This window comes from Ranitomeya imitator, chromosome 1 (genome assembly GCF_032444005.1).
Source record: "Ranitomeya imitator isolate aRanImi1 chromosome 1, aRanImi1.pri, whole genome shotgun sequence".
NCBI lineage: Eukaryota > Metazoa > Chordata > Amphibia > Anura > Dendrobatidae > Ranitomeya > Ranitomeya imitator.
In genome coordinates this window covers 804,223,312-804,295,400 of record NC_091282.1, presented here as the reverse complement: position 1 = coordinate 804,295,400, position 72,089 = coordinate 804,223,312, and positions in this window count along the sequence as shown.

The following is a 72,089-nucleotide window of genomic DNA, read 5'->3' as shown; positions in this document are numbered from 1 at the left end:
TTTTGGATTCTCGTGTCTCTAGACGGAAACTCCAGTATCTGGTCAAATGGAAGGGTTATGCTCAGGAAGATAATTCCTGGGTTTTTGCCTCTGATGTCCATGCCCCAGATCTTGTTCGTGCCTTTCATGTGGCTCATCCTGGTCGGCCTGGGGGTTCTGGTGAGGGTTCGGTGACCCCTCCTCAAGGGGGGGGTACTGTTGTGAATTCTGTGGCTGAGTTCACTTCTGTGGTCACAAGTGGTATTGCAGTCTCTGGGCTTCCTCCCTCAGGTGTTTTGGTGAGCTCGTTGGCTGCCTTGCTATTTAGCTCCACCTGAGTCTGTCTTCCTTGCTCCTTGTCAATGTTCCAGTGTTGGATCTGAGCTACTGCATCTTTCCTTGGGCCTGCTGCTCTGCTAGATAAGTGCTTCTAGTTTGTTTTCTGTTTTTTCTGTCCAGCTTGTTATTATCTTTTGCTGGAAGCTCTGAGTAGCAAAGGGGTGCACCGCCGTGCTGTTAGTTCGGCACGGTGGGTCTTTTTGCCCCTTTGCGTGGTTTTCGTTTTAGGGTTTTTTGTAGACTGCATAGTTCTCTTTGCTATCCTCGCTCTGTCTAGAATATCGGGCCTCACTTTGCTGAATCTATTTCATTCCTACGTTTGTCTTTTCATCTTGCTAACAGTCATTATATGTGGGGGCTGCCTATTCCTTTGGGGTATTTCTCTGAGGTAAGTCAGGCTTGTATTTCTATCTTCAGGCTAGTCAGCTCCTCAGGCAGTGCCGAGTTGCATAGGTAGTTGATAGGCGCAATCCACTGCTGCTTCCAGTTGTGTGAGGATAGATCAGGTACTGCAGTCTACAGAGATTCCACGTCTCAGAGCTCGTCCTATTGTTTTGGGTTATTGCCAGATCTCTGTATGTGCGCTGATTACTGCACGCTGTGTTGCCTGATTGCCAGCCATAACAGAAAAAATTCTGAGCCATTTTTTTTTCTGTGCTCTCTTTTGTCTTTTTTTCCTCTTGACATTTGGGTGGTGCAGGATTTGTGCTCTGGCGTGGATGTTCAGGGTTTGTTTTCTCGTGTGGATCAACTTGCTGCAAGAGTACAGAGTATCCAAGATTATGTTGTTCCTACCCCTGATTTGTTTTTTGGAGACAGATCCAAGTTTTTGAACTTTAAAAATAACTGCAGATTGTTTTTTGCTTTGAAACCCCGTTCTTCTGGTGATCCTATTCAGCAAGTAAAAATTGTCATATCCTTGCTGCGTGGTGACCCTCAGGACTGGGCATTCTCCCTTGAATCAAGGGATCCAGCATTGCTGAATGTAGATGCATTTTTTCAAGCGCTCGGATTATTGTATGATGAACCTAATTCTGTGGATCATGCAGAAAAAACCCTGTTGGCCTTGTGTCAAGGTCAGGAAGCGGCAGAATTATACTGCCAGAAATTTAGGAAATGGTCTGTGCTCACTAAATGGAATGAGGATGCTCTGGCTGCTATTTTCAGAAAAGGTCTTTCTGAAGCCCTTAAAGATGTTATGGTGGGCTTCCCTACGCCTACTGGTTTGAGCGAATCTATGTCTCTAGCCATTCAGATTGATCGGCGTTTGCGCGAGCGCAAAGCTGTGCACCATATGGCAGTGTCCTCTGAGCAGAGTCCTGAACCTATGCAATGTGATAGAATTTTGACTAAAACAGGACGGCAGGAATTCAGACGGCAGAATAGGCTGTGTTTTTACTGTGGTGATTCTGCTCATGTTATTTCTGATTGCCCTAAACGTACTAGGAGGGTCGCTAGGTCTGTTACCATTAGTACTGTACAGCCTAAATTTATTTTATCTGTGACCCTGATTTGCTCATTGTCGTCCTTTTCTGTCATGGCATTTGTGGCTTCAGGCGCTGCCCTGAACTTAATGGACTTAGAATTCGCCAGGCGCTGTGGTTTTTCCTTGCAGCCTTTACAGAGCCCTATTCCTTTGAGGGGCATTGATGTTACTCCATTGGCCAATGATAAACCTCAGTACTGGACGCAGATAACCATGTACATGGCTCCTGCACATCAGGAAAATTGCCGTTTTCTGGTGTTGCATAACCTGCATGATGTTGTTGTACTGGGTTTTCCCTGGTTACAGGAACATAATCCGGTGCTGGATTGGAAAACTATGTCTGTGACTAGTTGGGGTTGTCAAGGGGTACATTGTGACGTTCCTTTGATGTCAATTTCCTCTTCCCCCTCTTCTGAGGTCCCTGAGTTTTTGTCGGATTTTCAGGATGTATTTGATGAGCCCAAGTTCAGTTCCCTTCCTCCACATAGGGACTGTGATTGTGCTATTAACTTGATTCCTGGCTGCAAGTTCCCTAAAGGTCGACTTTTCAATCTGTCTGTGCCAGAGCATGCCGCCATGCGGAGTTATGTTAAGGAATCTTTGGAGAAGGGGCATATTCGGCCGTCTTCGTCACCATTGGGAGCGGGTTTCTTTTTTGTTGCTAAGAAGGATGGCTCCTTGAGACCCTGTATAGATTATCGTCTTCTTAATAAGATCACGGTCAAATTCCAATACCCCTTACCTTTGCTTTCTGATTTGTTTGCTCAGATTAAGGGGGCTAGTTGGTTTACTAAGATTGACCTCCAAGGGGCATATAATCTTGTCCGTATTAAACAGGGTGACGAATGGAAAACTGCATTTAATACGCCCGAAGGCCATTTTGAATACCTTGTGATGGTGATGCCATTCGGGCTCTCTAATGCTTCATCTGTGTTCCAATCCTTCATGCATGATATTTTCCGCAATTATCTTGATAAATTCATGGTAGTATATTTGGATGATATTTTGATTTTTTCCGATGATTGGGAGTCTCATGTGAGGCAGGTCAGGATGGTGTTTCAGATCCTTCGGGATAATGCTTTGTTTGTTAAGGGGTCTAAGTGCCTATTCGGAGTTCAGAATGTCTCTTTTTTGGGTTTTATTTTTTCTCCCTCGTCTATGGAAATGGATCCTGTTAAGATCCAAGCTATTCATGACTGGATTCAACCCACATCTGTGAAGAGCCTTCAAAAATTTTTGGGCTTTGCTAATTTCTATCGTCGTTTCATTGCCAACTTTTCCAGTGTGGTTAAGCCCCTTACTGATTTGACGAAGAAGGGCGCTGATGTTACTAATTGGTCCTCTGCAGCTGTTGAGGCCTTACAGGAGCTTAAACGCCGATTTACTTCTGCCCCTGTGTTGCGTCAGCCGGATGTTTCTCTTTCTTTTCATGTTGAGGTCGACGCTTCTGAGATTGGGGCAGGGGCCGTTTTGTGTCAGAGGGATTCTGATGGTTGTTTGATGAAACCGTGTGCTTTTTTTTCCAGAAAGTTTTCACCTGCGGAAAGCAATTATGATGTCGGCAATCAGGAGTTGTTGGCTATGAAGTGGGCGTTTGAGGAGTGGCGACATTGGCTTGAGGGAGCTAAGCACCGCGTTGTGGTCCTGACTGATCATAAGAATCTTATTTACCTCGAGTCGGCCAAGTGGCTGAATCCTAGACAGGCTCGTTGGTCCCTGTTTTTCTCCTGTTTTGATTTTGTGGTCTCGTATCTTCCGGGATCTAAGAATATTAAGGCTGATGCCCTCTCTAGGAGTTTATCGCCTGATTCTCCTGGAGTCCTTGAGCCGGTTGACATTCTTAAGGAAGGGGTGATTCTTTCTGCCATCTCCCCTGATTTGCGGCGAGTGCTTCAGGAATTTCAGGCTGATAGGCCTGACCGCTGTCCTGTGGGGAAGCTGTTTGTTCCTGATGGATGGACTAGTAAGGTGATTTCTGAGGTTCATTGTTCAGTGTTGGCTGGTCATCCTGGGATTTTTGGTACCAGAGATTTGGTTGCTAGGTCCTTTTGGTGGCCTTCCTTGTCCCGCGATGTCCGTGCTTTTGTGCAGTCCTGTGGGACTTGCGCCCGAGCCAAGCCTTGCTGTTCCCGCGCTAGTAGGTTGCTTTTGCCTTTGCCAGTCCCTGAGAGGCCCTGGACGCATATTTCCATAGATTTTATTTCGGATCTTCCTGTTTCCCAGAAGATGTCTGTTATCTGGGTTGTTTGTGACCGGTTCTCTAAAATGGTCCATCTGGTACCTTTGCCTAAGTTGCCTTCCTCCTCGGATCTGGTTCCATTGTTTTTTCAGCATGTGGTTCGTTTGCATGGCATTCCGGAGAATATTGTGTCTGACAGAGGTTCTCAGTTTGTCTCTAGGTTTTGGCGGGCCTTTTGTGCTAGCATGGGCGGACATACCGCCAGTTCAACCGGTGCAGCTGCACCGGGGCCCGGAGGCTCTGGGGAGCCCCTGCAGGGCTACCATTAGCAATTTGACTATTTGAGCCCTTTGGCTCAGGCGGCAGAAGAGAGATGGCGGCAGACTCTATAGTAACTGGATTTGCGCTACTAGTTTTTTGTTTTTTTTTAAATAAAACTCTGGGGTCAAGTGCCCTTCTTCCCGCCCCCCCTCCCTGAAGACGTAATACTCACCTTCCTCCAGCGGTGGCTGCAACTGCGTCTCAGCGCCGGCAGCACGTCCTGTCTTCAGCGGTCACATGGTACCGCTCATTTAAGGTCATGAATATGCGCATATTCATGACCTTAATTAGCACTATCATGTGACCGCTGAAGACAGGAAGGAAGACGCTGCAGAAGAGATGCCAGGAAGTTCTGTTCTGTGCCACGCGGTGAGAGGTGAGTATGACAGGGAAAAAGGATGGGGAGCCATGCACATAGGGGAGAAGGATGGGGGAGCCATGCACATAGGGGAGAAGGATGGGGGAGCCATGCACATAGGGGAGAAGGATTGGGGAACCATGCACATAGGGGAGAAGGATGGGGGAGCCATGCACATAGGGGAGAAGGATTGGGGAGGCATGCACGCAGGGGAGAAGGATGGGGGAGCCATGAACGCAGGGGAGAAGGATGGGGGAGCCATGAACGCAGGGGAGAAGGAATTACGGGAGCCGTGAACGCAGGGGAGAAGGATGGGGGAGCCATGCACACAGGGTGGGAGGATGGAGTATAAATATGGAGTATAAATACTAGGCCCTATAGAGGGGACACAGTGTGAGAGGACAGTGTAAAGAGGGGGCCGGTATAGAAAGGAGAGGTCAGCGTGAAGAGTATGTACCATAAGAGGGACAGTGTGGGGGTCATATTTTGTGCAGACAATATAGTTTATTCTGGAGCATTATAATGACACTTGTATCTTTAAGGGCATCTTGTGGAGACTTTCTGCAAAAGAGCGGAAAAGATGGAAGTCTGCAGAGACGGCTGTGGCTGAGAAAACTCATCATGGGGTCTGGACAAGAAAAGAAGAACGGCTCCAGAGTCAACGCCATCTATAAGGTACCTGGATGTAAATGTTATTTGTGATACTGACTAATTCTCATGTTTTTATTTATGTTAGGAGCTTTAAAGGGGTTGTCCAGGTTTGCATTAAACACACAGGTACAATACATAGACACATATAAGGGTATGTTTCCACTGTCAGTAAACTCTGCGGATCGGACGCTGTGTACATTCGCAGCATCCAGTCCGCAGCGTCCTGATGTTACAGCATAGTGCATGAGATTTCAAGGAATCCAATGTCCACTATGTATGCAGCGGCACCCGCAGCTTCCCTGCAGAGACGGACATGCGGCACATCTTTCTAGACCGTAGCATGTCTATTTATCTTGCGGAGACGCCCAGTCTCCACAAGATAAATATCACAGTCCAATGTATAGGATGCGGTGATTCAATGAACACATGCGGAAGCATCACTTGTACAAAAGCTGGCAGCGCTTTGGACCGAGCGGACATGTGCTGCATCCAAAGCGCTGCCGATTCCTGACCGTGGAACCATACCCTTATACATTAATGTATACTATGTCACATATGCAGTAGACACAGGTGTTTATTATACATGGGCATATTGTACAGTGTATATATATATATAATGTAGCTTTGTCGCCTTTAAAGAAGGGGGGGCCCAGACACATTTCCTGCACAGGGGCCCCAAGCTGTCTGTGTCCGCCCCTGTGTGCTAGGATGTGCATTGATTTGTCTTTTTCTTCGGCGTTTCATCCTCAGACTAATGGCCAAACTGAGCGAACTAATCAGACCTTGGAGACTTATTTGAGATGCTTTGTGTCTGCTGATCAGGATGATTGGGTGGCTTTCTTGCCGTTGGCCGAGTTTGCCCTTAATAATCGGGCTAGCTCGGCTACTTTGGTTTCACCTTTCTTTTGTAATTTTGGTTTTCATCCTCGTTTTTCTTCTGGACAGGTGGAGCCTTCTGATTGTCCTGGTGTTGATTCTGTGGTGGACAGGCTGCAGCAGATTTGGACTCATGTGGTGGACAATTTGACGTTGTCTCAGGAAAGGACTCAATGTTTTGCTAACCGCCATCGGTGTGTTGGTCCCCGGCTTCGCGTGGGGGATTTGGTTTGGTTGTCTTCTCGTCATGTTCCTATGAAGGTTTCTTCCCCTAAGTTTAAGCCTCGGTTTATTGGTCCTTATAAAATTTCTGAAATTATTAATCCGGTGTCTTTTCGTTTGGCTCTTCCAGCCTCTTTTGCCATTCATAATGTTTTCCATAGATCTTTGTTGCAGAGATATGTGGTGCCTGTTGTTCCTTCAGTTGACCCTCCTGCCCCGGTGTTGGTTGAGGGAGAACTGGAAAATGAAGTTGAGAAGATTTTGGATTCTCGTTTTTCGAGGCGGAGGCTTCAGTATCTTGTCAAGTGGAAGGGTTATGGCCAGGAGGATAATTCTTGGGTTGTTGCCTCCGATGTTCATGCCACCGATTTGGTCCGTGCTTTTCACTTGGCTCGTCCTGATCGGCCTGGGGGCTCTGGTGAGGGTTCGGTGACCCCTCCTCAAGGGGGGGGGTACTGTTGTGAATTCCGTTCTTGGGCTCCCTCCGGTGGTTGTAAGTGGCACTTTTGTGAGTTCTGCTCTTGGGCTCCCTCTTGTGGTTTCTAGTGGTATGGCTGCTCCTTGGATTTAGCTTTCTGCAGCTGCTTCCACTGATTGTCTTTTCTGCTCGGCTATTTATGCCTGGCTCTTTCCTTCAGCCAGTGCCACTTGTCAATGGTTCCTGGTTGGATTCACATCTCTTTGGATTTCCCTGTTATCCTGACCAGTTCAGCAAAGCTAAGTTCTTGCTTGCTCTTTTCTGTCCACAGATTGTGGACTTATCCGTTCTGCGCTTACTATGTTTGTCCAGCTTATCAGTATGAATTAATTCTGTGTTGCTGGAAGCTCTGGGAAGCAGATTTACCCTCCACAACTTTAGTCAGGTGTGGAGATTTTTGTAAACTCTGTGTGAACATTTTGTAGTGTTTAATACTGACCGCACAGTATTCCATCCTGTCCTTTCTATCTAGCTAGACTGGCCTCCTGTGCTCATCTTGGTTTCATTCTGTGTATGTCTTTTCCCTCTCCACTCACAGTCATTACATGTGGGGGGCTAATCTATCCTTTGGGAATTTTCTCTGAGGCAAGATAGCTTTCCTGTTTCTTTCTTTAGGGGTAGTTAGTTCTTAGGCTGTGACAAGGTGCCTAGGGAGAGTTAGGAGCATTCCACGGCTACTTCTAGTGTTGTGTTGAGCTTAGGGACTGCGGTCAGTACAGATACCACTTCCTTCTGAGCTCGTTCCATGTTGCTCCTAAACCACCAGATCATAACAGTGTGGCATCTGTCTTTAATTTTGTGCCACAGAAAACCTAGTGTGTAATACTGGGCCAGATTTTTTTTAAATTATCCCAGAAAAAAAAAATAGTGGGAGATTAAGATTGGCCATTCTGCCTCTGTGCCAGTCCTGTGTGTGACATCTGTCTCTCATTTTGTGTCACAGAAAACCTAGTGTGTAATACTGGGCCTGATTTTTTTATAATTCTCCCTGGAAAGAAAATAAATAGTGGGAGATTAAGATTGGCATTTCTGCCTCAGTGCCAGTCCTGTGTGTGGCATCTGTCTCTCATTTTGTGCCACAGAAAACATACAGTCTAACAGTGGGTCTGATTTCTTGCCAATTCTCCCATAAGTAAAAAAAAAAATAGTGGGAGATTAAGATTGGCAATTCTGCCTCAGTGGCAGTGCTGTGTGTGACATCTGTCTCTAATTTTGTGCCACAGAAAACCTAGTGTGTAATACTGGGCCAGATTTTTTTTAAATTCTCCTAGGAAAAAAAAAAATAGTGGGAGATTAAGATTGGCATTTCTGCCTCAGTGCCAGTCCTGTGTGTGGCATCTGTCTCTCATTTTGTGCCACAGAAAACATACAGTCTAACAGTGGGTCTGATTTCTTGCCAATTCTCCCATAAGTAAAAAAAAAAAATAGTGGGAGATTAAGATTGGCAATTCTGCCTCAGTGGCAGTGCTGTGTGTGACATCTGTCTCTAATTTTGTGCCACAGAAAACCTAGTGTGTAATACTGGGCCAGATTTTTTTTAAATTCTCCTAGGAAAAAAAAAAATAGTGGGAGATTAAGATTGGCATTTCTGCCTCAGTGCCAGTCCTGTGTGTGGCATCTGTCTCTCATTTTGTGCCACAGAAAACATACAGTCTAACTGTGGGCCTGATTTCTTGCCAATTCTCCCATAAGTAAAAAAAAAAATAGTGGGAGATTAAGATTGGCAATTCTGCCTCAGTGCCAGTGCTGTGTGTGACATCTGTCTCTAATTTTGTGCCACAGAAAACCTAGTGTGTAATACTGGGCCAGATTTTTTTAAAATTCTCCTAGGAAAAAAAAAATAGTGGGAGATTAAGATTGGCATTTCTGCCTTAGTGCCAGTCCTGTGTGTGGCATCTGTCTCTCATTTTGTTCCACAGAAAACATAAAGTCTAAAAGTGGGCCTGATTTCTTGCCAATTCTCCCATAAATAAAAAAAAAAATAGTGGGAGATTAAGATTGGCAATTCTGCCTCAGTGCCAGTCGTGTGTCGCATCTGTCTTTCATTTTATGCCACAGAACATATACTGTATAAGAGTGGGCCACATTTATTCAATATTCTCCCAGAAAAAAATAAAAAGGGGGAAATTTTTATTGGTAGTGTCTGCATCTGCGTCAGTCCTGTTAGTGGCATATCTGTCTGCCACTGTTATACATTGGGCCTGATTTTCCCTGCAGTCTCAACCACCTATAAAGGGATATACAAATTCAACAGAAGTTTGAGTTCACCTTGTAACTGGTTTTACTGTAACAAATACCGTTAGTTTGGTTACGTTTTTCAAACAATGAGGAAGTCTGGTGGAAGATGTCGTGGCCGTGGGCGGTCATTGCCAGCTGGTAATGATGGTAGTGGTGGTGGAGCATCAGGTGGTTGTGGGAAAAGCAATATAGCACCTAAGTCTCGAGTGGTTGAGCCAGGTTCATCGTCTGGCTACACAAGGCCTCGAACGCTCCCTTTTCTGGGAGTAGGAAAACCACTTTTAAAGCCGGAGCAGCAAGAACAAGTTTTGGCTTTCCTTGCTGACTCAGCCTCTAGCTCTTTCGGCTACTCTTCTGAAACTGCTAAATGTAGAAGCAGCGCATCGTTTGTGGATGTTCACGGTCAGGGACAAGTCGCTTCCTTGTCTTCTTCACCAAGAACAACAGAGAAGGACGTGTCAGGCGACACAACGGGTTACTCCATGTAGCTCTTTACACATACCGTTCCTGGGTTAGAAAGTGAAATAGTTAACAGGCCATGCCCATTACAAGTTGAATCGGACATGGAGTGCACAGATGCACAGCCACAGCCAGATTACTATGCTGTTCCTTTGACTCAGACCAGAACATTGCCCTAGCAGTGTACTGATACAGAATCAGACCCTGATGAGACTATGGTGCCCCGTCACGAACGCTATGCCACCGGCTTAATAAACGATAAAACAGCCGCACTCTCTTGGGTTACTTGCAAAGTGGTGTATTTATTCACATGTGTTTGACATTCAAATATATGTACACATACAGCAGGATAAGAAAAAAAGTGATGTTTCGACCCAATTCCGGGTCTTTCTCAAACTGAGTAGCTGATACTGTTTGAAAGTTTGAAATTAGGTCCCAAAAAGGGCTCCTCTAAGTGTGGCGCTGGGGTATCCTGCTTCCTGGAAGTGTGGATACCCCACACTGTATGTGTACATATATTTGAATGTCAAACACATGTGAATAAATACACCACTTTGCAAGCTATGACCCAAGAGAGTGTGGCTGTTTTATCGTTTATTTGACTGGTATTGGGTTCTTCCCAAGTACAGCCTGCACCACCTGATTTACTGAGTGTGCTCCATTCACTTGAATATATCACCGGCTTACACGGTGACACAGACGAAGTTGCTCACGAGATAGAAGAGGGGGTCATAGATGACCCAGTTGTTGACCCCGATTGGCAGCCATTGGGGGAACAGGGTGCAGGCGGCAGTAGCTCTGAAGCGGAGGAGGAGGAGCCGCAGCAGGCATCAACATCGCAACGGGTTCCATCTGCCAGGCCCGTATCTGGCCAAAAACACGTGGCAAAACCAAAACCAGTTGTTGGACAGCGTGGCCATCCGGTTAAAGAAGCTCAGTCTGCAATGCCTGAAAAGGTATCCGATAGTAGAAAAAGTGCAGTCTGGCATTTTTTTAAACAACATCCAAATGATCAGCGCAAAGTCATCTGTAAAAAAAACCTTAAGCAGAGGTCAGAATCTTAAAAGTCTAAATACAAGTTGCATGCATAGACATTTAACCACCATGCATTTGCAAGCCTGGACTAACTACCAAACGTCCCTTAAGGTTGTAGCACCCTCAGCCAATGAAGCTAGTCAGCAACGCTACATCCCTTCCCTCACTGTAAGCCCACCATTTCCCGCACCACCTGCAGTAAATGTGCAGGTTTCGTTGCCAGGCCAAAGCAGTCAGGGAATCACCAGGTTCATGGTAGGAAACACTGCATGTAGGGCACCAGCAAGAATACCATCTCCAACCCTCTCTCAGTCTGCCATGTCCACTGGCACCCCCGCTAGTTCCACGATCTGCAGCTCTCCAGTCCAGCTCACCCTACATGAGACTCTCGTTAGGAAAAGGAAGTACTCATCCTCGCATCCGCGTACACAGGGTTTGAACGCCCACATTGCTAGACTAATCTCGTTAGAGATGATGCCCTACCGGTTAGTTGAAAGCGAAGCTTTCAATGCCCTGATGGACTACGCTGTACCACGCTACGAGCTACCCAGCTGACACTTCTTTTCGAGAAAAGCCATCCCAGCCCTCCACCAGCATGTAAAACACCGCATCGTCCATGCACTCAGGCAATCTGTGAGTACAAAGGTGCACCTGACAACAGATGCATGGACCAGTAGGCATGGCCAGGGACGTTACGTGTCCATCACAGCACACTGGGTTAATGTGGTGGATGCAGGGTCCACAGGGGACAGCAATATTGGGACAGTTCTGCCTAGCCCACGGTCTAGGAAACAGTTGGCTGTAGGCGTTGGCCCCCCCTCCTCCTCCTCCTCGTCCTCCTGCAGAAGCGAGAACTCGTCCACAGACCGCAGTCGCACGAGCACTCCATCCGCAGCTGCCACTGTTGCACACAAGGTGTCCCATTATGGGACAGCTAGTGGCAAGCGTCAGCAGGCTGTATTGGCAATGAAGTGTTTGGGCGATAACAGACACACCGCGGAAGTTCTGTCAGAGTTCTTGCAGCAAGAAACTCAGTCATGGCGGGGCACTGTACATCTTGAGGCAGGCAAAGTAGTGAGTGATAACGGAAGGAATTTTATGAATGCCATAGCCCTTTCAAAACTGAAACACATTCCTTGCCTGGCTCACACCTTAAACCTGGTGGTGCAGTGCTTCCTTAAAAGTTATCCGGGGTTACCAGACCTGCTCCTCAAAGTGCGCAGACTTTGCTCGCATATCCGCCGTTCGCCCGTACACTCCAGCCGTATGCAGAACCATCAGCGGTTTTTGAACCTTCCCCAGCATCGCCTAATCATCGACGTTGCAACAAGGTGGAACTCCACACTGCACATGCTTCAGAGGCTGTGCGAACAGAGGCATGCTGTTATGTATTTGTGGGATAATACACATACACGGGCAGACAGTTGGATGGCAGACATGGAGTTGTCAGGTGTGTAGTGGTCGAAGGTACAAGACCTGTGTCAAGTCCTTCAGTGCTTTGAGGAATGCACACGGCTGGTTAGTGCAGACAACGCCATAATAAGCATGAGCATCCCCCTAATGCGTCTGCTGATGCAAAGTTTGACGCACATAAAGGAGCAGGTGTCTGCAGCTGAGGAAGAGGGAAGCCTTGATGACAGTCAGCCATTGTCTGGTCAGGGCAGTCTACAGGACGAGGTAGCGGGTGAAGAGGAGGAGGACGAGGAGGATGATGGGGATGAGTATTTTTGGAATGAGGAAGCTTCTCCGGGGCCAATAGAAACTGGTGGCGTTGCAAGGCCGGGTTCAGGTTTTTTGAGGGAGACAAGTGACGTAGATTTGCCTGAAACTGCCCCTTAACCCAGCACAACCGTAGATTTGACAACTGGAACTTTGGCCCACATGGCGGATTATGCCTTACGTATCCTCAAAAGGGACCCACGCATTATTAAAATGATGACCGATGACGATTACTGGTTGGCCTGCTTCCTTGATCCTCGCTATAAAGGCAAATTGCAAAATATCATGCCACATGAGAACCTCAAACAAATATTAGCAACCAAACAAGCAACTCTTGTAGACCGTTTGATTCAGGCATTCCCAGCACACAGTGATGGTTCTCACACGAGCTGCAGGGGGCAACAGGGCAGAGGTGTTAGAGGTGCACAAATCAGAAGTGGCGTTGGACAGAGGGGTTTTCTGACCAGGTTGTGGAGTGATTTCGCAATGACCGCAGACAGGACAGGTACTGCAGCATCAATTCAAAGTGACAGGAGACATTTGTCCAGTATGGTTACTAACTACTTTTCATCCCTTATCGATGTTCTCCCTCAACCGTCATTCCCATTTGATTACTGGGCATCCAAAATAGACACCTGGCCTGAATTGGCAGAATATGCATTGCAGGAGCTTGCTTGCCCAGCAGCTAGTGTGCTATCAGAAAGAGTATTCAGTGCTGCTGGTTCAATATTGACCGAAAAAAGGACTCGTCTGGCTACCCAAAATGTTGATGATCTAACCTTCATTAAAATGAACCACTCATAGATTTCTAATTATTTTGCCCCACCTTTCCCGGCTGACACCTAGCTTTCCTATAAAAAGTCTTGCTTGTGGACTGATCTTACTGACTGTTCCAATCTCTTAATTTGCAGCAGCTGTTTGTCCAGCATACAACATGTTTACACCTCCCTAAATGGGCTAACTACCCCCACAGGGCCGTGGTCTCGCCACTTGGCACAAGACCCGTGAGAGTGCCGTTTGTCTGAAGATGTGGGTGTGCCCGCTTTTGGTCGACGGCACTGCCACTGGGTCCCTCATAGTACAATAAAGTGTCTCTGGCAGTGGTGGTGCGCACCCAACGTCAGACACACCGTTGTAACATGAGGGGCCCTGGGCCTGTACTGCCGGCCGCAAGAGAGTTCCCCCCCCAGCTCAAACAGTGCTCTACCACTTGCAAGATTATCTCTCACAGCTCCACCAATGTTTAGTCTATGCGCTGACATCCTTCAATGCCTGGCACTGACAATACCAATTTGTTGACATGTATGATGCTAGTTAAAATAGTCAGGGTCAGTGTCCTATATTGACACCAGTAAATACTTAGCGCCAAATTACTATGTCTGAAACTCAGCAGAGGAGCCCACCCCTGTACCTAATTATGCCACCCTTTTTTTTTGGTTTTGTTGTTTTCCGAGACATTAACATTTTTTTTTTTTTTTGGGAGTACTAACTGTGTCAGACACTCCTTCCAATTGTCCGCCGCTGACCACACCAATGCTGCCTGTGTACCCCTGCCACATAATCGAAGGTGCTTTGAGCCTATTTTTTTTAATTTTAGGCCTACTAAGTGTGTCTGCGGTCCCTCCTTCCAATTGTCCTCCACTGAGCACACCAATGCAGACCGTGTACCCATGTAACCTTTTTTAAACCTGCGTCGAGCCAACTTTGTGGTATAAGGCCTTCTAACAGTGTCTGGCAGCGCCACTCAATACAGCTGTCCTCTTTAAAAAAAAATACCTGCAATTATCAGGTTTTCAGCCTATCGGAATTTTACAACTGCAGTGGGGCTACTAGTTTGGTTGGGGCCTACTAACAGTGTCTGCCACTCCAAGGTGTTCTCCTGGTTGCCTTTCCTGAGCTTCTATCTTCAGGCTCTTGTTAAATAGTTGTTAAATGGAACAACTGCATTTGGCCTACTAGTTGGGTTGGGGCCTACTAACGGTGTCTGCCGCTCCTTGCTGTTCTCCTGGTTTCCTGTCCTGAACTTCCATTTTCAGGCTCTCGTTAAGTAGTTGTTAATATTACACTGCATTTGGCCTACTAGTTGGGTTGGGGCCTACTAACAGTGTATGCCGCTCCGTGCTGTTGCCCTGGTTTCCTGTCCTGAACTTCCATTTTCAGGCTCTCGTTAAGTAGTTGTTAATATTACACTGCATTTGGCCTACTAGTTGGGTTGGGGCCTACTAACGGTGTATGCCGCTCCGTGCTGTTCTCCTGGTTTCCTGTCCTGAAATTCCATTTTCAGGCTCTCGTTAAGTAGTTGTTGAAACAACACTGCATTCGGCCTACAAGTTGGGTCTTGGTTGTAGAGACGGTGTCTGCCGCTCCAAGGTGTTCTCCAGGTTGCCTCTTCCTAGCTTCTATCTTCAAGCTCTCGTTAAGTAGTTGTTGAAACAACACTGCATTAGGCCTACAAGTTGGGTCTGGGTTGTAGAGACGGTGTCTGCCGCTCCAAGGTGTTCTCCAGGTTGCCTCTCCCTAGCTTCTGTCTTCAAGCTCTCGTTAAGTAGTTGTTGAAACAACACTGCATTAGGCTTACAAGTTGGGTCTGGGTTGTAGAGACGGTGTCTGCCGCTCCAAGGTGTTCTCCAGGTTGCCTCTTCCTAGCTTCTATCTTCAAGCTCTCGTTAAGTAGTTGTTGAAACAACACTGTATTAGGCCTACAAGTTGGGTCTGGTTCTACAAACGGTGTCTTCCGCTCCAAGGTGTTCTCCAGGTTGCCTTTCCCTAGCTTCTATCTTCAGGCTATCGATAAATTGTTTTTAATATAACACGGCATTTGGCCTGCTTGTTTTGTTGGCCCTACTAACGGTGTCTGCCACTCCTTGATGTTCTCCTACACTGAACAAACCAGTGCTGCCTGTTTACTTCTGTTACCAATATTGAACTGCATTTAGCCTACTTACTGATTTGGGCCTACTCACTGTGTCAGTCTCTCATTACAGTTGTACTCCACTGAACAAAGCAATGCCCCCTGGTTAGTCCTGTTACCAATTTTGAACTGCATTTAGCCCACTTTATTCTTTGGGCCTATATCTGTGTTTCCTCCTCATCCTGCCTATTGCCCAGCCAGTGATAGATGAGTCTGCTGGTACATTGACCCATAACGCTACATTCCCCGTGCACGCTACACAGCAAGAATGTGACCCTGCTGAAAGTCAGGTTCCCCTTCCCGCATACCATACCACCTTACACGGGGACAAAGAGGAAGGTGCAGATGAAAGTGAAGGTTCCTTCATCAGGTGGGGAGGGGAAACTCATTGGCGACGTCACTGGCACAGGGCCCCTCATAGTACTCAAAAGTGTCGCTGCCGGTGGGAGGCGCCCCCGCCGTGCAAACACACCGCCGTACTTTGAGGGGGCCTGTGCCAGTGCCAATGCCAACGAGTGGGCCCCCCCTGCTTGCTCAGGATCACAGCACTTGCAAAGTTTAAATACTTACCTCTCCCTGCTCCACTGCCGTGGTCCAGATTTCCTGGGCCCACTAAATACTTGAACCAGCCCTACCCCCCACAACTTTAGCCAAATGACCCCCAATTTCCAATGCATTACTATTATTATAAGGTAAATTAAGATTGACAAGCTTCAGTAACAAAAATGGATGTTTTTGCCATTAAAATGGGCACTGTACGTGTTTTCCTGGCCTCCACTCACTGCCGACTATGCTTCCCCATTGACTTGCATTGGGTTTCGTGTTTCGGTTGATCCCCGACTTTTCGCGACAATCGGACGATTTCACTCGACTCGACTTTTGAGATAGTCGGGTTTCGCGAAACCCAACTCGACCCTAAAAAACTAAAAGTTGCTCAACCCTAGTTCCAGCAAAGGTAATCGGTTTTTGACAACTATGAGAGACAATTACCTTTCACAACTGGTTCAGGACCCAACAAGAAGGGGGGCACTGCTAGACCTAATATTAACCAACATGCCAGACCGCATAGCAAATATAAGGGTTGGGGGTCACTTGGGAAATAGTGATCACAAAATAATAAGTTTTCATGCATACTTTAATAAGATGTGTAGTAGAGGGGTTACAAGGACACTAAACTTAAGGAGGGCAAATTTCCAACGGATGAGAGAGGATCTTGGTGCAATTAACTGGAACGATATCCTGAGACACAAAAATACACAAAGAAAATGGGAGACATTTATTAGCATCATGGATAGGACCTGTGCACAGTATATACCGTATGGGAATAAACATACTAGAAATAGGAGGAAACCAATATGGCTAAATAGAGCTGTAAGGGGCGCAATAAGTGACAAAAAGAAAGCATTTAGAGAATTAAAGGAAGTAGGTAGTGAGGAGGCATTAAATAAATACAAAAAATTAAATAAATTCTGTAAAATGCGAATCAAGGCAGCAAAGATTGAGACAGAGAGACTCATTGCCAGAGAGAGTAAAAATAATCCCAACATATTCTTTAACTACATAAATAGTAAGAAGCTAAAAAATGATAGTGTTGGCCCCCTTAAAAATAGTCTGGGTGAAATGGTGGATGAGGATGAGGAAAAAGCCAATATGCTGAATGACTTTTTTTCATCAGTATTTACAACAGAAAATCCCATGGCAGACAAAATGACTAGTGATAAAAATTCCCAATTAAATGTCACCTGCTTAACCCAGCAGGAAGTGCGGCGGCGTCTAAAAATCACTAAAATTGACAAATCTCCGGGCTCGGATGGGATATACCCTTGAGTACTGCAGGAATTAAGTACAGTCATTGATAGATCATTATTTTTAATCTTTAAAGACTCCATAATAACAGGGTCTGTACCCCAGGACTGGTGTATAGCAAATGTGGTGCCAATATTCAAAAAGGGGACAAAAACTGAACTCGGAAATTATAGGCCAGTGAGCTTAACCTGTACTGCGGGTAAAATCCTGGTGGGCATAAAATAATGGGATGCATTAAAAGAGGCATAGATGCTCATGAGGAGAACATAATTTTACCTCTATACAAGTCACTAGTTCGACCACACTTAGAATACTGTGCACAGTTCTGGTGTCCGGTGTATAAGAAAGACATAGCTGAACTGGAGCGGGTGCAGAGAAGAGCGACCAAGGTTATTAGAGGACTGGGGGGTCTGCAGTACCAAGATAGGTTATTACACTTGGGGCTATTTAGTTTGGAAAAACGAAGACTAAGGGGTGATCTTATTTTAATGTATAAATATATGAGGGGACAGTACAAAGACCTTTCTGATGATCTTTTTAATCATAGACCTGAATCAGGGACAAAGGGGCATCCTCTACGTTTGGAGGAAAAAAGGTTTAAGCATAATAACAGACGCGGATTCTTTACTGTAAGAGCAGTGAGACTATGGAACTCTCTGCCGTATGATGTTGTAATGAGTGATTCATTACTTAAATTTAAGAGGGGACTGGATACATTTCTGGAAAAGTATAATGTTACAGGGTATATACACTAGATTCCTTGATAGGGCGTTGATCCAGGGAACTAGTCTGATTGCCGTATGTGGAGTCGGGAAGGAATTTTTTTCCCCAAGGTGGAGCTTACTCTTTGCCACATGGTTTTTTTTGCCTTCCTCTAGATCAACATGTTAGGGCATGTTAGGTTAGGCTATGGGTTGAACTATATGGACTTATAGTCTTCCTTCAACCTTAATAACTATGTAACTATCTCCCTGCATGACATGTCCCCTTTTTGAACTTCTGCACTCTGCGCGCCGCTATCTCCCCGACTCTGGGTAGTCGCATGATTACAGGAGGGAGTGAGAGGGGCCCAATGCTGCATGACACCGGGCCCCTCTCACTCCTGCCCGCAATCTTGACTGAGTGGCCCTATAGCAGCTGCATACTCTGCCGTTATGGACCGTATGCTCCTGCCTGCAGGGGCCCCCTCCACCTCCAGGCCCCGATGCAGTTGCACTGACTTCCTCTGCGGTATGTCCGCCTCTGCCCCTCGTTTCCAAACACCATATAGAAACTGCAAGAATCTGACAAAGTCTCCTCTAACTCTAAGACCATGGCCGTCATATCCAGCATCCAGTGGCTTTTTTGTTGTTGCAGGACCACTAACTTCCTCTGTAGCTACTACCATCCACAAAACTGGTACTAAAAGGAATAATCCACCTTTTTTCTTGATTAAATGCATGTATTTGGGGCTTAAAATCATCTTTGCAATTGGGTTTCATTACATATTTTGCCCTGTTTGGCTTTCACTGGCTCTTTGTTTTCCTGCACATTTAACTTTGTTATCCTATAAGCTTAGCAAGAGCATGATGCCCCATAATGGACATAACGTCACCAATTTCGTATAAAAGATTAAACTTTATTGACGTGATACAATATAATAAAGACAACAATAATTACATAAATATATGATGAGGGTTGATGAAAGATAAGATGGACAAAAACAGCCAATGAACCCACATTAAAAAATGTACAGGTGCACCACTATACAGCACATAGTGTTATGCAGAGTAAAATGGGGCATACAAAACTAGTTGAGGGTGGGTGAGATAGCCCATGAAGACCATAATATGGTTCTACTTAGCAAATAACCGGCTAATCCACCCTATAACTTCCCTCCCATATTGTATGTAGCCCGATTGAGTCAAAAAAATAAACATCAGTGAACATGTGCCTTCAGTGTTGCTTACCCATGTGTGGTTCCTTGCTGATTAGTCCACCACGAGCCCCAACGCGCGTTTCGCGTACTGAGCTTCCTCGGGGGGCTGTGTTAACATTTAACTTTGTTGCAGTCTGTGGTCATTAATCAGCTGAGAGGAGCTACAAAAAGCAAAGGAAAAAATTGCAAACTCTACTCTCAGACAGTCAGAACGAAATTACTGATGGAATCTCAGTTAAATCACTCTGCAGACAGTATTAAACAGTGCACCCCATGCTATAGAAGGCAAAAATTACAACATTTTTAATGAAACCCAATTGCAAAAAGTTTTTTTTAGCCTTAAATACTTGCATTTAACGTAAAAAAAAAAAAAATCTCCCCGCAGGATAACCCCAAGGTGCTATCGATCAAGAAGCCTTATAATTTTAGATCTAAGAGAATATTTAATGAAAATTATACCAGTGGAATAAACAAATGTGTAATAAAAATGTAACGTTAGGTTATAGTTTGAACGCGATGGACTTTTCTCTTCTTTCCACAAACATTATGAATGGGTCCCAAGCCAAACACAAGAATTGGCAATAGCCTCCTCATTCCACCCCATTCCTCCCAAGAATAGCTGATTCCTGGGAATCAGCCACAGTTTCACAGAATTACTAAGTCTAATGAGAGTCTGGGAGATCTCTTTTATTTTACGGGTCTTCTGGACGTTCCATGAAAAACAAGTATGGGCCAGCATCTAAGTAGCCCACCTCAGCCAACAGGTCCTATGAAACTGCATATATATATATATATATATATATATTTTTTTTTTTTCAGTCAGAGCTGCTAAAATATACATGTTATTTAGAGAGAACTTTTCACCAAATTTTCAAAAGTCCAGGTGGGTGTTTTCTCTGGGGACGTGTACTTTTTCTCCCTGTATAATGCTGACCAATACCAAGCAGGCAGCAACACTCAAGGAAGATAAGTACATGCCCCTAACTAAGATATTAGATTTCTTACTGTGTGAGATGTAAGGATACAGCTCTAACCTCCTGGTCTAACCTCCTGCATGATTAGAAAGAGCTGGGAGATCAGAGCACAGATGAAGGTCGATATTGGGGAAGGGGAAGCACAGCTGAGTTTTGCTGTGTCACGTTAATCAGTTATCCTCCTCTCACAGCACTGTCAGCTCTGCTGTACTGCCATTCCCCAACACTGCTTGTCTGGAGTGAAGTCACACTTATGTCTATTTGGCTCAGAAATAAGTGTGATTACAGACCACAGCTCTGGACAGACCTTGTGGGGAGGTGGGAGTGCAACCAAGCTAACAGTGCTATGAGAGGAGGAGAGCTGATAGAAGGGTTTGTAATGTGACACAGCTAAACTCAGCAGCACGTTCTAATCATGCAGCAGGTAATGCCAAGAGATCAGAGCTGTGTCATTACACCTTACATGCTGAGAAACCTAAGCTATGGTGGGGTTATGCTCTTCTTTTTCTCCTGTGTTGCTGCTGCTTATGATTGGGCAGCTTGTAAAGGGAGAATAAGGACACGCCCCCAGTAAAAATTATCTGACAACACCCATTTGGACTTAATAAAAGTTAATTCATTAGGAGCCAAATACTTTGAGTGTTAATATCTCCGCAGCGGATAGACAAAATAAAATAATAAAATAAATGTTTTATTCTTCTCTGCATCCACTATTACATTATGCACCCACTTCAACATGAAAAATGTGGTGAAAGCTGCTCTTTATCAATGGTATTATAGGTTTAGGTAAACTTGGATAATAAGCCATACACATGGAGAATGGAATGTTTTTGGATTGGATCCAGAAACAACGCCACCCTTGTGCACTGGCTGAATCTGGTGGTGCAGAAGAGTGGAACAATTCCTTTGGGACATTTTGCTCTGTTCGCCCCATAGTTATTTTTTATGTGTATTTTCCACTGCAGGAATCAATATGCTTTCTCTATTCAGCTGCAGTGGTATTGGTCTTCCATAATTTGAAAATAGTGACAGGGTTTGTCAGCCCCGGGGGCCGGGACCTTGTTTATGGGGTCTGTAGTATTCGCCTAGAACATCAGGAAGAACACAAGGTGCAGCCTGAGATGTTCTCATAGGGGCTGTAGATCAGTGGGGGTCTAGGTCTTGAGTCCCCTACCTGTCGCTCAGAAAACCCTTTGTGAAGAAGGTAGGATCTCCTGCATGAGCATGCACCGAGGCAGGGTCGGACTGGGGTGTCTGGGGCCCACCAGTTGAATGGACTCTATGGGCCCACCCTACAGCTATATGCAAATATCTGTAAGGCGTTATCCCCATTATAGTGGAGCATCGACTGTAAAACACAGATGGCTGCTGCACATCTACTGTTTGCCCCCATAAATGGAATGTACAATTACGGTATTTTACATTAAAGGTTCTATGGTTAAAACAAGTTATTACCGATACATGGGTTCCACAGGGCAGGTGATCGCTTATGTTCGACCATTAGAAACTGCACCGATCGGAAGAATGGGGAAGTTTTATCCATAACAGGACACTTATTCCCATTTTAAAATGCAGCAGCAGTTCAGATGTCTGACCACAGCTCCATTCATTCTCTTTGGGGGCTTCCAGAAAAAAATAAGGGCAGCGCTCAAAGCCACAGAGTGAATGAATGGATCTGTGGTCAAGTCAGATATACCGCTCCAGTCTAATGGGGATTAAAAGTTCCACATTCTGCCAGCTGGGTCCCAGCAGTCAGACACCCCCTTCCCCCACCAACCAATATGTTATCACTAATCCTGGGGAGAGGTAATTACATTTTTCACAGTAGAACCCCTGTAAGTGCATCTCTGACGCTGTGATCTAAGTATCTAATCTCTAATAGAAATAAAGAATCTGCCATACACAGCACAATCCACTATACCAAGACCAATACTACCACATACAGGAAGAAATACCACCACACCATGACCAGACCACATAGTGACCAAATAAAACCACATATTACCAGGATATAGGGATCAAATATCCTGGTACAGCCACACCATAACTAGACTACATATTACACCATAGTGACTGAATAATACCACATACAGGGGATAAATACTGTCATACCGTGACCAGACCACAAATTACCACCACATAGTGACCGAATAATACCACATATAGGGGATAAATATCACCACACCGTGACCAGACCACATATTACCACCACATAGTGACTGAATACTACAATACTGATCATGAATAGAAAACCACAATACTATCAACACTGTTATTACCACCAGTGACATTATACACAAGAGCACTGTATATACTGTCACTGTACAGGTAATACAGGGATCACCAGTGACATTATACACAGGAAGTCTGTATATAGTGTCAGTGTACAGGTAACTGTGACCACCCGTGACATTATACACAGGAGCTCTTTATATAGTGTCAGTGTACAGGTAATACAGTGATCACCAGTGACATTATACACAGGAGTTTTGTATATAGTGCATAATGTACAGGTAATACAGTGACTCACCAGTAACATTATAAACAGAAGCTCTGTATATAGTGTCAGTGTTCAGGTTATACTGTGATCACCGGTGACATTATACACAGGAGCTCTGCATATAGTGTCAGTGTACAGGTAATACAGTGATTACCAGTGACATTATACACAGGAGCTTTGTATATAGTGAACAGTGTACAGGTAATACATCGATCAGTTATCCTTCCAGTAGACGGTTAAGACTAGTTATCCTTCCAGTTATCCTTCCAGTAGACGGGCATGGCACCAGGAGATGGAACAGGATCCTTGATGCAAACAACTGGCTAAGACGATGGTGCAGACAACAAGGATTTGGATTCCTGGACCACGGTGTGAATTACTGGTATGATGGACTCCTCGCCAGAGACGGACTACACCTCAACAAACCTGGGAAACACACATTCGCCAGAAGACTCGCTACACTCATCAGGAGGGCGTTAAACTAGAAGAAGAGGGGACGGGAAGAAAAACATTAGACTCGAACAAAGACGACCCAGGAAAACATACTCAGAAGGGAGGTAAGAACATTTCTAAAACAATCCACAGTGAGGAGATTGGAACAAAACAAAATCCTCTAAACTGCATGCTCGCAAACGCCAGAAGCCTGACAAACAAGATGGAAGAACTAGAAGCAGAAATATCTACAGGTAACTTTGACATAGTGGGAATAACCGAGACATGGTTAGATGAAAGCTATGACTGGGCAGTTAACTTACAGGGTTACAGTCTGTTTAGAAAGGATCGTAAAAATCGGAGAGGAGGAGGGGTTTGTCTCTATGTAAAGTCTTGTCTAAAGTCCACTTTAAGGGAGGATATTAGCGAAGGGAATGAGGATGTCGAGTCAATATGGGTTGAAATTCATGGAGGGAAAAATGGTAACAAAATTCTCATTGGGGTCTGTTACAAACCCCCAAATATAACAGAAAGCATGGAAAGTCTACTTCTAAAGCAGATAGATGAAGCTGCAACCCATAACGAGGTCCTGGTTATGGGGGACTTTAACTACCCGGATATTAACTGGGAAACAGAAACCTGTGAAACCCATAAAGGCAACAGGTTTCTGCTAATAACCAAGAAAAATTATCTTTCACAATTGGTGCAGAATCCAACCAGAGGAGCAGCACTTTTAGACCTAATACTATCTAATAGACCTGACAGAATAACAAATCTGCAGGTGGTTGGGCATTTAGGAAATAGCGACCACAATATTGTGCAGTTTCCCCTGTCTTTCACTAGGGGCACTTGTCAGGGAGTCACAAAAACATTGAACTTTAGGAAGGCAAAGTTTGAACAGCTTAGAGATGCCCTTAATCTGGTAGACTGGGACAATATCCTCAGAAATGAGAATACAGATAATAAATGGGAAATGTTTAAGAACATCCTAAATAGGCAGTGTAAGCGGTTTATACCTTGTGGGAATAAAAGGACTAGAAATAGGAAAAACCCAATGTGGCTAAACAAAGAAGTAAGACAGGCAATTAACAGTAAAAAGAAAGCATTTGCACTACTAAAGCAGGATGGCACCATTGAAGCTCTAAAAAACTATAGGGAGAAAAATACTTTATCTAAAAAACTAATTAAAGCTGCCAAAAAGGAAACAGAGAAGCACATTGCTAAGGAGAGTAAAACTAATCCCAAACTGTTCTTCAAATATATCAATAGTTAAAGAATAAAAACTGAAAATGTAGGCCCCTTAAAAAATAATGGTTGTAGATGACGAGGAAAAAGCTAACATATTAAACACCTTCTTCTCCACGGTATTCACGGTGGAAAATGAAATGCTAGGTGAAATCCCAAGAAACAATGAAAACCCTATATTAAGGGTCACCAATCTAACCCAAGAAGAGGTGCGAAACCGGCTAAATAAGATTAAAATAGATAAATCTCCGGGTCCGGATGGCATACACCCACGAGTACTAAGAGAACTAAGTAATGTAATAGATAAACCATTATTTCTTATTTTTAGTGACTCTATAGCGACAGGGTCTGTTCCGCAGGACTGGCGCATAGCAAATGTGGTGCCAATATTCAAAAAGGGCTCTAAAAGTGAACCTGGAAATTATAGGCCAGTAAGTCTAACCTCTATTGTTGGTAAAATATTTGAAGGGTTTCTGAGGGATGTTATTCTGGATTATCTCAATGAGAATAACTGTTTAACTCCATATCAGCATGGGTTTATGAGAAATCGCTCCTGTCAAACCAATCTAATCAGTTTTTATGAAGAGGTAAGCTATAGACTGGACCACGGTGAGTCATTGGACGTGGTATATCTCGATTTTTCCAAAGCGTTTGATACCGTGCCGCACAAGAGGTTGGTACACAAAATGAGAATGCTTGGTCTGGGGGAAAATGTGTGTAAATGGGTTAGTAACTGGCTTAGTGATAGAAAGCAGAGGGTGGTTATAAATGGTATAGTCTCTAACTGGGTCGCTGTGACCAGTGGGGTACCGCAGGGGTCAGTATTGGGACCTGTTCTCTTCAACATATTCATTAATGATCTGGTAGAAGGTTTACACAGTAAAATATCGATATTTGCAGATGATACAAAACTATGTAAAGCAGTTAATACAAGAGAAGATAGTATTCTGCTACAGATGGATCTGGATAAGTTGGAAACTTGGGCTGAAAGGTGGCAGATGAGGTTTAACAATGATAAATGTAAGGTTATACACATGGGAAGAGGGAATCAATATCACCATTACACACTGAACGGGAAACCACTGGGTAAATCTGACAGGGAGAAGGACTTGGGGATCCTAGTTAATGATAAACTTACCTGGAGCAGCCAGTGCCAGGCAGCAGCTGCCAAGGCAAACAGGATCATGGGGTGCATTAAAAGAGGTCTGGATACACATGATGAGAGCATTATACTGCCTCTGTACAAATCCCTAGTTAGACCGCACATGGAGTACTGTGTCCAGTTTTGGGCACCGGTGCTCAGGAAGGATATAATGGAACTAGAGAGAGTACAAAGGAGGGCAACAAAATTAATAAAGGGGATGGGAGAACTACAATACCCAGATAGATTAGCGAAATTAGGATTATTTAGTCTAGAAAAAAGACGACTGAGGGGCGATCTAATAACCATGTATAAGTATATAAGGGGACAATACAAATATCTCGCTGAGGATCTGTTTATACCAAGGAAGGTGACGGGCACAAGGGGGCATTCTTTGCGTCTGGAGGAGAGAAGGTTTTTCCACCAACATAGAAGAGGATTCTTTACTGTTAGGGCAGTGAGAATCTGGAATTGCTTGCCTGAGGAGGTGGTGATGGCGAACTCAGTCGAGGGGTTCAAGAGAGGCCTGGATGTCTTCCTGGAGCAGAACAATATTGTATCATACAATTATTAGGTTCTGTAGAAGGACGTAGATCTGGGTATTTATTATGATGGAATATAGGCTGAACTGGATGGACAAATGTCTTTTTTCGGCCTTACTAACTATGTTACTATGTTACTATGTTAGATGCTGCAGAAGGTTGTGAGTTGTATGGAACTGGCGTGGGATGCATGGCTGTGACGTGTTTATCACTGCTGCATTCAGTGCACTTAATGGCGGCCTTACACTCCTTAGCAAGGTGGTCTGAGGAGGTGCAACACTTATAACATATCCCAAGCTCCTTGAGGGTATCTATACGCTCCTGCAAAGTCCTTGCTCTGAATCCACGGCATTCTTTAAGTGGGTGAGGCCTTTTGTGGATAGGGCACATACGGTTACTGTCCATGACTTTAGGAGCAACATTATTTGTCTTAGTGAAGGCAGGTGTAGTAAGTGGAACGTCAGTCTTTCTCACAGATACTGTGTTCCTTGAATCTCTACGTTTGGCAATGTTATCATACCTTGTAGATGATGATGATGCTGGTGGAGTAGGCTCAGTGAAGTCGAAGCTGGGATCATTCTTCTTCCGAGCTTGGTCACTGATGAACCTGGAAAAATATGAAAAGGGGGGAAAGGACACATTATACTGCCTTTTATACCGTGAGCCGTGGTCTGCCCATTTATCCTGCATGCCGTGTGGCAACTTGGATACTATTGGATTAACGCCATGAGCAGTATCTAGGTAGCTCAGTCCTGAGAGACGTGGGTCTAATTTTGCCAATTCTATTTCCTTTAGCAGGTCGCTCAGATCTTGAAATTTTCTATTGTCCTTATTAGTTATCTTTGGGAAGGTTTGCAGTCTCTTAAATAAGGCACATTCTATAGCTTCTGAGCTGCCATAGGTTTGTTCCAGTCTCTCCCAGGCTGCAATAAGACCTGCATCTGAATAGTCCACATGAACTGCCCTTATTGTCTTTATGCGCTCTGCTGATTCAGGGCCTAACCAGTTAACAAGCAAATGCAGTTGTTCCTTGCCGGTGAGATTAAGGTCTTGGATCACTGCTTGAAAGGTGGATTTCCAGGCTCTATAATTCTCAGCACGATCATCAAACTTTGAGAGACTAATGTTTATTAACTCCCGGCGAATCATGTATCTGGCGAAGTCAGACATGTCCGATCTCCTGGTCATTGTTGCAGGATGAACTTGTGGTATCCGTAGGGAATGTAAGTTCTCTGGCTTATATGACTGCGACAAATCAGGATGAAATGATGCGGCATAAGGGTTAAACTGCGGTTTAGTCTCTATAGGTTCTGCTGGCTGTGGCCTAAATTGTAAGTTAGTGCTGGAAGTTACCTTGTCCGCAGTAGGTGGCGACATTTCTTGACTTGCGGGCGCATCCGTGTTAGAAACTGGAGGTGGTGCTGGTGCACATGTTGCATGTCTTAGCACGTAGTCTGAAGTTCGATCAGCGTCTTCCATTTCTTCTGGAATAAGACAGTCCGGATTATCATCTTGTCCCAGTGCTTGTTCAAGGAGCTTCAGTTTAGCAAGGGCTGTTGCTTCTTCCCTTTCTGCTTGGAGTATTTTTAATTTCCTTTGAGCTTCCACTTCCACTTCAGCCTCCCTTTTAGCAAAGGAGCTTTTTACCCTAGCTTCCTCTGCAGCTGCACGGATCTCCAGTAGCTTGTCAGACAATGTTGATTTCCTGGAGTGAGATGATCTGGAAGACCGAGCTGTGATTTTGGTCGATGTTGTGCGATGTGACCTAACCTCTTGGAGGTGAGCAATGCGGAGTTCTGCTTTATCCTGGGCATCTCGTACTAATGAGGTCTTTTCTTGGAGAAGAGTTTCCCTTTCAGTTACTTTTGCTGGGGCAGCTTCCATGTCACAGTTACTCAGGAATGTGATGAACTTTGCAGACAGTCTCTGGTAGCGATCATAGGCGGCAGATAAACTCTTCAATGTGGCGGTTAAACCTGCAGCGTCACTGTGGTAACGTGGAAAAGCTGCTAAATAGTGATCAACTCTGCCCCATAAATGTTCTAGGTTATCATGGAACTCGTCTCTAGTAGTCTCAAAGTTCTCTCTGGCCTTTTGTGTCGGCTTGGTTACACGTTTGGGTCGTACGTCCTGCTCTGCAGTAAGTGTGGACTCTGCTCCTGCAGCATCTATGGTGTCGGGAACATGATGTGCTTCACTTGCAGATGGGTCCATGGTGCCCTTTGTGGACATGTTTTAGATAAGATGGCGGACGGTTAAGACTTGCTAGCAGACAATGCATATGCACACAGACACTGTTAACTTAGGTCTCTTGTTACTATTCTGCCACCGATATACGTGGATGAGATGTGTCTGAGGGATGTGATCACAAATCGCTATATAAACAATGGCAGGTAGCATTACTCACTAACTGTGCCACCAGTCTCTATCAGCCGCGCGTGGTGATCCGGAAGGATGATGCAGTGATATGTTCAACAGGTTTATTTACAGTACCTTGGTGAGAGTGAGGACTGTAGGTTAGAGCTGTTACAGAATCACCAGACAGAGATAATAGAAGCTTCAGGTTAGAGGTAACAAGAGAATCCTTTCTCCAGCTCTGCAGCACATGTGGGATCCAAGATGGCACGGAGTACAAAACAGGAAGAGAAGGAAAAAGATAGGAGGAGCTAAAGACAGAAAGGTGTTGTGGGAAAATTCCATAACAAATATTACAGTGATATAGCAAACGGCCAGTAGATGGCAGCAAAGTATAACAAATGATAGAACCAGGCTTATTAGCACTACATACAGGTCCTTCTCAAAAAATTAGCATATAGTGTTAAATTTCATTATTTACCATAATGTAATGATTACAATTAAACTTTCATATATTATAGATTCATTATCCACCAACTGAAATTTGTCAGGTCATTTATTGTTTTAATACTGATGATTTTGGCATACAACTCCTGATAACCCAAAAAACCTGTCTCAATAAATTAGCATATCAAGAAAAGGTTCTCTAAACGACCTATTACCCTAATCTTCTGAATCAACTAATTAACTCTAAAAGATACCTGAGGCTTTTATAAACTCCCTGCCTGGTTCATTACTCAAAACCCCCATCATGGGTAAGACTAGCGACCTGACAGATGTCAAGAAGGCCATCATTGACACCCTCAAGCAAGAGGGTAAGACCCAGAAAGAAATTTCTCAACAAATAGGCTGTTCCCAGAGTGCTGTATCAAGGCACCTCAATGGTAAGTCTGTTGGAAGGAAACAATGTGGCAGAAAACGCTGTACAACGAGAAGAGGAGACCGGACCCTGAGGAAGATTGTGGAGAAGGACCGATTCCAGACCTTGGGGAACCTGAGGAAGCAGTGGACTGAGTCTGGTGTGGAAACATCCAGAGCCACCGTGCACAGGCGTGTGCAGGAAATGGGCTACAGGTGCCACATTCCCCAGGTAAAGCCACTTTTGAACCATAAACAGCGGCAGAGGCGCCTGACCTGGGCTACAGAGAAGCAGCACTGGACTGTTGCTAAGTGGTCCCAAGTACTTTTTTCTGATGAAAGCAAATTTTGCATGTCATTCGGAAATCAAGGTGCCAGAGTCTGGAGGAAGACTGGGGAGAAGGAAATGCCAAAATGCCTGAAGTCCAGTGTCAAGTACCCACAGTCAGTGATGGTGTGGGGTGCCATGTCAGCTGCTGGTGTTGGTCCACTGTGTTTCATCAAGGGCAGGGTCAATGCAACTAGCTATCAGGAGATTTTGGAGCACTTCATGCTTCCATCGGCTGAAATGCTTTATGGAGATGAAGATTTCATTTTTCAGCACGACCTGGAACCTGCTCACAGTGCCAAAACCACTGGTAAATGGTTTACCGACCATGGTATTACTGTGCTCAATTGGCCTGCCAACTCTCCTGACCTGAACCCCATAGAGAATCTGTGGGATATTGTGAAGAGAAAGTTGAGAGACGCAAGACCCAACACTCTGGATGAGCTTAAGGCCGCTATTGAAGCATCCTGGGCCTCCATAACATCTCAGCAGTGTCACAGGCTGATTGCCTACATGCCACGCCGCATTGAAGCAGTCATTTCTACCAAAGGATTCCCGACCAAGTATTGAGTGCATAACTGTACATTATTATTTGTTGTTTTTTTGTTTGTTATTAAAAAACACTTTTATTTGATTGGATGGGTGAAATATGCTAATTTATTGAGACAGGTTTTGTGGGTTATCAGGAGTTGTATGCCAAAATCATCAGTATTAAAACAATAAAAGACCTGACAAATTTCAGTTGGTGGATAATGAATCTATAATATATGAAAGATTAATTGTAATCATTACATTATGGTAAATAATGAAATTTAACACTATATGCTAATTTTTTGAGAAGGACCTGTAAATGTCCATGTATGGCTGAAAGTCTATCATAATAAACTGAGCAGCACACCGACCCCGTCACATGATCGGGGGTCGGCGATGCGTCTCCATTGTAACCATAGAGGTCCTCGAGACCTCTATGGTTACTGATCGCCGGTGGCTGTGAGCGCCACCCTGTGGTCGGCGCTCACAGCACACCTCTATTTCTGCTACATAGCAGCGATCAACAGATCGCTGCTATGTAGCAGAGGCGATCGAGTTGTGCCTGCTTCTAGCCTCCCATGGAGGCTATTGAAGCATGGCAAAAGTTAAAAAAAAAGTTGAAAAAAATGTTAAAAAAATAAAAAAAATATAAAAGTTTAAATCACCCCCCTTTCGCCCCAATCAAAATAAATCAAGAAAAAAAATATAAAATCTACGCATATTTGGTATCGCCGCGCTCAGAATCGCCCGATCTATCAACTAAAAAAAAGCATTAACCTGATCGCTAAACAGCGTAGCGGGAAAAAATATTCAAAACGCCAGAATTACGTTTTTTTTGTCGCCGCGACATTGCATTAAAATGCAATAACGGGTGATCAAAAGAACGTATCTGCACTGAAATGCTATAATTAAAAACGTCATCTTGGCACGCAAAAAATAAGCCTTCAACCGACCCCAGATCACGAAAAATAGAGATGCTACGAGTATCGGAAAATGGCGCAATTTTTTTTGTTTTTTAGCAAAGTTTGGAATTTTTTTTCACCACTTAGGTAAAAAATAACCTAGTCATGTTAGGTGTCTATAAACTCGTACTGACCTGAAGAATCATAATGTCAGGTCATTTTTAGCATTTAGTGAACCTAGCAAAAAAGCCAAACAAAAAACAAGTGTGGGTCTGCACTTTTTTTGCAATTTCACCGCACTTGGAATTTTTTTCCCGTTTTCTAGTACACGACATGCTAAAACCAATGATGTCGTTCAAAAGTACAACTCGTCCTGCAAAAAATAAGCCCTCACATGGCCAAAATGACAGAAAAATAAAAAAGTTATGTCTCTGGGAAGGAGGGGAGTGAAAAACGAACACGGAAAAACGAAAAATCCCAAGGTCATGAAGGGGTTAAAGAGGTTTAGTGAATAGAGTTTATGTTCATGACGCCACCTGTGGGATTCGGTCAGTGGGGAAAAACGCTGCTTTAAGGCGTCCTCTAGGATGATGTTATGGCAGCTAGATGGTATAACTTCCCACAGGTGAAGTGTATCTCCAGGGCTCCCGGTGTGTAGATGGAAGATGGTGAATGGCGCAGTAAAGAACGAGGACACACGTTTGCAGTCTCTTTCCCTGGTTTACTGTAGACTTCAAGCAGCCACAGTCCAGGGTACCAGATCACAGGGCAGGCAGGGTCCGGCCGGCTTGGAAGCGAATCCAAAGTCCCCTTTACCAGGTGGAATTAAAAGTCTTCCTCTAGCGTGCTGGTGTTGTAGTCCCTTACTGCCTATGGCTTCAGATAAGGTCCTCACAGTTCTTCTCTCTGTCCCCCATATAGGATAGGACAATACCTGCATGACAGGTAACTCGAGCCTTTTTACAGGGACTCTAGCATGCCCTGAGCTCTATGTGTTACTGTGTCTCAGGTGTGTGTGGTGGACAAGTAACTTGCAGTTCAACTGTCCTGCCGGTCTCTGCTGTAAGTCACAGAGTCATGTACAACCTCGGTGTTCTGGCTACCGGTTATCTGCGCCTCAGAGGGAGGCAGCCTACTCTTAGCTGGTCTCCCCTGATGTTACTCTCCTGTGCTTCGCTCTCCTTCAAGCTCACTGAACAATGTTCGGCTTGCTGTATGTCTCTTTCCAGGAGCTGTAGTACTTCAGACTACACAGCCCCTTCAGACCTTCTGACCCTCTATGTCGGTCCACTCTCTCCTCTGTCTCTCTGACAACCTGAATCAAACAAAACAAAACAGATGGTTATTTGCGCTTGTGTGATGTGTGCATTGCGCTCGTGTGATGTGTGCACTGCGCTCGTGTGAGGTGTGCACTGCGCTCGTGTGAGGTGTGCACTGTGCTCGTGTGAGATGTGCACTGCGCTCGTGAGAGGTGTGCACTGTGCTTGTGAGAGGTGTGCACTGCTCTCGTGTGAGGTGTGCACTGCGTTAGTGTGAGGTGTGCACTGCGCTCGTGTGATGTGTGCACTGCGCTCGTGTGATGTGTGCACTGCGCTCATGTGAGGTGTGCACTGCGCTCGTGTGAGGTGTGCACTGCGCTCGTGTGAGATGTGCACTGCGCTCGTGAGAGGTGTGCACTGCGCTCGTGAGAGGTGTGTACTGCGCTCGTGAGAGGTGTGCACTGCTCTCGTGTGAGGTGTGCACTGCGCTCGTGTGAGGTGTGCACTGTGCTCGTGTGAGATGTGCACTGCGCTCGTGAGAGGTGTGCACTGCACTCGTGTGAGGTGTGCACTGCGCTCGTGTGAGGTGTGCACTGCGCTCATGAGAGGTCTGCACTGCGCTCGTGAGAGGTGTGAACTGCGCTTGTGAGAGGTGTGCACTGCTCACGTGTGAGGTGTGCACTGCATTCGTGTGAGGTGTGCACTGCGCTCCTGTGATGTGTGCACTGCGCTCGTGTGAGGTGTGCACTGCGCTCGTGTGAGGTGTGCACTGCACTTGTGTGAGGTGTGCACTGCACTTGTGTGATGTGTTCGAAGCACACATGAGGTGTATGCACTGCGCTCATGTGATGTGTGCACTGCACACGTGTGATGTGTGCGCAGAGATCGTGAGGTGTGTGCACTGCGCTCGTGTGATGTGTGCACTGCGCTTGTATGATGTGTGCACTGCACTCAAGTGGTGTGTCCGCAGCGCTCATGAGGTGTGTGCACTATCCTCATGTGATGTGTGTACTGCGTTTGAGTGATGTGTGCACTGCATTCGAGTGGTGTGTGCGCAGCACTCGTGAGGTGTGTGCACTCCACTCGTGTGATGTTTGCACTGTCCTCATGTGATGTGTGCACTGCGCTCGAGTGGTTTGTGCACTGCCCTCGAGTGATGTGTGCACTGCGTTCGAGTGATGTGTGCACTGTGCTCGAGTGGTGTGTGCACTGCACTCGTGTGATGTGTAGTGTTGAGCGATACCTTCCGATATCGGAAAGTATCGGAATCGGATTGGATCGGCCGATATTGAAAAAATATCGGATATCGCCGATACCGATACCCGATCCCAATGCAAGTCAATGGGACCAAAATGTCGGAATTAAAATAAACCCTTTCTTTCCTTGTAGGTTCATTCTACATGAAGGAAAACAACTAAGAATAATGCAGTATGTATTTGGGGAGTTGGCGGAGACATTAAAGTCATAGAGGCTTAGCCCAATCAAATAGAATAGCATAATTTTTTTTTTTTTTAAAGACGTTCAGAGTGACAAAGATATTGACTATGTAAATTTTTTTTTTATTTTGTCAGATATTGATGTTTCACTATTCCACACCCTTCCCCTTCTTTTTTTTTTACTTTTCCCACACTTTCATCTTCTTCATCATCAGCATCTTTGACATCAACTTCTTCACCTTATTCATCTTCTTCTTCATCTTCTACCTATTTTTTTTTTTTATTACATTCTTCATATTCATTTTATTCAACTATTATTATTCTTCCTATTCTACTTCTTCATCATATTCTCATTTGTGACAGGCATTCCCGTAGTTGTTATCTATAAAAGTTTGAAGATTACACCTTCCGTTCTGCAAGTCACAAAAGTTACATTTGTCCGCGTTCAGTTTGGCCTGCAGCATCAGGCTTTATCCAGGGGCACCACGAGGAGGAACGGACTCACCCCCATACACTGTTTAGTCTTCTTCTGCATATAATTTAGATAATATCTTTTGCTCTGATATTAAGTGTTATGCTTAATGTTCTTCTGCTCTTTGTTCTGCAGCCTCTTGTTCTTCTGCTTCTCGGTCTTCCATGTCGTCGTCTCCAGGGTCGTCGTCTCCAGGGTCGTCGTCTCCGCCGTCGTCGTCTCCGCTGTCGTCGTCTCCGCCGTCGTCGTCATCGTCGTCATCGGGGTGGTCTTCAGGGTCGTCATCTCCAGGGTCGTCGTCATCTCAGTGGTTGTCGTCTCTGGTGTCGTCGTCATCTTAGGGGTGGTTTTCCGTGTCGTCGTCTTTAGGGTCTTCAACTTGGAAATGTAGCAGAAGGTACAAGAAGGCTGAGAAAATGCCGAGAACCAGCTGATGGGACTGGAACTCGGATGGCTACCCGAAGGTCCAAGAGCCAATGGAACTACCGAGGACCAGCTGACGTTACTGGAACCCAGTTACTAAGCAGGAGGTACCCGTGCTAAAAAGCACTACCAAGGACCGCCTGACGTTGGCGGAACTCGGATACCCAGAAGGAGGCACCTAAGCCAAAGGCTCTGCCCGGAACCAGCTGACGTTACTGGAACCAGGATGGGGAGCAGAAGGTACAAGAGCAAAGGACACTGTCGAGAAACAGCTGACGGTACTGGAACCCGGATGGGTAGCCGAAGGTCCAAGAGCCAATGGAACTACCGAGGACCAGCTGACGTTACTGGAACCCGGTTACTAGCCAGGAGGTACCCGTGCCTGAAAGCACTACCAAGGACCACCTGACGTTGGTGGAACTCGGATACCCAGAAGGAGGCACCTAAGCCAAAGGCTCTGCCTGGAACCAGCTGACGGTACTGGAACCAGGATGGGGAGCAGAAGGTACAAGAGCAAAAGACACTGCCGAGAACCAGCTGACGGTACTGGAACCCGGATGCGTTGGCCAACTGTGCAAGAGCCAATGGCACGACCGAGGACCAGCTGACGGTGCTGGAACCCGGTTACAAAGCTGTAGGTACCCGCGCTTAAAAGCACTACCAAGGACCGCCTGGCGTTGGCGGAACTCGGATACCCAGAAGGAGGCACCTAAGCCAAAGGCTCTGCCCGGAACCAGCTGACGGTGCTGGAACCAGGATGTGGACCAGAAGGTCCACAGGAGAGGAGAGAGCAGCTAGGCCGCGAGGCTGCCACAGTTACCGAACACCAACAGTCCTACAGGGGGAGCTTGGCCTACTGGCACTACAGAACCAGCCTTGATTGCCAATTCCCGCAGCCCACATAGGAAGCTCCTAAACTGGAGGCACCATGGAGTTGGCTAACCCGACCGCAACACGACGGGGCAACGCATAGGTGTCTCAGTGAGCTTGACACTACCCGGAACCAGCTGACGGTGCTGGAACCAGGCTGGGCACGAGGGAGTACCCGTGACAAAAACACTGCCGAGAACCAGCTGGCGGTGCTGGAACACGGATGCGTTGCCCAAGTGTGTAAGAGCCAATGGCACCGAGGACCAGCTGACGGTGCTGGAACACGGTTACTAAGCTGTCAGTACCCGCGCTTAAAAGCACTACCAAGGACCGCCTGGCGTTGGCGGAACTCGGATACCCAGAAGGAGGCACCTAAGCCAAAGGCTCAGCCCGGAACTAGCTCACGGTGCTGGAACCAGGATGTGAACCAGAAGGTCCACAGGAGAGGAGAGAACAGCTAGGCCGCGAGGCTGCCGCAGTTACCGAACACCAACAGTCCTACAGGGGGAGCTTGGCCTACTGGCACTACAGAACCAGCCTTGACTGCCAATTCCCGCAGCCCACACAGGAAGCTCCTAAACTGGAGGCACCATGGAGTTGAGTAACCCGACCGCAACACGACGGGGCAACGCATAGGCGTCTCAGTGAGCTTGACACTACCCGGAACCAGCTGACGGTGCTGGAACCAGGCTGGGCACGAGGGAGTACCCGTGACAAAAACACTGCCGAGAACCAGCTGGCGGTGCTAGAACACGGATGCGTTGCCCAAGTGTGTAAGAACTAATGGCACCGAGGACCAGCTGACGGTGCTGGAACACGGTTACTAAGCTGTCGGTACACGCGCTTAAAAGCACTAGCAAAGACCGCCTGGCGTTGGCGGAACTCGGATACCCAGGAGGAGGCACCTAAGCCAAAGGCTCTGCCCGGAACCAGCTGATGGTGCTGGAACCAGTATGTGGACCAGAAGGTCCACAGGAGAGGAGAGAACAGCTAGGCCGCGAGGCAGCCGCAGTTACCGAACACCAACAGTCCTACAGGGGGAGCTTGGCCTACTGGCACTACAGAACCAGCCTTGACTGCCAATTCACGCAGCCCACATAGGAAGCTCCTAAACTGGAGGCACCCTGGAGTTGGCTAACTCGACCGCAACACGACGGGGCAAGCATAGGCGTCTCAGTGAGTTTGACAGTCCCCGGAAACAGCTGACGGTGCTGGAACCAGGCTGGGCACGAGGTAGTACCCGTGACAAAAACACTGCCGAGAACCAGCTGGCGGTGCTGGAACCCGGATGCGTTGCCCCAGTGTGCAAGAGCCAATGGCACCGAGGACCAGCTGACGGTGCTGGAACCCGGTTACTAAGCTGTAGGTGCCCGCGCTTAAAAGCACTACCAAGGACCGCCTGACGCTGAAGTACACACTCATATAATGTGTCCCCTCACACCGTCAAACCGTCCCGGAAGTGGGACTTTCCTTTGTAATGTGACACAGCACAGCCGTCATTCCAACCCCCTTGGTGCCGTGCGCCACCTCCTCAACGTTGTTTGGTTCTGTCATGGAGCCCGCGCTGTAATGTTAGCCCTTGGCCATGCACAGTTAGCGGTGCCCGTCTTCTGACATCATTTAGGTGTCAGGCTGGCAGTGCCTGTGCGTCCAAGCTGCCCGAGATCCAACCTCGCAGTGTCATCTAATGTAATCCCACTGCGGGCCTGGGATCCATGGGCATGCGCAGTGCATATCATCGCCTCTCACTCCCCTCCTTCCTGCTTCTTCAGACTGTGCGGCATCACGGCCGTGGCATGCTATTAGGGATCAGCTGACGCCGCCTAGTCTGAAGAAGCGTGAAGAAGGGGAGTGAGAGGCTAGTAAATGCACTGCGCATGGCCATGGATACCAGGCCCACTGTGGGATCACAGTAGATGACACTGCGAGGTGGGATTTCGGGCAGCGTGGGCGTACAGGCGCAGCCAGGACGACAACAAATGATGTCAGAGGACGGGCAGCGCAAACTGTGCATGGCCAAGGGATAACTGTTATGAAAGGCAATTCAGTACCACAATGGACATAGCGGTCAGAGCACATACAGTGATCTGACAATAACCCAAAATCATAGAACGAGCTCTGAGACGTGGGAACTCTGCAGACCGCAATCCCTAATCCTCTCCAAAGAACACTAGAGGCAGCCGTGGATTGCGCCTAACTCTGCCTATGCAACTCGGCACAGCCTGAGAAACTAACTAGCCTGAAGATAGAAAATAAGCCTACCTTGCCTCAGAGAAATACCCCAAAGGAAAAGGCAGCCCCCCACATATAATGACTGTGAGTTAAGATGAAAAGACAAACGTAGAGATGAAATAGATTCAGCAAAGTGAGGCCCGACTTTCTTAACAGAGCGAGGATAGAAAAGGTAACTTTGCGGTCTACACAAAACCCTAAAGAAAACCACGCAAAGGGGGCAAAAAGACCCTCCGTACCGAACTAACGGCACGGAGGTACACCCCTTGCGTCCCAGAGCTTCCAGCAAAAAATTAGACAAGCTGGACAGGAAAAAAAAGCAAACAAATAGCAAAGAAGAACTTAGCTATGCAGAGCAGCAGGCCACAGGAATGATCCAGGGAAAAGCAAGTCCAACACTGGAACATTGACAGGAAGCCAGGATCAAAGCATTAGGTGGAGTTAAGTAGAGAAGCACCTAACGACCTCACCGGATCACCTGAGGGAGGAAACTCAGAAGCCGCAGTACCATTTCCCTCCACCAACAGAAGCTCACAGAGAGAATCAGCCGAAGTACTGACCACAGGAGGGAGCTCTGCCACAGAATTCACAACAGTACCCCCCCCTTGAGGAGGGGTCACCGAACCCTCACCAGAGCCCCCAGGCCGACCAGGATGAGCCACATGAAAGGCATGAACAAGATCGGGAGCATGGACATCAGAGGCAAAAACCCAGGAATTATCTTCCTGAGCATAACCCTTCCATTTAACCAGATACTGGAGTTTCCGTCTAGAAACACGAGAATCCAAAAATCTTCTCCACAATATACTCCAATTCCCCCTCCACCAAGACCGGGGCAGGAGGATCAACAGATGGAACCATAGGTGCCACGTATCTCCGCAACAATGACCTATGGAATACGTTATGTATGGAAAAAGAATCTGGAAGGGTCAGACGAAAAGACACAGGATTAAGAACCTCAGAAATCCTATACGGACCAATGAAACGAGGTTTAAACTTAGGAGAGGAAACCTTCATAGGAATATGACGAGAAGATAACCAAACCAGATCCCCAACACGAAGTCGGGGACCCACACGGCGTCTGCGATTAGCGAAACGTTGAGCCTTCTCCTGGGACAAGGTCAAATTGTCCACTACATGAGTCCAAATCTGCTGCAACCTGTCCACCACAGTATCCACACCAGGACAGTCCGAAGACTCAACCTGTCCTGAAGAGAAACGAGGATGGAACCCAGAATTGCAGAAAAATGGCGAAACCAACAACAACAAACAAAGCATCTCAGATATGTTTCCAAGGTCTGATTGGTTCGTTCGGTCTGGCCATTAGTCTGAGGATGGAAAGCCGAGGAAAAAGACAAGTCAATGCCCATCCTACCACAAAAGGCTCGCCAAAACCTTGAAACAAACTGGGAACCTCTGTCAGAAACTATATTCTCTGGAATGCCATGTAAACGAACCACATGCTGGAAGAACAATGGCACCAAATCAGAGGAGGAAGGCAATTTAGACAAGGGTACCAAATGGACCATCTTAGAAAAGCGATCACAGACCACCCAAATGACTGACATCTTTTGAGAAACGGGAAGATCAGAAATAAAATCCATAGAGATATGTGTCCAAGGCCTCTTCGGGGCCAGCAAGGGCAAAAGCAACCCACTGGCACGAGAACAGCAGGGCTTAGCCCGAGCACAAATCCCACAGGACTGCACAAAAGTACGCACATCCCGCGACAGAGACGGCCACCAAAAGGATCTAGCCACTAACTCTCTGGTACCAAAGATTCCAGGATGACCAGCCAACACCAAACAATGAACCTCAGAGATAACTTTATTGGTCCACTTATCAGGGACAAACAGTCTCTCCGCTGGACAACGATCAGGTTTATTAGCCTGAAATTTTTGCAGCACCAGCCGCAAATCAGGGGAGATGGCAGACACAATTACTCCTTCCTTGAGGATACCCGCCGGCTCAGACAAACCCGGAGAGTCGGGCACAAAACTCCTAGACAGAGCATCCGCCTTCACATTTTTAGAGCCCGGAAGGTACGAAATCACAAAGTCAAAACGGGCAAAAAACAGCGACCAACGAGCCTGTCTAGGATTCAACCGCTTAGCAGACTCAAGATAAGTCAAGTTCTTATGATCAGTCAATACCACCACGCGATGCTTAGCTCCTTCAAGCCAATGACGCCACTCCTCGAATGCCCACTTCATGGCCAGCAACTCTCGGTTGCCCACATCATAATTTCGCTCAGCAGGCGAAAACTTCCCGGAAAAAAAAGCGCATGGTTTCATCACTGAACAATCAGAACCTCTCTGCGACAAAACAGCCCCTGCTCCAATCTCAGAAGCATCAACCTCGACCTGGAACGGAAGAGAAACATCTGGTTGACACAACACAGGGGCAGAAGAAAAACGACGCTTCAACTCTTGAAAAGCTTCCACAGCAGCAGAAGACCAATTGACCAAATCAGCACCCTTCTTGGTCAAATCGGTCAATGGTTTGGCAATACTAGAAAAATTGCAGATGAAGCGACGATAAAAATTAGCAAAGCCCAGGAACTTTTGCAGACTTTTCAGAGATGTCGGCTGAGTCCAATCATGGATGGCTTGGACCTTAACAGGATCCATCTCGATAGTAGAAGGGGAAAAGATGAACCCCAAAAATGAAACCTTCTGCACACCAAAGAGACACTTTGATCCCTTCACAAACAAAGAATTAGCACGCAGGACCTGAAAAACTGTTCTGACCTGCTTCACATGAGACTCCCAATCATCCGAGAAGATCAAAATGTCATCCAAGTACACAATCAGGAATTTATCCAGGTACTCTCGGAAGATGTCATGCATAAAGGACTGAAACACTGATGGAGCATTGGCAAGTCCGAATGGCATCACTAGATACTCAAAATGACCCTCGGGCGTATTAAATGCAGTTTTCCATTCATCTCCTCGCCTGATTCGCACCAGATTATACGCACCACGAAGATCTATCTTGGTGAACCAACTAGCCCCCTTAATCCAAGCAAACAAATCAGATAACAATGGCAAGGGGTACTGAAATTTAACCGTGATCTTATTTAGAAGGCGGTAATCTATACAAGGTCTCAGCGAACCATCCTTCTTGGCTACAAAAAAGAACCCTGCTCCTAATGGTGATGATGACGGGCGAATATGCCCCTTCTCCAGGGATTCCTTCACATAACTGCGCATAGCGGCGTGATCAGGCACGGATAAATTAAACAGTCGACCTTTTGGGAATTTACTACCAGGAATCAAATTGATAGCACAATCACAATCCCTTTGCGGAGGTAGGGCATCGGACTTGGGCTCATCAAATACATCCCGGTAATCAGACAAGAACTCTGGAACCTCAGAAGGGGTGGATGACGAAATTGACAGAAATGGAACATCACCATGTACCCCCTGACAACCCCAGCTGGACACCGACATGGATTTCCAATCTAATACTGGATTATGGGCTTGTAGCCATGGCAACCCCAACACGACCACATCATGCAGATTATGCAACACCAGAAAGCGAGTAACCTCCTGATGTGCAGGAGCCATGCACATGGTCAGCTGGGTCCAGTATTGAGGCTTATTCTTGGCCAAAGGCGTGGCATCAATTCCTCTCAATGGAATAGGACACTGCAAGGGCTCTAAGAGAAACCCACAACGCTTAGCATACTCCAAGTCCATCAAATTCAGGGCAGCACCTGAATCCACAAATGCCATGACAGAATACGATGACAAAGAGCAGATCAAGGTAACAGACAGAAGAAATTTTGACTGTACCGTACCAATGGTGGCAGACCTAGCGAACCGCTTAGTGCGCTTAGGACAATCAGAGATAGCATGAGTGGAATCACCACAGTAGAAACACAGCCCATTCAGACGTCTGTGTTCTTGCCGTTCAACTCTGGTCAAAGTCCTATCGCACTGCATAGGCTCAGGTTTAAGCTCAGGTAATACCGCCAAATGGTGCACAGATTTACGCTCACGCAAGCGTCGACCGATCTGAATGGCCAAAGACATAGACTCATTCAAACCAGCAGGCATAGGAAATCCCACCATGACATCCTTAAGGGCTTCAGAGAGACCCTTTCTGAACATAGCTGCCAGCGCAGATTCATTCCATTGAGTGAGCACGGACCACTTTCTAAATTTCTGACAATATACCTCTATCTCATCCTGACCCTGACAAAGAGCCAGCAAATTTTTCTCTGCCTGATCCACTGAATTAGGTTCATCGTACAGCAATCCGAGCGCCAGGAAAAACGCATCGATATTACTCAATGCAGGATATCCTGGCGCAAGAGAAAATGCCCAGTCCTGAGGGTCGCCGCGCAAAAAAGAAATAACAATCAAAACCTGTTGAACTGGATCACCAGAGGAGCGAGGTTTCAAGGCCAGAAATAATTTACAATTATTTTTGAAACTCAGAAACTTAGTTCTATCTCCAAAAAACAAATCAGGAATAGGAATTCTTGGTTCTAACATAGATTTCTGATCAATAGTGTCTTGAATCTTTTGTACTCTTGCCGAGAGCTGATCCACAGATGAAGACAGACTTCTAATGTCCATCGCTACACCTGTGTACTGAACCACCCAAATGTCTAGGGGAAAAAAAAGGCAAAACACAGTGCAAAGAAAAAAAATGGTCTCAGAACTTCTTTTTTCCCTCTATTGAGAATCATTAGTACTTTGGGCTTCCTGTACTGTTATGAAAGGCAATTCAGTACTACAATGGACATAGCGGTCAGAGCACATACAGTGATCTGACAATAACCCAAAATCATAGAACGAGCTCTGAGACGTGGGAACTCTGCAGACCGCAATCCCTAATCCTCTCCAAACAACACTAGAGGCAGCCGTGGATTGCGCCTAACTCTGCCTATGCAACTCGGCACAGCCTGAGAAACTAACTAGCCTGAAGATAGAAAATAAGCCTACCGTGCCTCAGAGAAATACCCCAAAGGAAAAGGCAGCCCCCCACATATAATGACTGTGAGTTAAGATGAAAAGACAAACGTAGAGATGAAATAGATTCAGCAAAGTGAGGCCCGACTTTCTTAACAGAGCGAGGATAGAAAAAATAACTTTGCGGTCTACACAAAACCCTAAAGAAAACCACGCAAAGGGGGCAAAAAGACCCTCCGTACCGAACTAACGGCACGGAGGTACACCCCTTGCGTCCCAGAGCTTCCAGCAAAAAATTAGACAAGCTGGACAGAAAAAAAAAGCAAACAAATAGCAAAGAAGAACTTAGCTATGCAGAGCAGCAGGCCACAGGAATGATCCAGGGAAAAGCAAGTCCAACACTGGAACATTGACAGGAAGCCAGGATCAAAGCATTAGGTGGAGTTAAGTAGAGAAGCACCTAACGACCTCACCAGATCACCTGAGGGAGGAAACTCAGAAGCCGCAGTACCACTTCCCTCCACCAACAGAAGCTCACAGAGAGAATCAGCCGAAGTACCACCCGTGACCACAGGAGGGAGCTCTGCCACAGAATTCACAACAGATAACATAACAGCGCAGGGTCCATGACAGAATCAAACAACGCTAAGGAGGCAGCGCACGGAGCCAAGGGGGTAGGAATGACGGCTGTGCTGCGTCACATTACAAAGGAAAGTCCCACCTCCGGGACGGTTTGATGGTGTGAGGGGACACATTACATGAGTGTGTAGTTCAGCGTTTCCAAGGAGCATAATTTAAAGAGCGACCTTTTCCTTGTGCAGTATTAGTGCTGCACAAGGTGGCTCTTTCAGTAACAAACGCCTAGGGGGGGGGACAGGTTCCCTTATTTTCCATTTTTGTTGTGCCAGCGTGGCGGTAGCATGACACGTTGCCGGATACACAGCTGGGGATCAGCTGACGTTACTGAATTCCAATAACAGAGGAGCGACTGTTGACTGTGCAGACAGCACTTCCAGGCAGCAACTGGCGGTGTTAGAGCCCAGGGACAGCAGGAGGAGCAGATTGGAGGTATTGCCGCACACACAGCTGGGGATCAGCTGACGTTACTGAACCCCAAAAACAGAGGAGCGACTGTTGACTGTGCAGACAGCACTTCCAGGCACCAACTGGCGGTGTTAGAGCCCAGGGACAGCAGGAGGAGCAGATTGGAGGTATTGCCGCACACACAGCTGGGGATCAGCTGACGTTACTGAACCCCAATAACAGAGGAGCGACTGTTGACTGTGCAGACAGCACTTCCAGGCACCAACTGGCGGTGTTAGAGCCCAGGGACAGCAGGAGGAGCAGAGGAACAGAGTGTAGGCCGAAGCCTGATTGGAGCAAGTTGAAAGGGAACCTTTAACCCCCCCCAAGACGTTTGTAGCTGAAAGAGCCATCTTGTGCAGCACTAAGGATGCAAAAGGAAAAGGTTGCTCTTTTAATTATGCTCCTTGCAAACACAGAAGTAAACACTAAAAATGTGTCCCCTTATACCGTAAAACCGTCCCGGAGGTGGGAATTTCCTTCGTAATGGGACGCAGCACAGCTGTCATTCCTATCCCCTTGGTGCCGTGCGCTGCCTCCTCAGCGTTGTTTTAAGCTGTCACGGAGCGTGCGCTGTTCTGTTATCCCTTGGCCATGCCCAATTTGCACTGCCTGTCTTCTGACATAATTTGGTGTCAGGCTGTCAGTGCCTGTGCGTCAACGCTGCTACAGATCCCACCTCGCAGTGTCGTCTAATGTAATCCCACTGCGGGCCTTGGATCCATGGGCATGCACAGTGCATATCCTCGACTCTCACTCCCCTCCTTCCCTCTTCTTCAGACTGTGCGGCATCACGGCCGTGGCATGCTATTAGGGATCAGCTGACGGTGCACAGTCTAAAGAAGGTGGAGGGAGATGAGCGAGAGCCCGAGGGGAAGATATGCACTGCGCATGACCATGGATCCCAGGCTCGCAGTGTGATTCAATCAGAAGACACTGCGAGGCGGGATCTCGGGCAGCGCGGGCGCACAGGCGCAGCCAGCCTGACACCAAATTATGTCAGAAGACAGGCAGCGCAAATTGGGCATGGCCAAGGGATAACAGAACAGCGCAGGCCTGTGACAGCTTAAAACGCTGAGGAGGCAGCGCATGGCACCAAGGGGGTAGGAATGACGGCTGTGCTGCGTCACATTACGAAGGAAAGTCCCAGCTACGGGACGGTATAACGGTATCAGTGAACACATTTTATAAGTGTTAAGTTCTGCGTGTGCAAGGAGCTAAACTAAAAGAGCTACCTTTTCCTTGTGCAGCATTACTGCTGCACAAGATGGCTCTTTCAGTAACAAACGCCGGGGGGGGGGGAGGGACAGGTTCCCTAACATTTAGGTTGTTGTGCCAGCGTGGCGGTCGCAGGACACATTGCCGGCTACACAGCTGGGGATCAGCTGACGTTACTGAAACCCAATAACACTGGGTCGTATGTTTTGACTGTGCAGCCTGCACTTCTGAGCCGCAACTGGCGGTGTTGGAGCCCAGGAATAGCAGTTCAGGTGGTAGAAAGATGAACACATCAGGAGACCTGGATGACACCCAATTACTTAATCAGGCAGAGGAGTGGCAAATTCCTGCAAGATCCAGGCCTGGTGTATTTTCAGGAAAGTAAGCCGGTCAACGTTATCGGAGGATAGTCGCATGCGACGGTCTGTTAGTACACCACCTGCGGCACTAAAGACACGTTCCGATAAGACACTAGCCGCAGGGCAAGTCAGCACCTCCAATGCATACTGGCTTAGCTCTGGCCATGTATCCAGCTTAGAGACCCAAAACTTGAACGGGGAAGAGCCGTCTGGGAGTACAGTAAGAGGGCAAGCCATGTAGTCTGTCACCATCTGACGGAACCGTTGCCTCCTGCTGACTGGAGCCGCCGGTGATGGTGTAGACATTTGGGGCGGGCACACAAAAGTTTGCCACAGTTGTGCCATACTGGGCTTGCCTTGGGCAGAGGCACTGCTTCTGCTCCCTCTTTGTGCAGAGCCTCCCCCACTGCCTCGACGCACTGAGCTGCTTTGTAAAGCACTAGCAGCACTCCTCTCAGTTGGACTGGAGAAGATGATGGAATTCACCAGTGTGTCGTGGTACTCCCGCATTTTACGCTCCTGGGTCAATGCTGGGATGAGGTTTTGGACGTTGTCCCGGTAGCGAGGATCGAGGAGGGTGAACACCAAATAATCAGGCATGTTGAGAATGTGGTCGATGCGGCGGTCGTTTCTCAGGCACTGCAGCATGAAATCCACCATGTGCTGCAGACTGCCAACTGCCCCAGAAACACTGTCCCCTGCTTGAGACATGATCTCTGCCCGCTCGTCATCACCCCACCCTCGCTGTACACACTGACCACTGGACAATTGTGTCACTCCCTCCTCTGGACGGAGCTCTTCCTCCTCCATTGACTCCTCCTCATCCTCCTCATCCTCCTCACAAAGTGGCCCCTGTGTACCCCTTTGTGAGGAACCACGTGGCGCTGACTCTCCAGAAGCTGATGGAAAAGGTGACTCCTCATCCTCCACCTCTTCCACAACATCATCCCTTAACGCTTGCAAAGTTTGTTGAAGCAGGCAGATAAGGGGGACAGTCATGCTGACTAGTGCATCATCTGCACTTGCCATCCGCGTGGAATAATCGAAAGGACGCAAAACCTGGCAGACGTCCTTCATAGTGGCCCACTCTGTGGTTGTGAAGTCTGATCGGCGCTGACTGCGACTTTTTAGTGCCTGATGCAGCTGGTACTCCATTACTGCTTGCTGCTGCTCACACAACCGCTCCAACATATGTAACGTGGAATTCCACCTGGTAGGTAGGTCACATATGATGCGGTGTTCCGGAAGGCGGAATCGGCGCTGCAGAGCAGCAATGCGGGATCTTGCCAAGCTAGAACGCCGCAAGTGAGCACACTCTAGGCGGACCTTGTGCAGCAGTGCATCAAGATTCGGATAGTCCCTCAGAAAACTCTGCACAACCAAATTGAGCACATGTGCCAGACATGGGATGTGAGTGAGGTTGCCAATGGCCAAAGCTGCCACCAGATTTCGGCCATTGTCACACACTACCATGCCTGGCTGGAGATTCGCTGGCACTAACCACACATCGCTCTCCTGCTTGATGGCATTCCAGAGCTCCTGCGCTGTGTGGCTTCGATTCCCCAAAGAAACTAGTTTCAAGACGGCCTGTTGACGTTTGGCCACGGCTGTGCTCATGTCGGTCGTAACAGGTAAACGTTCACGGGTCCATGTGGAGGTGGACTGTGACGGCTCCTGCAGCGATGATTCTGAGGAACTTGTGTATGAGGAGGAGTCAATGCGTACAGACTGGATTCCTGCAATCCTAGGAGTGGGCAGGACATGTCCTGCGCCACTCGCACGATCTGTACCTGGCTCAACAACATTAACCCAATGGGCAGTGAGGGAAATGTATCGCCCCTGTCCATGTTGACTGGTCCACGCATCGGTGGTGAGGTGGACCTTGCTACTGACGGCGTTCAGTAGCGCGTGTTTTATGTGTCCCTCCACATGCTTGTGCAGGGCAGGGACAGCTTGCCTGCTGAAGTAAAAGCGGCTAGGCACCTTGTACTGTGGGACTGCCAAAGCCATCAAGTCACGGAAGCTGTCAGTCTCCACCAGCCAATGAGAGCATTTCAAGTGACAGAAGTTTGGCAATGCCTGCATTCAGAGCCTGTGCTCGGGGGTGGTTGGCCGAGAATGCCCGCCTTTTCTCCCATGCCTGTACTACCGATGGCTGTAGAGTAGACTGGGAGTGTGAGGATGACTGGGAATGTGGTGCTGTGGGTGGAATTACACTAGGTCTCTGGACAACAGTCCCAGAGGTTCTTCCATGGCGATCCTGGGAGGAAGCCAAACCAGCTGTACGTGAGCTGGAGGAAGAGGCAACACGAGCTGAAGAGGTGGTAGCTGCCGCTGTTGGTTGACCTAGGTCTTCAGTGTGTTTTTGTAACTCCACCGCGTGCCTGGTCCACACATGTTTCCACATATTTGTGGTATTGAGGTTGCTGACACTTTTACCTCTTTTGACTTTCTGATGACACAGCTTGCATTTGACAAAACAAATGTCATCTGCAACTGTGTCAAAAAAGGACCAGGCCCTGCAAGTCTTGGGAGCGCCCTTTTTGGCTTTGGAAAGAGACAGGCTCCTAACGGGTGCCAAAGTGGAGGCTACAGGCTTCGCAGTCTTCCCCCTCCCTCTCCCTCTTTGGCCCGTTAGGGGAATCTCTTCCTCAGAGCTGCTCCCACCACCTTCCTGTTCCTCACGCCACGATGGGTCAAGGACCTCATCATCTCCACTACCCTCTGCCACCAACTGCTCCTCCTGGGTAGTCTCGGCAGCACAGTACGCACCAGAAAGCGGCACCTGAGTTTCATCATCAGATGCGTACTGCGCTGTGGTCACCGCGGGTACTGGCCCACCCGCCTCTTCAGAGTCAGAGAGACAAAGCTGTTGGGCATCACTGCACACTGCCTCTTCTTCCATTTCTCCAATGCTGCTTGGCTGGCCCCCTGTTTCCAAGCCAAGAGATTCAGAGAACAGAAGTAGACGGCTCCTGTCCTGGGCTCTCTGACTGCCTGGCCAATTTGGCAGGTGGTGAAGAGACAGATGGCTGCTCTCCAGTGGTCTGTGCCTGAGAGGATGTGGCACTAATTGAAGTCGATGCCGATGCGTTAGCTGCCATCCATCCGACAACGGCTTCAATTTGATCTTCACGCAGCAGCGGTGCACAGCGCTCTCCGACAAAGCTGCGCATGAAGGACTGTTCCCTGCTGAAACTGAGTGATGATGAGTCACCGGTGCCCGCAGCAGGCACAGAATCACCACGTCCTCTCCCTGCTCCTCTCCCTGCTCCGTGCCCACGCCCACGTGCCTTAAGGTACCGTCACACTTAGCGACGCTGCAGCGATACCGACAACGATCCGGATCGCTGCAGCGTCGCTGTTTGGTCGCTGGAGAGCTGTCACACAGACCGCTCTCCAGCGACCAACGATGCCGGTAACCAGGGTAAACATCGGGTTACTAAGCGCAGGGCCGCGCTTAGTAACCCGATGTTTACCCTGGTTACCATCGTTAAAGTAAAAAAAACAAACGCTACATACTTACCTACCGCTGTCTGTCCCCGGCGCTGTGCTTCTCTGCTCTGGCTGTGAGCACAGCGGCCGGAAAGCAGAGCGGTGACGTCACTGCTGTGCTTTCCGGCTGCCCGGCGCTCACAGCCAGAGCAGAGAAGCCCAGCGCCGGGGACAGACAGCGGTAGGTAAGTATGTAGCGTTTTTTTTTTTTACTTTAACGATGGTAACCAGGGTAAACATCGGGTTACTAAGCGCGGCCCTGCACTTAGTAACCCGATGTTTACCCTGGTTACCAGCGAAGACATCGCTGAATCGGCGTCACACACGCCGATTCAGAGATGTCTGCGGGACGTCCAGCGACGAAATAAAGTTCTGTCCTTTCTTCCCCGACCAGCGACATCACAGCAGGGGCCTGATCGCTGCTGCCTGTCACACTGGACGATATCGCTAGCCAGGACGCTGCAACGTCACGGATCGCTAGCGATATCGTCCAGTGTGACGGTACCTTTACTCCCTGCCCTCTTCATCTTGGTTGACAGATAAAGATAAGCAGAAAAGTACTAAGGCCTTAGTGTGCTTATTCCTGAAATGCTCCTCCTAACAGGTGTAAGAAACACTAATGTTGTAAAGTGTGGACTAGACTTTATTATTGATAAAATGTGGCCTACACAAGCATTAAGTGGTGTTTGGTGAACTTTACTTTTTTTTCTGCAGATTGGGCTACAGAGCGACTTTAACTCACACGGGGACCGTGCAGACAGCTGTAAACGGCGCTGCAAGGCCCAAAAACACTCCTCTATGTTATCCTATGTAGTGTTTTTCCACTATTTAGCTGGAGACGGGTGGAAAGACACTAATAGGAAATTTTTAAAAAAATTTTCAACAGGCTGCACTATTTCAAAAAAAGGACAAGTTATTTAACGGTATGAGGCAGTAACGCACCCTGAGCTGAATACAACCGGCTGTGGCTGCACACAGACTACAGGGCGAGCTGCGCTCACACGGAGACCGTGCAGACAGCCGTAAACGGCGCTGCAAGGCCCAAAAACCCTCCTCTAGGTTATCCTATGTAGTGTTTTTCCACTATTTAGCTGGATACGGGTGGAAAGACACTAATAGGAAATTTAAAAAAAAAATTTCAACAGGCTGCACTATTTCAAAAAAAGGACAAGTTATTTAACGGTATGAGGCAGTAACGCACCCTGAGCTGAATACAACCGGCTGTGGCTGCACACAGACTACAGGGCGAGCTGCGCTCACACGGAGACCGTGCAGACAGCCGTAAACGGCGCTGCAAGGCCCAAAAACCCCACTCTAGGTTATCCTATGTAGTGTTTTTCCACTATTTAGCTGGAGACGGGTGGAAAGACACTAATAGGAAATTTTTGTAAAAATTTTCAGCAGGCTGCACTATTTGAAAAAAAGGAAAAGTTTTTTCACGGTATGAGGCAGTGACGCACCCTGAGCTGAATACAACCGGCTGTGGCTGCACACAGACTACATGGCGAGCTGCGCTCACACGGAGACCGTGCAGACAGCGGTAAACGGCGCTGCAAGGCCCAAAAACCCCCCTCTAGGTTATCCTATGTAGTGTTTTTCCACAATTTAGCTGGAGACGGGTGGAAAAACACTAATAGGAAATTTGAGAAAAAATGTGCAGCAGGCTGCACTATGAGCAAAAAAGGACAATGGATAGAACTGTATGAGGCAGTGTGAACCCCCCCTGAGCTGAATACAACCGGGTATATCGCTGCACACAGACTACAGAGTGAGCTGCACACACACACACACACAGAGACCTTGCAGAACGCTGTTAAAACAGCGCTGCAAGGCAAGAGCAAGGTGAACAGTGAACAACACACAGCGTTTGCTAAATTAGCCTTGGAAAAGCAAAATAAAGCAATTAGCTATCTCAACTGGCCCTCAGTTAGAACACAGCGTCCTGTCCCTAACTGAAATCACAGCAGAGTGAGCGCAAAATGGCGGCAGCGTTTTTTATAGTACATGGTGACATCATTTCAGCAGCCAATCACAGCCTTGCCAGTAGTTACATGCCCACCATGCTAAACAGGATGTGCCCACACTTCCATTCATTCCTCATTGGCTGCTGCGTGCAGTTTGAATTCTGGGAACTTCCGATTCCGGTATCCGATACGCGGGAAGTATCGGAATTCGGTATCGGAATTCCGATACCGCAAATATCGGCCGATACCCGATACTTGCGGTATCGGAATGCTCAACACTACTTGCTGCACATTTCCTTAATCATCCATCTGCCCAGTACACGAGTCTTACATGTTAGTACAGATCTCCACCTCTTAGGAGCATATAGAAAGAGTCCTATAGAAAAAGTCAATATTGAGATGTCTACTGGCAAGTATTGATCCCTGGTCTTCCAGTAGGCTACGCTTCCATAGGGGTCTGTCTGGAATCACCCCTGCAACGGATTTCCTTAGTATTGCACAGGCTATTGAATGCTTGCCTGCCCAGGTGACGCAATTATCACTTGTGCAATACTAAGGAAGTCCTGTAAACATGACCTGTTGATGGCTCTTGAGGACCAGACTTGGGGATCACTGGTCTAGGGGCTAAAATAGAAGATAGCATGGCCAGGCATCTTATTACGACTTCACTACTAAAATAAGGAAATTGTTGATATGGCTGTATTGATCCCAGTACAACCATCAAAACCATACCTGTGTTGTAGCACCGACGTGTAAATGCTGAGAAACCAAGCTTTAAAGCTATATGCAAATTAGCCTGGAAGTGCATTTGGGGTGTGTTATTGACACGCCCCAAGTGCACTTTGTTTATATTGTATGTGGCTTTAACACTTGTTTTCTCAGCACTGCTGCATCTGATCACTGCAAAACATTTTTTATTGTACATGAATCTATACACCCATACCACCAGTTTTAGTAGAAAATCATCTTGACTGGTTCCCTTTAAAGACTCACTATTTTTTTATTTAATCATTGATCAGTCTTTGCAAAATATTAAATCACAAGCAACACTTAAGGGACGTTTTTTTAACAGCCTCATTTTTGATGTGAGAGTCAGTTTTTTCTGCCTTGTTTGTGCAGCAAGAGCAGCTGTTTTATCTGCTCATTTGTGCAGCGAGAGTAGCTGTTTTATCTGCCTCACTTATGCAGTAAGATTAGCTGTTTTACCTGCCTCATTTGTGCAGCGAGAGCAACTGTTTTATCTGTCACGTTTGTGCAGTGAGAGTATCTGTTTTATCTGCCTCATTAGTGCAGCAACAGTAGCTGTTTTATCTGCCTCGTTTGTGCAGCGACAGTAGCTGTTTTATCTGCCTCCTCTGTGCAGTGACAGTAGCTGTTTTATCTGCCTCCTCTGTGCAGTGACAGTAGCTGTTTTATCTGCCTCCTCTGTGCAGTGAGAGCAGCTGTTTTATCTGCCTCCTCTGTGCAGTGAGAGCAGCTGTTTTATCTGCCTCATAGGTGCAGTGAGAGTAGCTGTTTTATCTGCCTCCTTTATGCAGTGAGAGTAGCTGTTTTATCTGCCACATTTGTGCAGCGAGAATAGCTTTTTTTCTACCTCGTCTGTGTAGCAAGAGTAGCTGTTTTATCTGCCACGTTTGTGCAGTGAGAGTAGCTGTTTTATCTGCTTCATTAGTACAGCGAGAGTAGCTGTTTTATCTGCCTCCTCTGTGCAGCGAGAGCAGTTGTTTTATCTGCCTCATTTGTGCAGTGACAGTAGCTGTTTCATCTGCCTCGTTAGTGCAGCGACAGTAGCTGTTTTATCTGCCTCCTCTGTGCAGCGAGAGCAGCTGTTTTATCTGCCTCATTTGTGCAGTGACAGCTGTTTTATCTGCCTCGTTTGTGTTGTGAATGTAGCTGTTTTTTCTGCCTCATTTGTGCAAGAGTAGCTGTTTTATCTGCCTCGTTTGTGGATTAAGAGATGTGGTTTTATCTGCTTCATTAGTGCAATGACAGTAGCTATTTTAGGCTGCTTTCACAAATCAGTTTTTTGCCGTCAGTCAAAATCCAGCGAATTTTAAAAAAAACGGATCCAGCAAAAGTTGCCGCCGGATCCGTTTTTTTCTCATAGACTTGTAGACGGATTGTGACAGATGGGCTCACTTTTCATCTATTTTTCACCGGATCCATTGAAAATTGATTTTCCGGCGGCCAGAGAAAATGGACATAGTAATGTTTTTTGTGTCCATTGAAAAAACGGACAGTAACGTATCTGTCGCCGTCTGTCGTTTGCTAGAATGGAACCCTGTGGCGTCTTATCCATCAAATGACAGAATCCGGCGAAGGATTCCTTTTTTTTTTAACTGATCATGCTCTGATTTTTTTAGGATTAGTGTTGAGCATTCCGATACCGCAAGTATCGGGTATCGGCCGATATTTCCCGCGTATCGGATACCGGAATCGGAAGTTCCCAGAATTCAAACTGAACGCAGCAGCCAATGAGGAATGATTGGAAGTGTGGGCATATCCTGTTTAGCATGGTGGGCATGTAAGTACTGGCAAGGCTGTGATTGGCTGCTGAAATGATGTCACTCTGCACTATAAAAAACGCTGCCGCCATTTTGCGCTCACTCTGCTGTGATTTCAGTTAGGGACAGGACGCTGTGTTCTAACTGAGGGCCAGTTGAGCTAGCTAATTGCTTTATTTTCCTTTCCAAAGGCTAATTTAGCAAAACGCTGTGTGTTCTTCACTGTTCACCTTGCTCTTGCCTTGCTGCAAGGTCTCTGTGTGTGTGTGTGTGTGTGTGCAGCTCACTCTGTAGTCTGTGTGCAGCCATATACCCGGTTGTAATCAGCTCAGGGGGGGTTCACACTGCCTCACACAGTTGTACTTTTTTGCTCATAGTGCAGCCTGCTGCACATTTTTTCTCAAATTTCTTATTAGTGTTTTTCCACCAGTCTCCAGCTAAATTGTGGAAAAACACTACATAGGATAACCTAGAGGGGGGTTTTTGGGCCTTGCAGCGCCGTTTACGGCTGTCTGCACGGTCTCCGTGTGAGCCCAGCTCGCCCTGTAGTCTGTGTGCAGCCATAGCCGGTTGGATTCAGCTCAGGGTTCGTTACTGGCTCATACCTTGAGAAAAATTTTCCTTTTTTTCAAATAGTGCAGCCTGTTTAAAAATTAAAAAAAAAATTCCCTATTAGTGTTTTTCCACCCGTCTCCAGCTAAATTGTGGAAAAACACTACATAGGATAACCTAGAGGGGGGTTTTTGGGCCTTGCAGCGCCGTTTACGGCTGTCTGCACGGTCTCCGTGTGAGCCCAGCTTGCCCTGTAGTCTGTGTGCAGCCATAGCCGGTTGGATTCAGCTCAGGGTTCGTTACTGGCTCATACCTTGAGAAAAATTTTCCTTTTTTTCAAATAATGCAGCCTGTTTAAAATTTAAAAAAAAAAATTCCTATTAGTGTTTTTCCACCCGTCTCCAGCTAAATAGTGGAAAAACACTACATAGGATAACCTAGAGGGGGTTTATTGGGCCTTGCAGCGCCATTTACGGCTGTCTGCACGGTCTCTGTGTGAGCGCAGCTCGCCCTGTAGTCTGTGTGCAGCTATAGCCGGTTGGATTCAGCTCAGGGTGCGTTACTGCCTCATACCTTGAAAAACAATTTCCTTTTTTTCAAATAGTGCAGCCTGTTTAAAATTTAAAAAAAAAAATTCCTATTAGTGTCTTTCCACCCGTCTCCAGCTAAATAGTGGAAAAACACTACATAGGATAACCTAGAGGAGGGTTTTTTGGCCTTGCAGCGCCGTTTACGGCTTTCTGCACGGTCTCCGTGTGATTTAAACTAGCTCTGTAGCCCGATCTGCACAAAAAAAAAAGTAAAGTTCACCAAACACAACTTAACACTTGTGTAGGCCACATTTGAAAAATAATAAAGTTTAGTCCACACTTTACAACATTAGTGTTTCTTACACCTGATAGGAGGAGCATTTCAGGAATAAGCACACTAAGGCCTTAGTACTTTTCTGCTTATCTTTATCTGTCAACCAAGATGAAGAGGGCAGGGAGTAAGGCACGTGGGCGTGGGCGCGGAGCAGGGAGAGGAGCAGGGAGAGGACGTGGTGATTCTGTGCCTGCTGCGGGCGCCGGTGACTCGTCGTCACTCAGTTTCAGCAGGGAACAGTCCATGCGCAGCTTTGTCGGAGAGCGCCGTGCACCGCTGCTGCGTGAAGACCAAATTGAAGCCGTTGTCGGGTGGATGGCAGCTAACGCCTCGGCATCGACTTCAGTTAGTGCCACATCCTCTCAGGCACAGAGCACTGGAGAGCAGCCATCTGTCTCTTCACCACCTGCCAAATTGGCCAGGCAGTCAGAGAGCCCAGGACAGGAGCCGTCTCTACTTCTGTTCTCTGAATCTCTTGGCTTGGAAACAGGGGGCCAGCCAAGCAGCATTGGAGAAATGGAAGAAGAGGCAGTGTGCAGTGATGCCCAACAGCTTTTTCTCTCTGACTCTGAAGAGGCAGGTGGGCCAGTGCCTCCGGTGACCACAGCGCAGTACGCATCTGATGATGAAACTCAGGTGCCGCTTTCTGGTGCGTACTGTGCTGCCGAGACTACCCAGGAGGAGCAGTTGGTGGCAGAGGGTAGTGGAGATGATGAGGTCCTTGACCCATCGTGGCGTGAGGAACAGGAAGGTGGTGGGAGCAGCTCTGAGGAAGAGCTTCCCCTTACGGGCCAAAGAGGGAGAGGGAGGGGGAAGACTGCGGAGCCTGTAGCCTCCACTTTGGCACCCGTTAGGAGCCTGTCTCTTTCCAAAGCCAAAAAGGGCGCTCCCAAGACTTGCAGTGCCTGGTCCTTTTTTGACACAGTTGCAGATGACATTTGTTTTGTCAAATGCAAGCTGTGTCATCAGAAAGTAAAAAGAGGGAAAAATGTCAGCAACCTCAATACCACAAATATGTGGAAACATGTGCGGACCAGGCACGCGGTGGAGTTACAGAAACAGACTGAAGATGTAGGCCAACCAACAGCGGCAGCTACCACCTCTTCAGCTCGTGTTGCCTCTTCCTCCAGCTCACGCACAGCTGGTTTGGCTTCCTCCCAGGATCGCCATGGAAGAACCTCTGGCACTGTTGTCCAGAGACCTTGTGTAATTCCACCCACAGTACCACCTTCCCAGTCATCCTCACACTCCCAGTCTACTCTACAGCCATCGGTAGTACAGGCATGGGAGAAAAGGCGGGCATTCTCGGCCAACCACCCCCGAGCACAGGCTCTGAATGCAGGCATTGCCAAACTGTTGTCCCTGGAAATGCTCTCGTTCAGGCTGGTGGAGACTGACAGCTTCCGTGACTTGATGGCATTGGCAGTCCCACAGTACAAGGTGCCCAGCCGCTTTTACTTCAGCAGGCAGGCTGTCCCTGCCCTGCACAGGCATGTTGAGGCAAACATAAAACATGCGCTACTGAACGCCGTCAGTAGCAAGGTCCACCTCACCACCGATGCGTGGACCAGTCAGCATGGACAGGGGCGATACGTTTCCCTCACTGCCCATTGGGTTAATGTTGTTGAGCCAAGTACAGATCGTGCGAGTGGCGCAGGACGTGTCCTGCCCACTCCAAGGATTGCAGGAATCCAGTCTGTACGCATCAACTCCTCCTCTTACACCAGTTCCTCAGATTCCTCTCTGCAGGATCCGTCACAGTCCACCTCCACATGGACCCGTGAACGTTTACCTATGACCGACATGAGCACAGCCGTGGCCAAACGTCAGCAGGCCGTCTTGAAACTAGTTTCATTGGGGCATCGAAGCCACACAGCGCAGGAGCTCTGGAATGCCATCAAGCAGGAGAGCAATGTGTGGTTACTGCCAGCGAATCTCCAGCCAGGCATGGTAGTGTGTGACAATGGCCGAAATCTGGTGGCAGCTTTGGCCCTTGGCAACCTCACTCACATCCCATGTCTGGCACATGTGCTCAATTTGGTTGTGCAGAGTTTTCTGAGGGACTATCCGGATCTTGATGCCCTGCTGCACAAGGTCCGCCTAGAGTGTGCTCACTTGCGGCGTTCCAGCTTGGCCAGATCCCGCATTGCTGCTCTGCAGCGCCGATTCCGCCTTCCGGGACACCGCATCATATGTGACCTACCTACCCGGTGGAATTCCACGTTACATATGTTGGAGCGGTTGTGTGAGCAGCAGCAAGCAGTTATGGAGTACCAGCTGCATCAGGCGCAAAGAAGTCGCAGTGAGCGCCGATCAGACTTCACAACCACACAGTGGGCCACTATGAAGGACGTCTGCCAGGTTTTGCGTCCTTTTGATTATTCCACGCGGATGGCAAGTGCAGATGATGCACTAGTCAGCATGACTGTCCCCCTTATCTGCCTGCTTCAGCAAACTTTGCAAGGGTTAAGGGATGATGTTGTGGAAGAGGTGGAGGATGAGGAGTCACCTTTTCCATCAGCTTCTGGAGAGTCAGCGCCACGTGGTTCCTCACAAAGGGGTACGCAGGGGCCAATTTGTGAGGAGGATGAGGAGGAGTCAATGGAGGAGGAAGAGCTCCGTCCAGAGGAGGGAGCGACACAATTGTCCAGTGGTCAGTGTGTACAGCGAGGGTGGGGTGATGACGAGCGGGCAGAGATCATGTCTCAAGCAGGGGACAGCGTTTCTGGGCCAGTTGGCACTCTGCAGCACATGGTGGATTTCATGCTGCAGTGCCTGAGAAATGACCGCCGCATCGACCACATTCTCAACATGCCTGATTATTGGGTGTTCACCCTCCTCGATCCTCGCTACCAGGACAACGTCCAAAACCTCATCCCAGTGTTGACCCGGGAGCGTAAATTGCGGGAGTACCACGACACACTGGTGAATTCCATCATCTTCTCCTGTCCAACTGAGAGGAGTGCTGCTAGTGCTTTACAAAGCAGCTCAGTGCGTCGAGGCAGTGGGGGAGGCTCTGCCCAAAGAGGGAGCAGAAGCAGTGCCTCTGCCCAAGGCAAGCCCAGTATGGCACAACTCTGGCAAACTTTTGTGTGCCCGCCCCAAATGTCTACACCATCACCGGCGGCTCCAGTCAGCAGGAGGCAACGGTTCCGTCAGATGGTGACAGACTACATGGCTTGCCCTCTTACTGTACTCCCAGACGGCTCTTCCCCGTTCAAGTTTTGGGTCTCTAAGCTGGATACATGGCCAGAGCTAAGCCAGTATGCATTGGAGGTGCTGGCTTGCCCTGCGGCTAGTGTCTTATCGGAACGTGTCTTTAGTGCCGCAGGTGGTGTACTAACAGACCGTCGCATGCGACTGTCCTCCGATAACGTTGACCGGCTTACTTTCCTGAAAATGAACCAGGCCTGGATCTCGCAGGAATTTGCCACTCCTCTGCCTGATTAAGTAATTGGGTGTCATCCAGGTCTCCTGCTGTGTTCATCTTTCTACCACCTGAACTGCTATTCCTGGGCTCCAACACCGCCAGTTGCGGCTCAAAAGTGCAGGCTGCACAGTAAAAACATACGACCCAGTGTTATTGGGTTTCAGTAATGTCAGCTGATCCCCAGCTGTGTAGCCGGCAATGTGTCCTGCGACCGCCACGCTGGCACAACAACCTAAATGTAAGGGAACCTGTCCCCCCCCCCCGTCGTTTGTTACTGAAAGAGCCATCTTGTGCAGCAGTAATGCTGCACAAGGAAAAGGTAGCTCTTTTGGTTTAGCTCCTTGCACACGCAGAACTTAACACTTATAAAATGTGTTCACTGATACCGTTATACCGTCCCGGAGCTGGGACTTTCCTTCGTAATGTGACGCAGCACAGCCGTCATTCCTACCCCCTTGGTGCCATGCGCTGCCTCCTCAGCGTTGTTTTAAGCTGTCACGGAGCCTGCGCTGTTCTGTTATCCCTTGGGCATGCCCTATTTGCGCTGCCTGTCTTCTGACTTAATTTGGTGTCAGGCTGGCTGCGCCTGTGCGGCCGCGCTGCCCGAGATCCCGCCTCGCAGTGTCTTCTGATTGAGTCACACTGCGGGCCTGGGATCCATGGGCATGCGCAGTGCATATACTAGCCTCTCACTCCCCTTCTTCACGCTTTTTCAGACTAGGCGGCGTCAGCTGATCCCTAATAGCATGCCACGGCCGTGACGCCGCACAGTCTGAAGAAGCAGGAAGGAGGTGAGTGAGAGGCGATGATATGCACTGCGCATGCCCATGGATCCAAGGCCCGCAGTGGGATTACGTTAGACGAGACTGCGAGGTGGGATCTGGAGCAGCGTGGACGCACAGGCACTGACAGCCTGACACCAAATTATGTCAGAAGACAGGCAGCGCTAATTGGGCATGGCCAAGGGCTAACAGAACAGCGCAGGCTCCGTGACAGCTTAAAACAACGCTGAGGAGGCAGCGCACGGCACCAAGGGGATAGGAATGACAGCTGTGCTGTGTCCCATTACGAAGGAAATTTGCACCTCCGGGACGGTTGAACGGTATAAGGGGACACATTTTTAGTGTTTACTTCAGTGTTTGCAAGGAGCATACAGTGGGGCAAAAAAGTATTTAGTCAGTCAGCAATAGTGCAAGTTCCACCACTTAAAAAGATGAGAGGCGTCTGTAATTTACATCATAGGTAGACCTCAACTATGGGAGACAAACTGAGAAAAAAAAATCCAGAAAATCACATTGTCTGTTTTTTTAACATTTTATTTGCATATTATGGTGGAAAATAAGTATTTGGTCAGAAACAAACAATCAAGATTTCTGGCTCTCGCAGACCTGTAACTTCTTCTTTAAGAGTCTCCTCTTTCCTCCACTCATTACCTGTAGTAATGGCACCTGTTTAAACGTGTTATCAGTATAAAAAGACACCTGAGCACACCCTCAAACAGTCTGACTCCAAACTCCACTATGGTGAAGACCAAAGAGCTGTCAAAGGACACCAGAAACAAAATTGGAGCCCTGCACCAGGCTGGGAAGACTGAATCTGCAATAGCCAACCAGCTTGGAGTGAAGAAATCAACAGTGGGAGCAATAATTAGAAAATGGAAGACATACAAGACCACTGATAATCTCCCTCGATCTGGGGCTCCACGCAAAATCCCACCCCGTGGGGTCAGAATGACCACAAGAACGGTGAGCAAAAATCCCAGAACCACGCGGGGGGACCTAGTGAATGAACTGCAGAGAGCTGGGACCAATGTAACAAGGCCTACCATAAGTAACACACTACGCCACCATGGACTCAGATCCTGCAGTGCCAGACGTGTCCCGCTGCTTAAGCCAGTACATGTCCGGGCCCGTCTGAAGTTTGCTAGAGAGCATTTGCATGATCCAGAGGAGTTTTGGGAGAATGTCCTATGGTCTGATGAAACCAAACTGGAACTGTTTGGTAGAAACACAACTTGTCGTGTTTGGAGGAAAAAGAATACTGAGTTGCATCCATCAAACACCATACCTACTGTAAAGCATGGTGGTGGAAACATCATGCTTTGGGGCTGTTTCTCTGCAAAGGAGCCAGGACGACTGATCCGGGTACATGAAAGAATGAATGGGGCCATGTATCGTGAGATTTTGAGTGCAAACCTCCTTCCATCAGCAAGGGCATTGAAGATGAAACGTGGCTGGGTCTTTCAACATGACAATGATCCAAAGCACACCGCCAGGGCAACTTAGGAGTGGCTTCGTAAGAAGCATTTCAAGGTCCTGGAGTGGCCTAGCCAGTCTCCAGATCTCAACCCTATAGAAAACCTTTGGAGGGAGTTGAAAGTCCGTGTTGCCAAGCGAAAAGCCAAAAACATCACTGCTCTAGAGGAGATCTGCATGGAGGAATGGGCCAACATACCAACAACAGTGTGTGGCAACCTTGTGAAGACTTACAGAAAACGTTTGACCTCTGTCATTGCCAACAAAGGATATATTACAAAGTGTTGAGATGAAATTTTGTTTCTGACCAAATACTTATTTTCCACCATAATATGCAAATAAAATGTTAAAAAGACAGACAATGTGACTTTCTAGATTTTTTTTTCTCAGTTTGTCTACCATAGTTGAGGTCTACCTATGATGTAAATTACAGACGCTTCTCATCTTTTTAAGTGGTGGAACTTGCACTATTGCTGACTGACTAAATACTTTTTTGCCCCACTGTAATTAAAAGAGCAACCTTTTCCTTTTGCATCCTTAGTGCTGCACAAGATGGCTCTTTCAGCTACAAACGTCTTGGGGGGGGGGGGTTAAAGGTTCCCTTTCAACTTGCTCCAATCAGGCTTCGGCCTACACTCTGTTCCTCTGCTCCTCCTGCTGACCCTGGGCTCTAACACCGCCAGTTGGTGCCTGGAAGTGCTGTGTGCACAGTTAACAGCCGCTCCTCTGTTATTGGGGTTCAGTAACGTCAGCTGATCCCCAGCTGTGTGTGCGGCAATACCTCCAATCTGCTCCTCCTGCTGTCCCTGGGCTCTAACACCGCCAGTTGGTGCCTGGAAGTGCTGTCTGCACAGTCAACAGTCGCTCCTCTGTTATTGGGGTTCAGTAACGTCAGCTGATCCCCAGCTGTGTATCCGGCAACGTGTCATGCGACCGCCACGCTGACACACCTAAAATGTAAGGGGACCTGTCCCACCCCCCCCCCCCCCTAGGCGTTTGTTACTGAAAGAGCCACCATGTGCAGCACTAATACTGCACAAGGGAAAGGTCGCTCTTGAAATTATGCTCCTTGCAAACGCTGAACTACACACTCATGTAATGTGTCCCCTCACACCGTCCAACCGTCCTGGAGGTTGGACTTTCCCTTGTAATGTGACGCAGCACAGCCGTCATTGCTACCCCCTTGCCACCGTGCGCTGGCTCCTTAGCGTTGTTTGATTCCGTCATGGACCCTGCGCTGTTATGTTATCCCTTGGCCATGCACAGTTTGCGCTGCCCGTCCTCTGACATCATTTGTTGTCGTCCTGGCTGCGCCTGTGCGTCCACGCTGCCCGAAATCCCACCTCGCAGTGTCGTCTAATGTGAACCCAACAGTGGGCCTGGTATCCATGGCCATGCGCAGTGCATATACTATCCTCTCACTCCCCTTCTTCACGCTTCTTCAGACTAGGCGGCGTCAGCTGATCCCTAATAGCATGCCACGGCCGTGACGCCGCACAGTCTGAAGAAGCAGGAAGGAGGTGAGTGAGAGGCGATGATATGCACTGCGCATGCCCATGGATCCCTGGCCCGCAGTGGGACTACATTAGATGACACTGCTAGGTTGGATCTCGGGCAGCTTGGACGCACAGGCACTGCCAGCCTGACACCTACATGATGTCAGAAGACGGGCACCGCTAACTGTGCATGGCCAAGGGATAACATAACAGCGCGGGCTCCGTGACAGAACCAAACAACGTTGAGGAGGTGGCGCACGGCACCAAGGGGGTTGGAATGACGGCTTTGCTGTGTCACATTACAAAGGAAAGTCCCACTTCCGGGACGGTTTGACAGTGTGAGGGGACACATTATATGAGTGTGTACTTCAGCGTTTGCAAGGAGCATAATTTTTGGAGCCACCATTTTCCATGTGCAGTATTACTGCTGTACAAGATGGCTCTTTCAGCAACAAATGCCTGGGGGGGGGTTAAAGGTTCCCTTTCAACTTGCTCCACTGCAGGCTTCGGCCTACACTCTGCTCCTCTTTGATTCCCTGGGTTTCAACACTGTCAGTTGCCACCTGGAAGTGTTGTCTACACAGAAAAAACACTAGGTGATGTGTCAGTGGGGTTCAGCACCACCAGCTGTTCCCCTGCTGTGTAGTCGGCAACGTGTCCAGCACAAGCCACGCTGGCACAACAGAACAAAAGCTGCCACCATTGCAGGCTTCGGCCTACACTCTGCTCCTCTCCTCCTCCTGCTGACCCTGGGCTTAAACACCGCTAGTTTTTGCCCGGAAGTGCTAGCTGCACAGAGAAAAACACCAGCCAATGTGTTAGTGGGGTTCAGCAACGTCAGCTGTTCCCCTGCTGTGTAGCCGGCAACGTGACCTGCAAACGCCACGCAGGCACATGAACTGAAATTGAAGGGAACCTGGCCCCACCCCCCCAGGTGTTTCTATGTATAACAGCCACCTAGTACAGCAGTACTGCTGCATTTGTACAAGGTGGCTGTTTTTTTATCCTTGCCCACGTAGAATTAAACACGTAAAATATGTGTCTCATTACAGACGATTACAATGTCCCTGAGGTGTGACTTTCCTTTTTAATGACACGCACCACCCCCCTTGGTAGCGCTGCCCGTCTTCTGACATCATTGGTTGGCTGCCTGTGCCTGTGCGTCCGCCCTGCCCGACACAACCCCCCTCGTTTCATATATTTTGGCTGCGAGGGTGTGATTGATGGGCATGTGCAGTGCATATGTTCGCCTGTCTTAACTCATCTCCTTCCGCCTTCTTCAGACTGTGCAGCCTCCTGGCCGTGGTAGGCGATAAGGGATCAGCTGAGGCCGCCCAGTCTGAAGCAGGTGTAAGGACATGTGTGAGCGGCAAACATATTTACTGCACAAGGCCACGAATCCCAGCCACGCAGTGTGATTTTTTGAAAACACACTGTGGGCCTGGGATTCATATCCATTGCTAACCGCAACGGCCAACATGAAATGAGGTGAGAAGACAGGCAGCACTCACAGCGCATGGCCAAGGGATCACAATAGCGCAGACTCCTGTACAGCTAATACAACGCTCAAGAATCTGCGCCCACCACCTAGGTGTAAATTTTGACACCTGTGCTGCGTCTCCTTAAAAAGACAAGTCACGCCTCCACTACTGTTTGACAGTATAATGGGCTAAATAGTGTACGTGTTTTATTCAGCGTGTGCAAGGAGCAAACTAAACAGAGCAACCTTTTACTTGTGCAGCATTAATGCTGCACAAGGTGTGGCTCTTGTACCTTGCAACACCTGAGGGGGGGTTAAAGGTTACCTTTGAAATTGGTTCAACTAGGCTTCGGCCTACACTCTGCTCCTCTCCTCCTCCTGCTGACCCTGGGCTCTAACACCGCTAGTTTTTGCCCGGAAATGCGAGCTTCACAGAGAAAAACACCAGCCAATGTGTTAGTGGGGTTCAGCACCGCCTGCTGTTCCCCTGCTGTGTAGCCGGCATCGTGTCCAGCACAAGCCACGCTGGCACAACCGACCAAAAGCTGCCACCAGTGCAGGCTTCGGCCTACACTTTGCTCCTCTCCTCCTCCTGCTGACCCTGGGCTCTAACACCACTAGTTTTTGCCCGGAAATGCGAGCTTCACAGAGAAAAACAACAGCCAATGTGTTAGTGGGGTTCAGCACCGCCAGCTGTTCCCCTGCTGTGTAGCCTGCATCGTGTCCAGCACAAGCCACGCTGGCACAACTGACCAAAAGCTGCCACCAGTGCTGGCTTCGGCCTACACTATGCTCCTCTCCTCCTCCTGCTGACCCTGGGCTCTAACAACACTAGTTTTTGCCCGGAATTGCTAGCTGCACAGAGAAAAACACCAGCCAATGTGTTAGTGGGGTTCAGCACCGCCTGCTGTTCCCCTGCTGTGTAGCCGGCAACGTGACCTGCAAACGCCACACAGGCACATGAACTGAAATTGAAGTGAGCCTGCCCCCCACCCCCAGGTGTTTCTATGTATAACAGCCACCTTGTACAGCAGTACTGCTGCATTTGTACAAGGTGGCTGACTTTTTCTCCTTGCCCACGTGGAACTCAACACGTACAAAATGTGTCTCATTAGAGACCATTACAATGTCCCTGAGGTGTGACTTTCCTTTTTAATGACACGCAGCACCCCCATTGTTAGCGCTGCCCGTCTTCAGACATCATTGGTTGGCTGGCTGTGCCTGTGCGTCCGCCCTGCCCGACACAACGCCCCTCGTTGTCTCATATATTTTGACTGCGAGGGTGTGATTGATGGGCACGAGCAGTGCATATGTTCGCCTGTCTTCACTCCCCTCCTTCCGCCTTCTTCATACTGTGCGGCCTCATGGCCGTGGCAGGCAATAAGGGATCAGCTGAGGCCGCCCAGTCTGAAGCAGGTGTAAGGACATGTGTGAGCGGCGAACATATTTACTGCACAAGGCCACGAATCCCAGCACCGCAGTGTGACTTTATGGAAAGGCACTGTGGGTCTGGGATTTATGGCCATCGTTAACCGCACCGGCCAACATGAAATGAGGTTATAAGACGGCCTGCACTAACAGGGTATTGCCAAGGGATAACACAAGAGCGCACTCTCCTGTACTGCAAATAACAACGGTAAGGAGTCTGCGCCCAGCACCTAGGTGTAAATTTTGACACCTGTGCTGCGTCTTCTTCAAAAGAAAAGTCACGCCTCCACTACTGTTTGACAGTATAATGGGCTAAATAGTGTACGTGTTTTATTCAGCGTGTGCAAGGAGCAAAATGAAGAGAGCAACCTTAGACTTGTGCAGCATTAATGCTGTTCAAGGTGTTGCTCTTGTACCTTGCAACACCTGAGGGGGGGTTAAAGGTTTCCTTTGAAATTGGTTCAACTAGGCTTCGGCCTACACTCTGCTCCTCTCCTCCTCCTGCTGACCCTGGGCTCTAACACCGCCAGTTTTTGCCCGGACGTGCTAGCTGCACAGAGAAAAACACCAGCCAATGTGTTAGTGGGGTTCAGCACCGCCAGCTGTTCCCCAGCTGTGTAGCTGGCAACGTGACCTGCAAACGCCACGCTGGCACAACAGAACAAAAGCTGCCACCAGTGCAGGCTTCGGCCTACACTCTGCTCCTCTCCTCCTCCTGCTGACCCTGGGCTCTAACACCGCTAGTTTTTGCCCGGAAATGCGAGCTTCACAGAGAAAAACAACAGCCAATGTGTTAGTGGGGTTCAGCACCGCCAGCTGTTCCCCTGCTGTGTAGCCGGCATCGTGTCCAGCACAAGCCACGCTGGCACAACCGACCAAAAGCTGCCACCAGTGCAGGCTTCGGCCTACACTTTGCTCCTCTCCTCCTCCTGCTGACCCTGGGCTCTAAGACCGCTAGTTTTTGCCCGGAAATGCGAGCTTCACAGAGAAAAACAACAGCCAATGTGTTAGTGGGGTTCAGCACCGCCAGCTGTTCCCCTGCTGTGTAGCTGGCAACGTGTCCTGCAAACGCCACGCAGGCACATGAACTGAAATTGAAGGAAGCCTGCCCCCCACCCCCAGGTGTTTCTATGTATAACAGCCACCTTGTACAGCAGTACTGCTGCATTTGTACAAGGTGGCTGACATTTTCTCCTTGCCCACGTGGAACTCAACACGTACAAAATGTGTCTCATTGAGACCATTCAACTGTCCCTGAGGTGTGACTTTCCTTTCTAATGATACGCAGCACCACCCTTGGTAGCGCTGCCCGTCTTCTGACATCATTGGTTAGCTGCCTGTGCGTCCGCCCTGCCCAACACAACGCCCCTCGTTGTCTCATTTATTTTGGCTGCAAGGGTGTTATTGATGGGCATGTGCAGTGCATATGTTCGCCTGTCTTAACTCATCTCCTTCCGCCTTCTTCAGACTGTGCGGCCTCATGGCCGCGGCATGCGATAAGGGATCAGATGAGGCCGCCCAGTCTGAAGTAGGTGTAAGGACATGTGTGAGCGGCAAACATATTAACTGCACAAGGGCACGAATCCCAGCCACGCAGTGTGATTTTTTCCAAACACACTGTGGGTCTGGGATTCATGTCCACCGCTAACCGCATCGGCCAACATGAAATGAGGTCAGAAGACAGGAAGCGCTCACAGCGCATGGCCAAGGGATAACAAGAGCGCAGACTCCTGTACAGCAAATAACAACGCTCAGGAAGATGCGCCCATGCACCAAGGTGTTACTTTCGACACCTGTGCTGCTTTTCTTTAAAAAGACAAGTCACGCCTCCACTACTGTTTTACAGTAGAATGGGCTAAATAGTGTACGTGTTTTATTCAGCGTGTGCAAGGAGCAAAATTAATAGAGCAACCTTTTACTTGTGCAGCATTAATGCTGCACGAGGTGTGGCTCTTGTACCTTGCAACACCTGAGGGGGGTTAAAGGTTACCTTTGAAATTGGTTCAACTAGGCTTCGGCCTACACTCTGCTCCTCTCCTCCTCCTGCTGACCCTGGGCTCTAACACCGCCAGTTTTTGCCCGGACGTGCTAGCTGCACAGAGAAAAACACCAGCCAATGTGTTAGTGGGGTTCAGCACCGCCAGCTGTTCCCCAGCTGTGTAGCCGGCAACGTGACCTGCAAACGCCACGCTGGCACAACAGAACAAAAGCTGCCACCAGTGCAGGCTTCGGCCTACACTCTGCTCCTCTCCTCCTCCTGCTGACCCTGGGCTCTAACACCGCTAGTTTTTGCCCGGAAATGCGAGCTTCACAGAGAAAAACAACAGCCAATGTGTTAGTGGGGTTCAGCACCGCCAGCTGTTCCCCTGCTGTGTAGCCGGCATCGTGTCCAGCACAAGCCACGCTGGCACAACCGACCAAAAGCTGCCACCAGTGCAGGCTTCGGCCTACACTTTGCTCCTCTCCTCCTCCTGCTGACCCTGGGCTCTAACACCGCTAGTTTTTGCCCGGAAATGCGAGCTTCACAGAGAAAAACAACAGCCAATGTGTTAGTGGGGTTCAGCACCGCCAGCTGTTCCCCTGCTGTGTAGCTGGCAACGTGTCCTGCAAACTCCACGCAGGCACATGAACTGAAATTGAAGGAAGCCTGCCCCCCACCCCCAGGTGTTTCTATGTATAACAGCCACCTTGTACAGCAGTACTGCTGCATTTCTACAAGGTGGCTGACTTTTTCTCCTTGCCCACGTGGAACTCAACACGTACAAAATGTGTCTCATTGAGACCATTCAACTGTCCCTGAGGTGTGACTTTCCTTTCTAATGATACGCAGCACCACCCTTGGTAGCGCTGCCCGTCTTCTGACATCATTGGTTGGCTGCCTGTGCGTCCGCCCTGCCCAACACAACGCCCCTCGTTGTCTCATTTATTTTGGCTGCAAGGGTGTTATTGATGGGCATGTGCAGTGCATATGTTCGCCTGTCTTAACTCATCTCCTTCCGCCTTCTTCAGACTGTGCGGCCTCATGGCCGCGGCATGCGATAAGGGATCAGATGAGGCCGCCCAGTCTGAAGTAGGTGTAAGGACATGTGTGAGCGGCAAACATATTAACTGCACAAGGGCACGAATCCCAGCCACGCAGTGTGATTTTTTCCAAACACACTGTGGGTCTGGGATTCATGTCCACCGCTAACCGCATCGGCCAACATGAAATGAGGTCAGAAGACAGGAAGCGCTCACAGCGCATGGCCAAGGGATAACAAGAGCGCAGACTCCTGTACAGCAAATAACAACGCTCAGGAAGCTGCGCCCATGCACCAAGGTGTTACTTTCGACACCTGTGCTGCTTTTCTTTAAAAAGACAAGTCACGCCTCCACTACTGTTTTACAGTAGAATGGGCTAAATAGTGTACGTGTTTTATTCAGCGTGTGCAAGGAGCAAAATTAATAGAGCAACCTTTTACTTGTGCAGCATTAATGCTGCACGAGGTGTGGCTCTTGTACCTTGCAACACCTGAGGGGGGTTAAAGGTTACCTTTGAAATTGGTTCAACTAGGCTTCGGCCTACACTCTGCTCCTCTCCTCCTCCTGCTGACCCTGGGCTCTAACACCGCCAGTTTTTGCCCGGACGTGCTAGCTGCACAGAGAAAAACACCAGCCAATGTGTTAGTGGGGTTCAGCACCGCCAGCTGTTCCCCAGCTGTGTAGCCGGCAACGTGACCTGCAAACGCCACGCAGGCACAACAGAACAAAAGCTGCCACCAGTGCAGGCTTCGGCCTACACTCTGCTCCTCTCCTCCTCCTGCTGACCCTGGGCTCTAACACCGCTAGTTTTTGCCCTGAAGTGCTAGCTGCACAGAGAAAAACACCAGCCAATGTGTTAGTGGGGTTCAGCACCGCCAGCTGTTCCCCTGCTGTGTAGCCGGCAACGTGACCTGCAAATGCCACGCAGGCACATGAACTGAAATTAAAGGGACCCTGCCACCCACCCCAAGGTGTTTCTATGTATAACAGCCACCTTGTACAGCAGTACTGCTGCATTTGTACAAGGTGGCTGACTTTCTCTACTTGCCCACGTGGAACTCAACACGTACAAAATGTGTCTCATTAGAGACCATTACAATGTCCCTGAGGTGTGACTTTCCTTTTTAATGACACGCAGCACCCCCATTGTTAGCGCTGCCCGTCTTCAGACATCATTGGTTGGCTGGCTGTGCCTGTGCGTCCGCCCTGCCCGACACAACGCCCCTCGTTGTCTCATATATTTTGACTGCGAGGGTGTGATTGATGGGCACGAGCAGTGCATATGTTCGCCTGTCTTCACTCCCCTCCTTCCGCCTTCTTCATACTGTGCGGCCTCATGGCCGTGGCAGGCAATAAGGGATCAGCTGAGGCCGCCCAGTCTGAAGCAGGTGTAAGGACATGTGTGAGCGGCGAACATATTTACTGCACAAGGCCACGAATCCCAGCACCGCAGTGTGACTTTATGGAAAGGCACTGTGGGTCTGGGATTTATGGCCATCATTAACCGCACCGGCCAACATGAAATGAGGTCATAAGACGGCCTGCACTAACAGGGTATTACCAAGGGATAACACAAGAGCGCACTCTCCTGTACTGCAAATAACAACGGTAAGGAGTCTGCGCCCAGCACCTAGGTGTAAATTTTGACACCTGTGCTGCGTCTTCTTCAAAAGAAAAGTCACGCCTCCACTACTGTTTGACAGTATAATGGGCTAAATAGTGTACGTGTTTTATTCAGCGTGTGCAAGGAGCAAAATGAAGAGAGCAACCTTAGACTTGTGCAGCATTAATGCTGTTCAAGGTGTTGCTCTTGTACCTTGCAACACCTGAGGGGGGGTTAAAGGTTTCCTTTGAAATTGGTTCAACTAGGCTTCGGCCTACACTCTGCTCCTCTCCTCCTCCTGCTGACCCTGGGCTCTAACACCGCCAGTTTTTGCCCAGACGTGCTAGCTGCACAGAGAAAAACACCAGCCAATGTGTTAGTGGGGTTCAGCACCGCCAGCTGTTCCCCAGCTGTGTAGCCGGCAACGTGACCTGCAAACGCCACGCTGGCACAACAGAACAAAAGCTGCCACCAGTGCAGGCTTCGGCCTACACTCTGCTCCTCTCCTCCTCCTGCTGACCCCGGGCTCTAACACCGCTAGTTTTTGCCCGGAAATGCGAGCTTCACAGAGAAAAAACACAGCCAATGTGTTAGTGGGGTTCAGCACCGCCAGCTGTTCCCCTGCTGTGTAGCCGGCATCGTGTCCAGCACAAGCCACGCTGGCACAACCGACCAAAAGCTGCCACCAGTGCAGGCTTCGGCCTACACTTTGCTCCTCTCCTCCTCCTGCTGACCCTGGGCTCTAACACCGCTAGTTTTTGCCCGGAAATGCGAGCTTCACAGAGAAAAACAACAGCCAATGTGTTAGTGGGGTTCAGCACCGCCAGCTGTTCCCCTGCTGTGTAGCTGGCAACGTGTCCTGCAAACGCCACGCAGGCACATGAACTGAAATTGAAGGAAGCCTGCCCCCCACCCCCAGGTGTTTCTATGTATAACAGCCACCTTGTACAGCAGTACTGCTGCATTTGTACAAGGTGGCTGATTTTTTCTCCTTGCCCACGTGGAACTCAACACGTACAAAATGTGTCTCATTGAGACCATTCAACTGTCCCTGAGGTGTGACTTTCCTTTCTAATGATACGCAGCACCACCCTTGGTAGCGCTGCCCGTCTTCTGACATCATTGGTTAGCTGCCTGTGCGTCCGCCCTGCCCAACACAACGCCCCTCGTTGTCTCATTTATTTTGGCTGCAAGGGTGTTATTGATGGGCATGTGCAGTGCATATGTTCGCCTGTCTTAACTCATCTCCTTCCGCCTTCTTCAGACTGTGCGGCCTCATGGCCGCGGCATGCGATAAGGGATCAGATGAGGCCGCCCAGTCTGAAGTAGGTGTAAGGACATGTGTGAGCGGCAAACATATTAACTGCACAAGGGCACGAATCCCAGCCACGCAGTGTGATTTTTTCCAAACACACTGTGGGTTTGGGATTCATGTCCACCGCTAACCGCATCGGCCAACATGAAATGAGGTCAGAAGACAGGAAGCGCTCACAGCGCATGGCCAAGGGATAACAAGAGCGCAGACTCCTGTACAGCAAATAACAACGCTCAGGAAGCTGCGCCCATGCACCAAGGTGTTACTTTCGACACCTGTGCTGCTTTTCTTTAAAAAGACAAGTCACGCCTCCACTACTGTTTTACAGTAGAATGGGCTAAATAGTGTACGTGTTTTATTCAGCGTGTGCAATGAGCAAAATTAATAGAGCAACCTTTTACTTGTGCAGCATTAATGCTGCACGAGGTGTGGCTCTTGTACCTTGCAACACCTGAGGGGGGTTAAAGGTTACCTTTGAAATTGGTTCAACTAGGCTTCGGCCTACACTCTGCTCCTCTCCTCCTCCTGCTGACCCTGGGCTCTAACACCGCCAGTTTTTGCCCGGACGTGCTAGCTGCACAGAGAAAAACACCAGCCAATGTGTTAGTGGGGTTCAGCACCGCCAGCTGTTCCCCAGCTGTGTAGCCGGCAACGTGACCTGCAAACGCCACGCAGGCACAACAGAACAAAAGCTGCCACCAGTGCAGGCTTCGGCCTACACTCTGCTCCTCTCCTCCTCCTGCTGACCCTGGGCTCTAACACCGCTAGTTTTTGCCCTGAAGTGCTAGCTGCACAGAGAAAAACACCAGCCAATGTGTTAGTGGGGTTCAGCACCGCCAGCTGTTCCCCTGCTGTGTAGCCGGCAACGTGACCTGCAAATGCCACGCAGGCACATGAACTGAAATTAAAGGGACCCTGCCACCCACCCCAAGGTGTTTCTATGTATAACAGCCACCTTGTACAGCAGTACTGCTGCATTTGTACAAGGTGGCTGACTTTCTCTACTTACCCACGTTTAATTAAACACGGAAAAAATGTGTCTCATTACAGACCATTACAATGTCCCTGAGGTGTGACTTTCCTTTTTAATGACACGCAGCACCCCCCTTGTTAGCGCTGCCCGTCTTCTGACATCTTTGGTTGGCTGGCTGCGGCTGTGCGTCCGCCCTGCCTGAAACCACGCTCCTCGTTGTCTTGCTTATTTTGACTGCGAGGGTGTGATTGATGGGCATGAGCAGTGGATATCTTCGCCTGTCTTTACTCATCTCCTTCCGCCTTCTTCAGAATGTGTGGCCTCATGGCCGCGGCATGCGAGAAGGGATCAGATGAGGCCGCCCACTCTGATGCAGGTGTAAGGACATGAGGGACAGGCGACAAAATTAACTGCGCAAGGTCACGAATCCCAGCTCTGCAGTGTGACTTTATTAAAAGACACTGCGGGTCTGGGTTTCATGGCCATCGCTAACCGCACCGGCCAACATGAAATGAGGTGAGAAGACAGGCATCGCTCACAGCGCATGGCCAAGGGATAACAAGAGCGCAGACTCCTGTACAGCAAATAACTACACTCAGGAATCTTCGCCCAGCACCTTGGTGTAAATTTTGACACCTGTGCTGCATCTCCT